The 70,367-nt window shown below is 44.2% G+C and overlaps 3 protein-coding genes across 4 annotated transcripts; 1 reads left to right on the forward strand and 2 right to left on the reverse strand.

Annotated features, from left to right (window-relative positions):
- Positions 1–5,091: 5,091 nt before the first annotated feature.
- On the forward strand, positions 5,092–31,613 carry B4GALT4 (beta-1,4-galactosyltransferase 4). Its single transcript, XM_074145971.1, has 7 exons — positions 5,092–5,238; positions 18,981–19,457; positions 21,019–21,251; positions 25,703–25,890; positions 27,795–27,917; positions 30,373–30,477; positions 30,920–31,613. Exons 2-7 carry the CDS (start codon positions 19,190–19,192, stop codon positions 31,059–31,061), a joined length of 1,059 nt encoding a protein of 352 aa, XP_074002072.1. The 5' UTR covers positions 5,092–5,238; positions 18,981–19,189; the 3' UTR covers positions 31,062–31,613.
- Positions 31,614–32,681: 1,068 nt separating this feature from the next.
- Positions 32,682–46,168, reverse strand: B4GALT3 (beta-1,4-galactosyltransferase 3). Its single transcript, XM_074148353.1, has 6 exons — positions 45,931–46,168; positions 39,946–40,181; positions 38,041–38,231; positions 37,373–37,495; positions 34,398–34,502; positions 32,682–33,366 (listed from the first exon to the last, which is right to left on the reverse strand). Exons 1-6 carry the CDS (start codon positions 46,166–46,168, stop codon positions 33,225–33,227), a joined length of 1,035 nt encoding a protein of 344 aa, XP_074004454.1. The 3' UTR covers positions 32,682–33,224.
- A 12,131-nt stretch (positions 46,169–58,299) lies between these two features.
- Positions 58,300–61,478, reverse strand: LOC141464246 (galactosylgalactosylxylosylprotein 3-beta-glucuronosyltransferase 1-like). 2 transcript variants are annotated; one of them, XM_074147029.1, is made up of 4 exons: positions 61,367–61,478; positions 60,508–61,037; positions 58,891–59,187; positions 58,300–58,386 (listed from the first exon to the last, which is right to left on the reverse strand). In XM_074147029.1, exons 1-4 carry the CDS (start codon positions 61,476–61,478, stop codon positions 58,300–58,302), a joined length of 1,026 nt encoding a protein of 341 aa, XP_074003130.1. The 2 variants fall into 2 exon arrangements, with proteins under 2 accessions (XP_074003130.1, XP_074003120.1); XM_074147019.1 differs by having other exon boundaries at positions 60,508–61,046.
- Between the last annotated feature and the right edge of the window lie 8,889 nt (positions 61,479–70,367).

Genomic DNA, 70,367 nt, shown 5'->3' on the forward strand with positions numbered 1-70,367 from the left:
TACCTTGCATATATCAGCCAGGGTTCTTGTGATGAATCCATGGCATTTTTATCTCTGAATTCATCAGAGAGATGTGTGAACGTTTGGGTCCTTGCTCGCCTCATATTTGCAAAGAAACTGTAATCCAGACTGAGCTAAGGAAACTGGTACCGAGGAACAAGGAGCAGCTCCAGCAGAATGTGGAAGGTGAGACCGTCCTTGTTACATTTTGTGAAATCCCCCTAGTGTTTTAACTGATCCTTGCACGGGACTTTATCATGTGAAACACTGGATTACATCAGTGAGAAGCACAGGAAAGTACAGAGACCCATGTTCAAAAAGCCCCTTCCTCTGATCAAACATGGAACTGCTGCAGGGATTTGATAAAACACTCACACTGAGACACCATACCACCTCTTTCCCCACTTCCCAGTACACCAGAAAACACTAATGGTGTAAAACTTCTTACGCTCTCAGCCAGCAGCACACTTGGTTTTGCCTATCTTTACCTCTGTTTTCTTCTAACTCTCATTTCCTTTCTGGTGTTTCAGGTTAGTGCCCTTTTAATCTGCTTCTCACCTCTGCCATGCTTCATATCTGTTTTCCGCTGTCCCTTAGAAGACCTAAACCCTCTTTCTTTGTCACTCGCTCTCCCTCCTGTTTCAAATCCCTTTCCGGTCTTACTGATTTAACTCTTCTTTTTTCATTTTATCAAACTTTCCTCTGTCCTTTTATTCCAGGGCTATCACCCCAAAATCTGTAGGACATGAATGTCACCCTGAACAGTCCTGTAAATTTACCCTGGGATACAGCTGTTACTTAACTCAGTCTAAGCCTTACTTCCACAAAGCAAAGACATAGCACCCATCTTACATATACACGTACCCAGACGAGGTTGGGTACCACTAACAGCGTAGCTGTAGTGACATGAAATTCAGCATGAACCAATTGCTTGAACCCCCACCAGCGGCTGGGGTGACTTTTGAAGTCCAGTCTAAACTCCTTGCTACCGACACCACACTATTATCAGCACCCGGCCCACATTAAAGTGAGCTCCGCTTTGCTGACTTGCACAATTGGGCCATTAAGTCATCACCACCCGGGCATATTTTCATGGAAGTTACTTGGTGCTGCAGAACGTTCACTTAAGTGTGTGCTGGGGTCCAAGGTTGAAAGTGGGGTATAGCTGAATAAGACACAGCCTCTTTCCTCGTTGCCTTTTCCCAGGCAGGAAAAAAATTGTCTATCACCTCAAAATAATAACGTTAGTCAACGTGCCATATACTGTGTGTACCTCTCCAAACCGGAGATGTAGCAATCCATTGAAATACCTATTATTAAGCATACAGATAATTTATTGCATGGCATTATTTCCACAGCTTTGATCTTTTTCAAAGATTTCAAAAATATCATTTTATACTTTGAAAACCTGAGTCACTGGGACATTTGGGAAAAAAATATGAGGTATCAGCACAGAATTCTGGATTTAACACAACTATCTTAACACACTTACAGCAAATGCTAGTGTCACGGGGATCGCGAGTCGTTGCTGTCTAAATGCTCAAGGTAGAAATTCCTTTTGTGCCCGCACGAACAAAAGTTGGATTTTGTGTGCAAACCACTGCCTGTGAAGTCAAATCTCCCTTCCAAAGGTTCCCCTGTACCACATCTGCATGCAAGAAAGGGTCACTGCTGTTGTTCACCTCTCGAGGCCGCATTGCATCAGGCAAACAGCTTTCACGCAAAACACTTACCAGGTAAAAGGCCTGTGTTTAAACTGTGAGATTGAAGAACAGAGACAAAAAGAAAGGTGGCTTTCACACTTGCTGCAGGGAAGCATGTCCGATGTGGACTTTGTATCTACGTCCAAGAAAATGGTGCTTCCATACATCTTCTACAAGTTGTGTTGTAGAACGATTTTACTTCAGATCGCTGATGTCTATGTGAATAGGAAACTAACCCGCAGGGCTTTAAAATCTAGTCCTGCTCAGCAAATAGCAACACCAACAGAAACAGACCCAAATGACCCATGTTCTGATTCTGTTTGCTCAGAAACTCTGATATTTCTATGACACCGTATTGAGATAAATTACATCCAGGAGGATTGCTTCATTGGTAATGTTTTAGTAGCACTAAGAAGCTGCTGGTAGGACTTGATTTCTGAGGGAAACCCATTTATGCTGTGCTAAGGAAACGGATGAGGTATCAGGTTTTTCTGTCTGATATCATTGCCTCTTACCAGACAGGAAAAAAATTGTCCATTCATCAGCTCAACATAATAACGTTACTCAACAACTGTGTGTCCTTCTCCAAACTGGAGATGTAGCAATCCACTGAAATACCTATTACTAAGTTTACAGATAACTATTTATTGGATGGCGTTATTTTCACAACTAATGACCTTTGGTTTTTTTCAAAGATTTCAAAAATATAATTTTATACTTTGAAAACCTTACGTCACTGGCACATTTGGGAAAAAAATAGCTTGTACTACATTTGCGTGTGTCCCAATGATGCATGGCTGATATTCTGGGTAGCTTAAGTTCAGTTCTTGTCATATTCTACAAGTGAGACTAAAATCAACAGCTGAAGATCTCACCTTGAACAACCTGAATTTCTGATGCAGGGAAAATGTAAGGTTTTGCTTAATAAAAGATTAAAGACAGATCACTGAAGGAGACCCTGGACTCAGGACCTTTCTCAATACAGACTCTGTTCCCATGAGATCCATGAAAGGGTTTTATTTTTTGGAACAATCATAACATTTAGTCCAGAGGAAAGAAACCTGATTAGAGAAAGTCCTACAAATGTTCAATTTGCCAGATAAAACACTTGTGGAGGAAAACATGCAGAGGGACTTTTATAGAAGTGTAGCCATAGAAGTGTTTGTATCAGTTTAACACAGTGTTCCATGGGCCATAAACAGAATTGCTGCTCTTAGCATATTTGTTTCCCACATTCCCCAGGATACCTTCACGGCAATAGCCCGAGTTTCCCACACATCCTTTATACTCCTGTAACACACAGTATCCCTCCAAGTCCACACACCACCTGCAGATCCCCTGCATATCCCGATTTGCTTCTAGCATCTTCACGCATACCTTTGGCCACCTCTTCTCGTCCCTTCTCTGTCCGATGAGACCACCACCATAAGAGCTTCACATCCCACTGTTTGGCTGCCTCTCTGGTAGGATGAGTAAGAATGTGATCTGCTGTGTGCATCGGGTCTTAAGATATATGCTGATTAAATCTGCGGTACGCGCATGGACTGACAAGCCGGGAAATGCCAATACGCTCTCGGCTGCGTCAAACAGTGACTAAATGCTCTCTGTCACTCTCTCAGTGGAGTGTCGCCCGTATCTAGAGCTCTGATTCTCACCGCACTAACAGAAACTTACTATCTTTGAGACCGATGCCGCTGTGGCAGATTTGATTACAATCAGCAAGTAGCATCTGGATTTGACAATTACATAACATTATAAAACCCAAGTAAACCTACGAATAGATGTGACCGAAACCGTTGGAAAAAGGGTCACATACAGTTTTTAGTGGGCAACTACTAGCATCTTTTAATTTTGGATTATCAACATCCTTTACTATTTACAAACGGAAGGAATTTAAGACTATCCTTCCTTCTCCCTCAGACCCAATTTCTGACAGTTTCAGTGGAGGTTACTTTTTCCTTGCAAAAACATTTGCAACATTTTGCTTCATTTAATTTTATACACTTTCAAACAAAAGGTTTCTCCTCTCTGGTTCTTTTAACAGAAGTAATTTCTCACCACAAAAGAAGATGAATTTTGCCTTTTTCTTGAAGGGCTTTTTTAGTGCTTGACAGCAGATTCCTCCTGGGTGCAACTTTATGTGGTCTGAATATTCCAGCTCCTGACGAGCAAGTAGGCAGGTTTACCATAGGGCCAAGCGGACTCAGCAGGGCAGCTCCCTACTGCTCCCCTTTTGCTTTTGTTGCCGTTGTCAGTGAAATGGCATTGATATTTTGACCAAATCATTGAAAAGAATTGTTCCATTTTTTGCGGGTAGCGGCAGTTACACTGTAAAGTTTTGCATGGAGAAACAACAAATGTTACATTATAACAATATGAACTTGAAGTTAATCCAAACGGTGATCTAATTTTTCCTGCAGGCAAAGCCACCTTTGATTTTAAGGCTTTTTAAAAATATTAGGAAAACTTACTAATAACAGATAAAACACTTTCAGCCATCTGCGTGTGGGCACGCACACTTGAAGGGGTTTTGTTTGTCACTGTCAGGGTGTGACACAAAAAGCCATTTTGTGATTCGATTTAAGATTAAGGGGAACACCTTTCTCTTTCCTGAACAATTAGGAAGGAAGCATCTTAAGTTTTGATTTCTGAGATTCTAAGAACACCTGCCAAGCCCCATCTGATTTCACTGAAAACGAGTGCTATAGATGACACATTTCGAGAGGAAGCGAAACTCTCAATCTCTGACAAGTACCAGCGATGCCAATGCTGCCATGCCCGTGCCCCTCAAAACGCCTCCGCACTCCCGAACACCCAGGCGCCCCTCCCTCCCCGCAAACGGCAGGACCCGGCAGAGTTCACACCCCGGCCCTTCCCGAGCCGCCGGCACCATCTGACCTGCCTTGATAAAGTTCCGCCTCCTGAGTTTGCTCTGAAATCCCAAAGCAAACAAGCGGATAAGGCCCGCACGGTCCGCTATTCCCTGCCCCGTCGAGGGTCCGCCACAGCGGGGACGCATGACGCCCGCCACGGCGGGGTCGCTCTGTCCCTCCGGGGGGGGGCGGGAGGGGAGGTCTCTGTGGTGGGAGGCGGCCGCTCTATCTATCCCCGCACTCGATGGTTGGCGGCAGGGGCTGGGGCCGACGGTGGCGCCTGCGGAAAGGAAGGGAAGGAAAGAAGGGGATGAAGGAAGGGGAGGGAAGGGGAGGGGAGGAAGGGGTCCTCGCCGGCCTCACGCCCCGGCCCCGCCGCCTCTCCTCCATCTCGCCCCTCGCGGCAGCGGCCGGGTCCCCCGGCAGCCGTTGGGCGCGCACGCCCCGCCCACGGCACGCGGCGCTGGGCGGTGAGGGGGCGGAAGGGAGGGGGGAGCGCGCGCTCCCGGCAGGGCGCCTGCGCGCGGAGGTGGCGGTTGGCAGGGGCGCGCGGCGACAGGAGCGGGCTGGCTGGTTGTCCGTCCGTCTGTCCGTCCGTCCTCTGTGGCTCCGGGGCAGAGGGGCGTCCGGCCCTTGGGCGCCCTCAGGCGCGGGCCTCGCAGGTAGGAGTTTGGGTTCAACAGCGGCGGCGCGCGGTGGGGGGGGGTGTCTGCCTGCCGTGAGGGTTGGCCGGCCGGCCGGCGGCGGGAGTTGGGAGCACGGAACGGAGCGTCGGGGCTGGGTTAAATTGCGGAGGGAGGGGTAAAAAGGTAGGAATGAGCGGTGGGGGTAAATTAGTTTTAATTTCTGGTCGGTGTTTCAGTTTTAAAACCTTCGCGAGAGAGCGGAGGGTTGAGGTTGTTTGTCATTGTGCCTCATACTTGGAGCATCTGGTACGTGGAGAAAAGTTTGGCCCGCCTTCTGCTTCTAGGCAGTCCCCTGGGTGCGCAGGGAGTCCCTCTGCACTGCATCCCTCATGAACACCAAAGGCAGGACTTGGGGATGTGGTCCTGCAAATACAGCTGCTGGTACATCGTTTCATGGTAGTGTGGCGTTACGGGTATAATTGGGAACTGTTACATATCTTAACAATATATACCGGGTGGAAGTACTTACTGTGTCAGGCTCAGAGATTTTAAGTCAGGAGGATGGATGTAGCGCACTGGCGTTTTCATTTTAATTAAAGCTTTTGGAAGGTTTTGTGGTAAAGTAAATTTAGTAGTTGGTGGTGTTTTCTCCATTTCGCGCATGGAGAAACTGGAGTGCCAGCACATGATGCTGCTCACTAAAATTTTCACACTGATGAGACATAAACTTCACTGATCTAGATACTATTTTGGAGGAGCCGGAATAGTGATCAGAGGGCTTGAGAGGAGACTTGCACAGGTTCATGGGAGCCTTCATTTGATGAAAATGTGTCCCTCTCAGTCTTCAGTCCTGTAGTTGACTTTGAAACTCTTGTAGCTGATTTTATTCTTCAGTGAGATGGGGAGGGGGTAACGCCTGCACAGAAATAAGAAGTGACAGGTTAGAAAGGAGCTGCCTTCCCCTAATCTGCTTCTGAGTTAAGTATCATTCCCCTCCATCTTCTTTCTCGTTCCTGGAAAGAGCTGGAGCCTTGCTGCTGCTTGGGTGAGGAGGAGGGTTGTAGAGGGACAGAAGTTCTTTAACCCTGAAGAAGTAGGAGAGGAGGAGTCCACATCACATCTTACTTCTAGTTCTCTAGACTCCCCAGCAAGATCCAGTGAGAGGGGGAAAAGAGATTAGTAACAGAGCGTGAGGAAGTGTGATGCACTATCTCCCACTGCCTGAAATTTTACTGAGCTGCTTGTCCAAAAGGTTTAATAGTATTCTGATTCTTGGGGGTTATGTTTTTAGAATTATTTTCACAAGCATATGATTAAAATTGCTTGTTGCTAGGTTGAACTAGAACTGTTGGAACAGTTTTGAATTCTGTCAAACGCTGTTCTAGGCCATAACGCTTCCAAAGGATGTGAGTTAGAGCTCTTAAATTGCACGTTTGGAACTTTTCTTCTGCATAAAAAAATGTTTGCATATTGGTTGAAAGTCTACATAGATCTAAATTGTGTTCTAACATGGAAAAAGTCCTGTACATTTAAAAGCCTAACAAAATCATGCTACCTACACAGTTTCTTGATAGCTCTCTTTGCAGTAGGCACTGACAATTTGTAATCCTTGCTGAGATAAGACTGCAAAAAATAATAAAAAAAAAAAGTAAAATCCGTTCATGCTCAAGGAAGCTTCAACTGGAATGTCCTCGGTGCAGTTCTCATGCTGAAGTACCTCCATAAGAAACAAATAATGGGATTCTGTTATTAGTTATGCATTCATAACTCATGTACAACTTTTCATTTTTTACAACTTTGTTCATAGGTACTTGTAAACTGAAAATTATAAATATATTAAGTAGCCACAGGTCTATACTTCTTACTTCAACTTCTGTCCTGTATTGCTTTAGCTATCTGTGGTTGACACTTTGGTTTAAAAAATGTATTGTGAAGTACTTAAAGCTGAAATAAGGATGTACGTGGTTTTAATGTAGTGTTTTTCTCAGGTGTTATTTTTTGTGCAGGAGAGAGGGAAGTGAGGAATTTGTCCAGAAATGCGTTGAGTGGTTGTTTTGAGTTTTTTGGGGTTTGTTTTTTTTTGGAAAGCAGCAAGGTCTCTGACATCTGGCATCCATACTGACTGATGCCACTCCAGGGATGCAGCAGCTGCCAGAAAAAGATAGGCTACTGCTGAGTTGAATCATGACCTTAGCTTTCCATTATACATGAGATTCCTGTGTTCACAGAAATCTGTTTCACCATGTGCTTTTTCAGGATATTCCACTGACCTTGGGGGGAAGGTGTTTTTAAACTGTGCTGTATTTTTTTAAAAAGCTATGTCCCTGGTAAGCAGTTAGGTAGTTACAAGGTGTGCCAGTACTGTTTGCTGTATGCCTTATTCCATCTCTTTGGCTGCACTCAGTCTGACAGTGCTGTGTCTTTTCACAGTGAAGTCAGTGTCTCAGCTGTAGTTGTGTAACAAGAGAGGCCATTCATAAGTGTGTTCCTTGGCCTGGAGACATTAGATTGCATTTCTTAGCGTAAAATTAGAGTTCGTTGCATCCTAGGAAAGTGAAAACTGTACTGGAGTATAGGATTAGCACCCGCTCAAGTTGGCCTGTGCTTGGTAATGATGTTGGGTCATTTGCAGCAAATGCTCTGTACTCACTTAGTAAATAAAGCACGAGCTTTTCCTTTGGTAAACTCAGAAATCTTAATGTCATGTTTTAGCGCTGAGAAATTGCCAAGAATTGGGCTCTGTTTTGTAAGTGAAATGTGACTATATAAAAATGTCTACTGCTTGCTCACCAAATTGTCTGGAAATGTTAAAAGTAACTGTATATCTGCTATCTAATGTTTGATATAGATGTGAAGCACTGGAACAAGAGTAATGCTAAAGCCAAGGTGTGCTGAACACAGCCAGTTCCAGCCAGCTCCAAAACGGACCCAAGGCTGAGCCCAATAGCCAGGCTGGTGTTGCCTTGGGGAAAGCGTATTTAAGAAAGGGCAAAATGCTGTGCAGCAGCTGTGAGAGGAGTGAGGAGATAGAGGGGGGAAAAAAAAACCAAACCATCCCCACAAAAAAGGTGACAAGCAGCTCTGTGAAAACCAAGGTCAGAGAAGGAGGGGACGAGGCTCTTCTGGTGGAGGACCCCATGCCGGAGCAGATTCCTGGTAGGGACTGCAGCCTGTGGAGAGGAGCCCACACAGGACCAGATTTTCTGGCAGGAGCCAGAATGGACTTCATGCATACCAGAGCTCAGGGACAGCTTCTTTTACCCATTGCATTCCCTGTGGAGCAAGTTTTTCGACTCTTTGATCATAAACCAAAGCAGGTTGGAACAGAGGAATAGCACTTCTTGTTTGGGGTAACGTTGGGTGGAAGAACAATGGTGTCCTTGATAGGGATAGGTGAGATGCTGAAATGCTGCTATTTTCTTCTCTGTCCTGCATGTCAGAGTTAAAGATGTATGGAGAATCTTCTTTCAGTGCTTTTCTGCTATGAGTTCCTTCTGTATGAAATGGATTTATTCTATTTGCCTACCAAGCCTTTCCTCATTCATATCTGTTGCAATTGCTTCTTCCGTGATGCCCACACGCACGGAGACAGTAAGTTACGTAAGGGAAATATCTAGGTTATTTCCTGGTGTCTTACGTATTCTTTATCTTTTTTAGTTTGTAATTCAGGGAGTTGGAGCTGCCAGTACTTTTGTTCTTTTACATTTAATATCAAGCAGTTTTCAAGTAATAAATAGCAAGAAAAGAGTGTGGAGCTAGCACATCTGCTTGTATTCTGGACACAACTGGAATGTTTTAGCTGGTAGAGCCTGTTAATTCTAATCAGGCCCCACAAATGCACCTTGGTCTGTTTCTTTTTAACTCATACATTTCCTCTTTAAAATTGTCTGGTTCGAGGCAGTTTGTAGAATGTTACCAGTTATTGCCTGGAAACATATATTATCATCCTACTAAAATATCAGTTCCTATTCAATTGAAAGCTGAGCTACTGTATTTCTGCTGATAGTCATACCTTCTGACATTCTTCTGACATTCTTCAGTGGGAAGGGTAGACAGAGGATCACAGAAGGTTGCTAGAAACACTGCTTGCCCCTAATCCAGCTAACCTCATGTTTGCATGCGAGCCGGTGCCGGTGCAGAGATTACAGTTTGTGGACTGAAGGGGAGAGGAAAGTGAGACAGCGACAGTCGAGATCCAGGCTGGTCTGAATTGATGTGGGTGACCGGTTGAAACATGCACTAGTCTTAAAGGTTTTTTTCACATTACTAAGTGTCTGAAACAAGGAAGTCTTTCCCCAAAACTCCTGGGCAGTCCTGATAATAAGACCTTTGTGGCATAGAGGAGGCTTACTGGGGAAGCTTTGAAATACCTACCTGCTTGGAATGTACATATTGCACAAAAAGTTCAAACAGGTTTGAGTTGCAAGAGATTAACACAATTCTACTGCAACTCTACTGAAGGAAGTGTGTTTGTCAGCTGGATGTATAGCAGCGAGGGAGGAGGTTTAGGTAGGTTGGCAGCAAAACTCTTCCTGGCAACTGTGTGCCAGGCTGGAGCTGAGCCAGCACAGCTAATACTGTGGTGCTGCTGGCCTGGTAGCTTGGGAGAGCCCCACATGGACAAGATGGCAAAGAGACAGCAATCCTGCAGGTTCCGTGAGATTGCTAGCAGAGTGTTATGGGGCAAAGTGGTGGAAAAAGCACCAGTGAGGGACAACCTTGTAATAATAAGTTACCTTATATAAAAAGGCTGGTGAGTAAGCCAGGCTAATTGAAACACCCTTCCATACAGTATACATCTGTCCGCAGTGGCACTGTCATCCACAGGTATTATGTCCAGGTGATAACAGAGAGGGGTGCAGTGGGAGCACCTGGACTTCTCCACAGGTATGGGCAAGAGGGTGGACAGCTTGATCTATGTAAGAACGGCATCTCTAATGTTAAAAATCTCTAAATGGAGCAGATACCAAAGAGGCTCCAATAGAAATTGTGATTTGCTTTTAGGAGCAAAGGCTTTGTTTCTGATCGGATGGTTTGTTGTAGTAATTATTTGTATGCAGTATTGTATCTGGCACAGTGCTCTGTCAAGATATGACTGAGTTGCCCCTGTGTTGGTTTTGCTGTGCTAGGAGGAAAGGAGAGACACTGTCTGCCATCCCAGGCTGGGACATGAGCCGAGGGAGGAGCATGTGGGATGGGCCTAGGGAACCTCCTAGAGCTGGGGAAAAGCAGGATGTGTTGGCTCTTTTTTTTTTTTTTTTTTTTTTTTTTTTTTTGGTTTTTCAGTCGTCGTGCGAGTTTTGAGCTGACTCTTTCCTGCAGCATGTGAGAGGTAACAGAGGTCTCTTTATGGTGTGGGGTTTCCTGGATGAAAAGTGTCTGCTGCTTGCATAGCGCTCTCCATACTCCTTGGAGTGACTGCTCTACAGGAAGGAGGGATGTGGCAGCAGCAGTGAGTGGTTTAATGCGCTTGCTTCATTTGCCTTGAAATCCTGAGAAGTGGTAAGTGGGGTGGAAAGAGTGTTTGTCTGAATATTTGGTTTCTTTTGTTTTGTTCTGTTTTTTAAATAGCCCGTGACTTCACCATTTCTCAGTGCAGTTGGTGTTTTTTTAATAGGCAGAGGCAATGGGATTATAGAAGTGTTGTATAAAAGAGGTGTTAAAAACTATTAGCTTAATGCCCTACTAAAAAACTAATCTGCTGAAAAGGAAATGCCTTTGAAAGGAGCAGGTTTAGATTCTTGTAAAACTTGAGGACTTGAACTCTCTTGCATAGAAAAGCTGATGCTGTAGAGTGATCTTTCTACCTTGTCAGTTGTAAAGAATTTAATTATTTCTTGTAGGGTATAACAAAGAAGATTGCTATACTGCTTCATGATAGTTCCAGAGCTAATCTATTGCTGCTTTTGACTTTGGCCTATATAAAATACTAAGTAATAGTATGCATACTACAGAGCTGATAAATGCAGTTCTAAGGAGCTCTTCCATGTTTCATTTCCTGCTTGAACTTATGAGGGTTTTTAAAGTTGGATTGAAGTTAATCCTTTTTGCTGCTGAACCTGTTCTGCTGTCTGTGAATTTGTATGTGAGCTTGAGGAGGTTGCAGGGGCTTCTGGAAAATCACTGCATGGTAGGAAACCTGTCCTTACTGGGCAGTGTGAAACAGGTAGAATCAGAACGTTAGGTTTTATTAATTAAAAATTAATTTTCCATGCATCAAATGAAAGTATCTTTCAGGAGCTGTGCAGATCTTCCATGCAGGGTGAATTATTTTAAATACAAACACAGGAAAAATAAAATTTAGGTAGGAAGTATGTTCTTACTGATTATTTATACTGTTAAAGGTAACTTTTTTGATAAGTAATCATGTGACTTTAGGCTTCAGCATAATTATCATAATGGAAATTTTTATATAAAAATGTATCAGAGAAAAAAAAGTTTTGGAAAAGAATGACGTTTTTATCAACTCCAATTACATGTCAAATTTTGTATATAAGATTACTTTCCTTCACTAACATCTAGATCAGGGCTGCAAGTAATCCGTCTTCCTGTTGATAGTCTTCGTCTGCCTCGGCATTTTGCCTAGATAAAGAAGAACCGCCTTTAGTCCATAATTTCTGTGTATCTCTGAGCTTGGTAATGCTAGTGGCTTCAGTCAGGCTGCTGGCAAATGACCACTGCATATGGGTAGATTGACCCTGCAGCCCTTGCATGGGGAACCAGCTTGCGTGTGTGTTGTTCACTCGCTCTGTGCTTGCACAGCCTGTCGGACTCCAATGCCTATGTATTTCTGTTGGGGAGAGCCCTGAATGAAAATGGATGGTTCTGATCTTTCTAGTTTGCTTAGGAAGAAGTCTTGTCCATGCTGGAACCTTGCTTACTATTTTGGCCTGCCTGGATGGAGAACAAGTTAGGGTTTTGTGATCATGCCAACAGGCTCAAGGATCAGAACTGAGCCGCCCCCCCACACCCCGGTGCATGGGGTGAGTCATATAGCACTGCGTTTCTGATCGGTTCCTACAGGTAGCCTATTCGGAACAGTGCTAGGAACCTTGGAGCAAGCAAGTAGGGTTTGGCGTATGTTGCAAAAAATATAGCAGGCTACAGAACTTGAGTTGGCAGAGGAGCTGCGGAGCACAGGGACAGACACCAGTACAGGTAAGATGTTGAGGAATGCAGATCATGCAGCGTGCCTCAATATGATTATGGATATATTTAGAAGTGTGTTTGTAGTGTCTGTCTAGATATGAGTTTGTCTACGTATAGATGGAGACCTTTCTCATTTTTCATTGATTTTGGAATTCTGGCTGGTGTCATATTTGGATAACTATGTGTTTTGATTTTTTTTTTTCATGGATTTTGAAATAGGTGTCATGATGTTTTTAACCTTGTGGCCTGAAGTGCTCTTGTAGTCAACTGTAACTTTCTAAACTAGGTTTGGTTATGCTTCACTGAGAATTTATTTCACTTTATGTACCTATGAAAGTTTCTTGGTACCTTTGATGAAGGTCAGATCTGGGTAGACAGGTTTGACAGCTATGAGAAAAGCTTAGTTGCACCACAGATGTTTTCCCACCCATATTTGAGAGATAGTCACCCTGAGTTACAAAGTATAGAAGAAGGAAGAATCACATTTCCAGCATCTTGGGGATTATTGTTTATAGCAAGATTTGTTTAGCATTGAATTTTTGATTGAAATATTGTTTATGGATGTTTTAATGTCTAACTGGGTGGTCTTTTTTCACCCCCTACCAATATATCAGCCATGATTTAGGGATATCAAAGACAACAAGAAGAGCTTCTCTAAGTATGTAGGTAACAAAAGGAAGATGAGGGCCATACCTGGAGTCCTACATCCATTTCTGGTCTCCCTAGTCCAAGAGAGGCATGGACGTACTGAAGAGCCCAATGAAGGGCCGTGAAGATGATGAAGGGACTGGACCATCTCTCCTATAAGGAAAGGCTAAGAGAGCTAGGACTTTTCAGCCTGGAGGAGAGAAGGCTCGGGGAGGAACTTCCCAATGTCTATAAATACGTGAAGGGAGAGCTCAAAGAGGATGGAGCCAGGTTCTTCTCAGTGGTGCACAGTGACAGGACCAGAAGCAATAGGTACAACTGAAACACAGGAGGTTCCATCTGAACATCAGGAAACGCTTATTTTACTATGAGGATCTCTGAGCCCTGGCACAGGTTGACCAGGAAGGTTGTGGAGTTTCCATCTTTGGAGATACCTAGAAGCTGTCTGCACATGGTCCTGGGTAATTGACTCTAGGTGGCCCTGCTTGAGCAGGGGGGTTGGACCAGATGACCTCTAGAGGTCCCTTCCAACCTCAACCATCCTGTCATTGTGATTTGTGTATCCTCAACCTGTACTTAATTGGTAAGGATTTTATTTTATCTAATTGGAAGTTATGAAGTGCAAAGTATCTGCTCCATTGTTTCATGTGAATGGCAGAATGACTGTTGGGCTTTATTAAGGTTGGAGTAGATTCTGCATGACTATTCTAGTTAGTATTTTATTAAGGCTATTCCATTAATAATGATTTTATGGATGTGTTATAACTCCTGCTTTTATACTTCTTCTCCAAATGTGGCTTATTAACAGTAGGCCTTGGGCCTAACTTTTTTTTTTTAATTTTTTTTTTCCATTTCTTTAACAGTGCCCAAACTCTGGTGTTCTTGACTCTGGGTTAGGTACCTGACGCAACCCAGGTATTTTAAGCTTGCTGGTAAAAGATCACTTTTTCAAATGAAGAATCCTTAGCGTGAAATAGTTAAGCAGCATCTTCCAGAGGGGTGATGATCAAGTTTTCCTTTCATTTCTCTGACAGGCAAGTTTTTCTTAAGGCTCTTACTTGTCCTTTTATTTCTAGTTATTGTCCTTACACGCTCTCCATCTTTGGTGGAAGTCATAAAAGTGCCACCTCTTCACTGTGTCTCTCAGTCACCTTCATTCATAAGGGTACGGTTCTTTATTGTTTCTTAGTAGATTCAGACAATGTCTTTCTGTGCACATGCCATTCCTCTGTCTCAGGAGAAAAGAAAAACCTAATACCTTTTAACCTATGAAGTAATAACATAAGGTGAATTGATGGGTAAGTTGATTTGTATATGTTTTCCCATTTAAAATACCTGAAATATCTCCACGCTTTCCATCTTTTGAAATACATACTATATTCTCCATAGAAAACATCCAAATACCAAACTGCAAGTTTATGAAACATGAATTATGCCCTTTGGCATGTGTGTTGTGATGAGTTGAAAGTGACTAATTGTTGTGATCATGCATGCATATTTATGCTGCTCTGTTGAAGTGCTCAAGTGTATTTTAAGCAAGAGAATGTTCTGTTGCTGCTGTAGAGCTCAGTGAAGATGTAGTGTTAGTTATATGAAATAAACCACACTGACAGTAGTGCGGTCTGAATATTTGTCAGAGTCAAGTACTGTGAACTTGTAGTAACATCTGCTTATAAAGGAATCTCCTAAAGCTGACAAAGGAAATTGGTATTTGTGAGATTTCACCTAACTGAATAGGAGGGGAGGAGGGTAGAAATAAGGTTGGTGCAGTAAGTTCCGAGTTTATGTTCATAATTTAACATCCTTGTACCTTAGCAATTTTACACCTGAGTGCTCTTCCGGATATTAACAACAAAATAAAAGGTATTTCAGAAACTTGTTCTTCTGACTAATACTGTTGATTGCTTCCTGATATTTCATTATGTCTTTTTCCATGGATAGTTCATTTTTAGTTTTTTATTTTATTTGTGGAAAAAATAATTTCTTGGGGCAACAGCCCTTTTATACCAGTTTGTGCCTCAGAGGTAAGCAACTGTTTTAACTTTTTTTTTTTTTAAATGCAGTCTACTTCTGATAAAGTGGGAGGCTATGAATTTAATAAATTGGTTTTTTGCAGAACAGCTGGTGATAGTCATTCCCTGCACGTTAATTTCAGTATCTTAACTTCAAGTTGTCCTTGTCACCCCAGGTTAATCTATAACGTACTTGGGTTGGGTGGTGGAGAAGGAACTTCTTCCTCTTGCACACATTTTGTGCAAGTTTATTGTGAGGAGAGGTTACCCTACTTCAGGTGATTCATCTGCTGGATCCTGGACAGTAACTGAGAGGTTATGAAAGGCAGCAATTTAGATTATTGCATGGGAACTTGCAAATAGAGTTTAAATAAGCAAATTACAAGGTCTTTGATTTAATAGTTACAGGCTAATGTTACCCCTGGGGTCCACAGTATTTACTGTTCTCAGATCGTTCATATAGCTTATCACCGATTTCCTGTATGCAACTATTGCGGAGTATAAACTGGCAGGGGGTGGTGGGCATTTTCTCTTTTATTTGAATCCCTGTTGTTTCAGTAGTGATACACAGTGGGATAATAAGGTAAAGCATTTTGAACCATTATTTCCTCAGTTGTTGCAGTTGTGAGTCGGAGTCCTAAGCGACTGAGCTGAAATTTGAACAAAACTGTGGTTCAGAATCACTTCTGTCGTGCGAAAGTCTTCCCCTGGTATGACACCTAATGACAGCTAACTAGGAAGTAATGCTGGGCTGAAAGACATGCACTGATATTTCGGCTGGCAACAGTCAAAACCAAATGTTATCCTGTTTACTGCTCATTAATTGAGCTAAAAACTGGAACTATTTAACTCAAAGTGTATCAGTATGATATTTTTGCTGTCACATGTTGGGGCACTATGGCTGCTAATTTATATTATTATGGCATGTCCACCAGCAAGACTCAGCAAAATGTAAGAAGTAAAATTCATTGCTGAAACAAAATATATTCATTGAAAATCTCAGCATTTTTGTCTTCCATTCATGTCATTTTCCCATTTAATTTCCTTCTACTTAATTTTATTTTCCTGTTTAGTTGGGGTGATTTTCGTCTACACCTGTTGTGGAGACTGAGTTGAGACTTTAGAGACATGGGAAGATTTTTAACTGGGTTTAATCCATTTTCTGCTTGAGCCCATTTCAAACTCTTTGGTTAATTTTTCTTAACTGTAAAACAATGATTACTCTCACCTATTTTCCTGGGCAAACTGGAGTGTCCTGTTTGCTAGAAAGTGAATCCCGCTGCCCTTTTTCTCTGTCTTTAATTGAGAATTTCCTCTTCCCTCTTTTCCTGATGCTTTTTCACATCTTGGTTCCCTTGCACCCATTGGCCTGCATTCCCAGTAGTAAGAATTCATTGAACAGCTCTGATAATACGGAAGGAGAAAAAGGTTTCTAGTTCACTCTTCTGTGTTGGCTGTATAGGAGAGAGAAATGATGGCAGTATGGTTTTACCACAGTATGTAAGTAAATACAGCAAGGATGCATACCAAGTGAGTATGAAGATTATTATGACTGAGGCTTGAGATTTGTTTGCATTTGCATCCGAAGTCCATATATGTACTTTTGGAAGTTGGATACTGTTTTACTCCTCTTAGCATTATAAAATGAAACCTGGTCTAGTGGGTGGTGTCCCTGCCTGTGGCAGGGGGGCTTGGAACAAGATCATCTTTAAGGTGCCTTCCAATCCAAACCGTTGTATGCTTCTATGAAATTACCTTCAGAAAACAAGTAGCTGAGCTTACTGTATCTGTGAAATGTGTTACTGACTGCCCCTCAAAGTTGCTTTCCAGTTTTTTGTTACAAGCTGACAGACAAAGAGTATTGCATGCTCTCAGCATGTAGTTTGGATGTGATGATTCTCTTGACTTTTTTTTTTTTTTTTTAAAGATGTATATAGCTGTCCTGAACTGTATAGATTTTCTTATTTTGTAGGTCAGTGGGATGTTAGGTGTTGCTCTGTGGCTGGTGTCTCCCTTCCTGTTCTGACAACAGAGCTAATGGGTATCAACAGAAGAAAAACTAGTTCTGTTCATTCTTGGGTTTCCTTCGGAGAGTAGTAGAGACCCATGCTGTCAATACCTTACAGGCTATTCTGATGATTTCCCATGTGGAAAATTAGGGGAAAGGATGTAAATGAGAGCACTAAGCTAATTTTTTGGTGTCCTTTAAAACAATGAGGCAGAGACCCAGGTGGTCTCCAGTGTAATTTACCTAAGAACAGAAAGAATTCATTGGAAAATGCAGTGTCAAGGGCTAGGAGACAAGGAGGAGAGGACTAAGAAGAACTCAGGCTTCCCTTTGTTTTGGTGATTCTCTCCTTGTGTTCTTGAAGATCGGGGCGGGGGGAGGGAAACCCAGCAACCCCCCCAAAAAACCTGTTGTTATTAGTATGACTTTATGGCTTTTTGGTTTTTTTTTTCCTTCTTGAGAACCTCTCCCTCTCCTTTCTCTTTTTATTCCTTACTTTTTCCCCCCCTCCTTTCCTTGTGAATACTATTCTCTGGTGTAGTCCCTCTTTTTTTTTTTTTTCCTTTTTTTGCTCTCATCTCTGTGGTTGAAGTAGATGTGGATGAAGAGATGAAGTAGATGAAGAGATCCTTCATTTCTAGTGCTAAAGTCACTGAAAACTCTTCTGTTGCTTCCTTAGAGCAACACTGTGTGGTGCATGTGGATGGAGAGAGTGGGTCAGGCACTCTGTGTAGCACCTGCCGGGAGGGACAGCAGCTGGTCATTCCCAGTGAACCCCAAGAAGCTCAGGCAGTACATCAAGTAGTTCATCTTGTTGGGCCTAGGTCTGGCTCCTACATACATCCCCATAAATTGGAAACTTTTCCAGAAGACACCTGGGCTAGTGGGAATGTAGAGTTAGTGTATTCGTTCTGCCTGCTATATGTCTCCAGGATCTCATATATATTTTGAAAGCTGGCATAAAATAACCATCCATGTTTTTGTATTTTTTCTCTTTGATCCAGCCTGTTTCGTGTCTGTTGTCTTTAATCACTGCCTTTGCTTCACTTAGCCTCAGTCCTTGTTCTTGTCACAGGTGGCGATTTTCTTGTGTGTTTTCTATATCAAAGCTCTCTTTTATTAAAATTTAATTCTTTCTCTGCTATGAGATGATAATAACAGACAGAAGTATTAGCGTGGTAACTTTATAGAACGATGGCAGGTAAAGGCTGTATGAAAATGGAGCTCTTGAAAGAGGGCAGGAAACACAACAAAGGATTGGATCTTCACAGACCTAACACTGACAAACTGAACCTTTCCCTTGAAGAGCAGGAAGATTTGCCTTCTACAGCAGCATGTGAGAGGGGAACACTGGGCAAAGACCCACAAGGTGGTACTGGCAGGCAGCAGGTATAGAGGAATGATTTCTGATGCCTGTTAAGTATTGTGGGGTTCACACTGTGTTGTGCAGAGCAACATAGCTCTGCTGTCAATAATACTCTCTTTCAGAAGAAAGTGGTTTAATTCTGGAGAGATTCATGTGGTTTTTGTTTTGGTGAAGGGAGCTGACTTTACTCACGGCCAGCAGAATCCCTTGCCTTGCAGCTGTTGTTAATTTTGGTAGGAATAGAAGTAGTAAAGCCTCTGTATCGCCAGGCACTGTACACAGCCATAACGTGGTGTAGTGGTTGCACTTTCTGATCTTAAAAAAAAAAAAACAACCCAAAACACAAAACCAAACAACTGGGAGTGAAGAACGAAGCAGGAAAGTAATTTGCCTAAAATCATGAAGCTGGTTTGTGGCTGAGCTAGGATCAAAGTTCAGTGTTTTAGTTTCTGACCAGTGGTTTATATTTGCTGTTTCTTTCTTGTTTTGTCATAAGTTTTTTTTTTTTTTTTTTTTTTTTTCATCAAGTCTATGAAGTTACAGCAGTGGAGGGTCGTAGAAACTAACTCTCTTCTTCCTTTTTGCCTTTGTCCAGGTTAAGTCATATTTTCTGACATTTGAAGAGCAATGCAGCACCATGGCTCCATGAATAGTGAAACTTCAGGAAGTGTGGCAGCCCTCCCTGCCTCCAACTTTCCTTCCATACTGTGACATTCTTCTCGGATTGGTTTCATCCCCGCTGGATGTGCAGTGGCCTGCCTCAGCATCAAGCCAGAGGAAGCCGTTTGCAGATCAGGGAGAGCCATGGCCTTGAACTTCTATATCTTCCACCTCTTCTATAAGTTCAAAGTGTTGGTGCTTGTCACTTTGTGTTCGATGGCGCTAGGGGCCACATTCTGTTACTTTGTGGACTCCAGAGAGCAAATTTTTAAAGCTAAGAGCATGGTACAGGATTTCAGAAAGGTAATTAGCCTGCACGGCAGTCAAAAGGAAGAGAAGATCGAATCAATTGCGGAAGTTCCCATAGTGAAGTCTTTTCAGAGTCGCTGCCCAACTCTGTCTCCATACCTGCGTAAGTGATGGTGCTTTCCTCTCCTTTCTAACAAGTTACATCTGCTTTGGTACTGCTGACTTGGTTTTCTTCCTGGACACTTTTCCTGTGAAACATACAATGCAACCAGTTGCAGTAAGCACTTTCGAGTGAGGAAGTGACTTGTGGCACAGAGTGCCTGTGTTGGGTCTGGCTGGGATAGCAGTCCATATGGTGCTATGCTTTGCATTTGTCCCTGAAACAGCTCTGGTAACGCACCGGTGACTTGGCTATGGCTGAACAGTGTTAGCACCCTGTTGAGACTCTTTTCTCTCTTCCCTGGCCCCCCAAAATCTGGTAGGCTGAGGGGTGGGCAAGAGGCTGAGAGTGGACACAGCCAGGACAGCTGACCCCAACTGACCGAAGGGACATTCCATACCATATGACCATACCATTTATCCTGCTCAGCAATAAAAGCTCAGGGAAAGAAGGGTGGGTGTTCATGGTTACAGTTTTTGTCTTCCTGACAACTGCTATGTGAGCTGAGATCCTGCTTCCTAGGACGTGGCTGGACATGTGCTTGCCAATGGGAAGTAATGAATGAATTTCTTTTTGCCTTGCTCACACACACAGCTTTTGCTTTTTTTGTTTAAATATCTTTATCTCAACCACAACTCTTCTCAGCCTTGCTTAATTTTTTGCCTTTTCATTATTAGATATACTTTTGTCTCTCTGTTTTGACAATTGAAGGGCTTCACAGCTGCATTGGGGTTAGCACAACTTACGGTGAAGGTTCAAATAGGTGACTGTTCTGTTGATTTGGCCATTTTTATTAGTCTACTTTTTTTTGTGTGTGTGTCTTGATATTGCTAGCAGCACCAGGCTTCTGCTTTGCAGTAGCTTGTCATTCTTGTCTTCCTCTTCTTTTTTGTGAACCTGACAAGGGATTCATTTGGGAAGCTGGGTTCTTTCCCTCTTCTACGATGTAGTCCAAAAAGCTGCTGTCTAGCTGCACACCCCCACCACTGCCCCCAAGATGTATTTGCTTAAGTAAACGCACTGCGGCTGTAGCCGTCACATTTGCCTGCATTGTTCTCTTTCATGGGTGTGCCAAGTCCAAGTCCGGAGGGGCTGGAATAATAGCGCAGTGCAAAAGAAGTGATGAAAATTTCATTTGGCTACAGAAAGCCCTGGTACATTTTATCTTACAAATTTATAGCCTGTGATGTTTTTGTTCGTGCTTTCATCTTGCAGCCACAGTCCTATGTCTCTTTCTACTTCCTTTCTCCTCTGCTTTGCCCTGGCAGCTGCTTCTGGCCAGTCCTTCTGCAGTAGGGTGGAATTTATCTTGATTTTTTTTCTTTTAATATATTTTTTTATCATCACTACTCTATAATCGGTTTAACCAACTGAATGCTCAATACCCTCTCCTTCCACTGCCTGCAGGATGCCCTTGTAGCACTACTCTTCTCTTGGAAAGACAGGGAAATAAATTGGGGCTCGAACCTGGGTTTTTTATGCTGGTTACAGGGTGCCTCATTAGGTGACTCGGCTAGCCACAACCAGAAACATCTCAGGAAAGCTTCTTGTGCTTCTCCTACAGGAGGTACCAGCAAACTTACTTTCAAAGCATCTCTCACACTAGAAGAAGTGCAAAAGGAGAACCCTCAGGTAGCCAAGGGCCGGTATCACCCTACAGAGTGCTCAGCATTGCAGCGTGTGGCCATCCTCATCCCATACCGCAATCGAGAGAAGCATCTGCTGTACCTCCTGGAGCATCTCCACCCCTTCCTACAGAGGCAGCAGCTGGACTATGGCATCTATGTTATTCACCAGGTGAGGCAACTGTGCAGAGATGTGTTTGGGAGGTATGACAATAGTGCTCAGCAGTCTGAGGAGAGGCACGCTGCTGCCTCTGCTGTCTGTCTAACGTCAGTCCTCCAAGCCTGCTTCAAACACATCTACTTGTTGTGGGATGCAAGGGTTCGTGCAGCCATTGCTATCAGCACTACAGGATCTCAGCACCTGTTGGCAAAGCCAGGCAGTATTAACAAAGTGTCTTTAACTGGTGTCCATTTCTCCTTTCTATTTCTGAGTTAGCGTTCAAAGCATCTTTGCCAGTGCGACTCACTTGTCTTGCAGTATACACATACGTAACTAGGCTGACATGTTTTCTGTCTTTAAATTTGGAGTTGTTTGGATTGACGGCCTCAGTTTGTATCTAGCTCTCCTCTCCCATCTGCTTGCTGGCTGTCATGCTTAGTAAGCTGTGCGTATCCTGTGGTTGTACTTCTGCTCTCTCAAACTAAACATGCCAGCCACTGCTTGTAGGTGCTTTACTTGCCCAGCAAGGGCTGTGGGAAGAAGTAGTCATGGCAGAGCATTTGGTTCCTGAAAGATTTCTTACTTTCTTTATTTTAATTCATTCTATCTCTGCTGAGTCAGTGAGCATACAAGACCTGTGCCATGTTGTCTTTCATGGAAGGTTCTTATCTTCTGGCCACATGAGCTAAAAGCACTATAGATTCCTCTTTTGTAATATGGTGTCTTTTTCTTGATCTTTTGGTGTGTTTGCTTTAGAATCATAGAATCATCTAGGTTGGAAGAGACCCTTGGGATCATCAAGTCCAACCATCTACCCTACTCTACAAAGTTCTCCCCTATACCATATCCCCCAACACCATATCTAAACGTCTCTTAAACACATCCAGGGATGGTGACTCAACCACCTCCCTGGGCAGCCTATTCCAATGCCCAACCACTCTTTCTGTGAATAATTCTTTCCTAATGTTCAGTCTAAACCTACCCTGTTGGAGCTTGAAGCCATTCCCTCTCGTTCTGTCATTAATTACCTGTGCGAAGAGACCAGCACCAACGTCTCTACAGTGTCCTTTCAAGTAGTTGTAGAGAGTGATGAGGTCTCTCCTCAGCCTCCTCTTCCTCATAGTAAACAGTCCCAGCTCCTTCAACCGCTCTTCATATGATTTGTTTTCCAGGCCCTTCACCAGCTTCGTTGCCCTCCTCTGCACTCGCTCCAGCACCTCGATATCTCTCTTGTATGGAGGTGCCCAAAACTGGACACAATACTCGAGGTGTGGCCTCACCAGTGCTGAGTACAGGGGCACAATCACCTCCCTACTTCTGTTGGCCACGCTATTTCTAATACAAGCCAGGATGCCGTTGGCTTTCTTGGCCACCTGGGCACACTGCCGGCTCATACTCAGCCGCTTGTCAATTAGAACCCCCAGGTCTCTTTCTTCCAGGCAGCTTTCCAGCCACACTTCCCCAAGCCTGTAGCAATGCACGGGGTTGTTGTGGCCCAAGTGCAGAACCTGGCACTTGCCCTTGTTGAAACTCATGCCATTGATGTTGGCCCAATGATCCAATCTATCTAAGTCTCTCTGTAGAGCTTCCCTATCCTCCTGGGAATCGACACTCCTGCTTAACTTGGTGTCATCTGCGAACTTGCTGATGATACACCCTATGTCCTTTCTTTTACTATCATTTACTTACGTGTTCTGCTTTGACTATAAAGAGATTTTTCAGACAGCAGGAGAAAAAGGTGATAAATTAATTTAATTTCTCTTCCATTCTGTTTAAAGAGGCTAGAGTCAACTAACCAGTATGAGGCAGTGTTTTCTAGTGAAAGCTTACACTTCTGGTCAATGGCATAGCAGAACAAAAGTCATGGCAGGATATATACTTTCAGTCTGTTCTTTCATTTAGAGTCATCATGTGGCCTGCAGAGTGGAAAAACTGAACGTTTTTTCTGCATTAGTATTTACTGTAATCGTACATAAAATGGCTCAGTCCAGCTAGTGAGCAGTGGTTAGCAATAAATCATTGGGAGAATGGGCACACATTCTTTTATTTATTGAAATATGTGAGGTGGAGAATGGCTGTTGTCATGTTAGCAAAAAGTAATATGGAAGTATGAAAGTTCTGTCTTGTGAGCAGCAGTGTAAAGTCTGGACTTGCTCTATCAGAGTTTTTACTGGGGAGACTGGAAACTTTTGCTTAGCCTTTCTATGTAGATAGGCATACTCAAAGACTGGAAAATGTGTCTAACAAAACTCTTTTATGGCAAATCTATTTTCACTCCCCATTTGTGATGTCGTTAGTTGTTTTAAGTATCTTTTGAGAAGTAGTTAAAAGCAGGATTTAACTATTAAAATACACAGTTTACTTTGGAGGAAGATGAAATGGGCTTTTTATATTTTTTTTTTTTTTTTCCCTGAGCCACTGAAAGGCATACTCCAGATCTTTTCTTTATGGGCTACTTGTAACATCTTGAAAGTCGTGTTTCTCTACACAAATGTGTGCAAATGTGAGCGCAGAGCTGAAAAATTGCCAGTCTGTAATTTACCCCAAGAAGGTGAATGATTATTTTCCTAACGTAAGTTTGTCATGCAGTCAGTGTTCTTCCATAGAAACAAAGGGGGACGATTCTCCCTTCAATAAAAGATGAGAGTAAACTTTGCTATTTGTTCAGCATCTGATCTAACATTGAAAGCTGCCCTGCCTGGAAAGACATTTTAGCCATCCTTGGGCTACCTTTGCACAGGAAGTGGGCTGTGGTGCCTGACTGTACTGATGGGGGAGATAGAACTGCAGCGGATGGTAGATGCTGCTGCTGTGAAGTAGGCTGGGTTTGGTGCACAATACAAGTTAAGTTCTCTGTACGTTCTTTACCAGTCACCTGAATTGTTCTGTTCACTCAATAGCCTATGTTTTCATCATCAGGAGAAGATTATCTGATGGATATTTTCATATACAGGACACTTAAAAAAAACAACAAACAAAAAACAAACAAACAAAAAAAACCCAAACAGCGTCCCAAAGAAAACACTCAGAAAAATGTCATCATAGATTTTTTGGATACATTGTATCTTAATTTTTCTTGGAAAATTCATTCACTGACTGAAAATGGAAGCAATTAATTATCCCTCTCTTACTTTCTCAGATCAGGCACTGGGCTATATTTCCCTAACTGCAGGTGTGGAGCCATAAGTCCCATAAATCTTCTTGATGCAGATGGCCATTGCCATTTCAAGAAATTGCTGCGTCGAAGCAGAGTGTTACTTTTTAGAACAATAAAACATGCTTTGTATACAACTGCTTTTCCCTACGGGAAGCCTTCTCTCAGGCTGGGGAGGCCAGCTTCTTTCTCATCCTCCATGGAGCCTCTTTCAGTCCAGGCAGCTTCTAGCAAATGACCCTTTTCTCTTGAAAATTGCTTTTCTTATTCTTTCAAGTACATCAGGTTCCTAGCTCTGGAAAATGACTCTACTGTTAGTTTCTGGGAGCACAAGGCTTGGCCCTTTGACTCCCAGGTGGAAACTTGAGGCAACTCACCACTTTGTCATCAGGAGCAGAAAGCCTTCTACAGGCTTGCAGCCCAGTTAAAAATAAATGGCAAGATAAGCATACCTGTTGCTCAAGAGTGAAGAGAGTCATGGTAAGCTTACAAAACTGCCAGGTGTGTCTATATACATGTATACTTCAAAGGTGGAAAAATTGTATTTTTGAAAAGCCAAGACGCACTAATTCACAGCAAAAGCAAACAACAAAGACTAGTAAAAGTCAAGTCAAGCTCTGTGCTACGGGGAATCCCTGTGCAGCATAATAATTAGGTTATAGATAGGAGTTAAAAATGGAGAGATCTGCTTTTTATTTCCCGCTATGCCACCTACTGTGTGACCTAAGGCAATACAGTGAACTCTTAAAGCATTGCTGTCCTCTAAACTGACTGGACAAGCATAAATCATCTGTGGCAGGGGCTCTGACATCTATAAATGAATTAGTACAGGAGTAATGTTTTTGGGTAGATTTTTTTTTGTTGTTGTTTTGGTTTGGATTTTTTGCTTGTTTGTTTGTTTTTAAAACTTCCGTAAGCCTTACTGACAGAGCTGTATGGAGGGCCAGTTCCTAAACTGTTTACTGATACCTCTTTTGTTATGTAGCCTGATGGGCACTCCAGGACAGGAGCAGCAATAGCACTAAAATTGCATCATGCAGCATGTGTACTTGCGGTGCCCAGACAACCGCATGCTCTCCTGGCCCTGGTTGTGTTTGTTCATGACAAGGAGAGAATGAAGAAACACTTTGCGTCGTTGGCCACTCTGATGCTGTATCTAATGCTACGGTGTAGCTCCTTATGTAGTTACTGCTGTAAAGGCTGTGATGCGTGAATGTGGTTGCGTGATTAGAACAAATGCCCGAGAACCGTTCTGGTTCAAAAGGTTTGACACCACCTTCAGAGGCTTTTTTTCCATTCTCTTCCACAGGCTGGCAGCACCAAATTTAATCGAGCTAAACTGCTGAATGTAGGATACATAGAGGCCCTAAAAGAAGCAAACTGGGACTGTTTCGTTTTCCATGATGTGGATCTGGTGCCAGAAAATGACTTTAACAGTTACATGTGTGACAGACAACCAAAGCACCTTGTAGTTGGCAGAAACAGTACTGGATACAGGTAGGAGACCAGGAATATGGAAAGAATACCAACTGGGAAGTACTGCATTACTGATAATGTTCCTCTTCTGATGGAGCTGTACACTGGTATCTACCCTTCCTTCTGACACCAGATTTCTGGTGGTAACGCTCTGCCTCTCTGGAGTGCCTTCTGACTGTACAGACATCTCTGAAGTCATCTGCGTGGTCACCTGTACGAATGATCATTGTCATCATTCTGATTTCTGGGGTGAGGAAAAGAGTGTTTTGAGAGGAAAGCAATGTGACAGGCGTTGTGCAAAGACCTTCTGTCAAAGCTAGAAATACATTTGCAGTCTCCTGGTCCTGTGATTTGACAGTGTCATCCTACTATTGTGCTGATAAAACTTCCCACTTAGCTTTTGCTGTTGAAGAGGTAACTTCTGATATTGAGAGCTCAAGTGTGAGAATTTAGCAAGGGATGGGGTTGCCCTTTAGTTATTTGGCTGTACAGCATCTAATACAGGATCGTTCTGACTTCTAAGTGGGTCCCCTAAGTGATACTGTGATATAAATAAACCAAAGTGAAAAGTCAGGTTCTGGCCACCTCAAAGAAAAAAGGCTTCTGAGCTTGGTGAATTTAATGGCTAAAGTGGTTTCATTGAATGCGGTTTCTTTAAAGAGTCACCTCTTATGTCATGTCACTCTAAATATTAATTAGAAGTGGGCTTTTCAAAAGCTGATTTCTGAGTACTTTGAAGTAAAGCTCTGCTTCACTTCTGGGTTTCCTTTGTTAAATATACGAGAAAGAGGTGGGAAGTCCAAATCCTTAAACAGAGTAATATTCACTTTCCAGTCATTCAGTGAAAACAGGAACAAGCACAAATGAACTAGGCTTGTGGCAAGTTTTTAGAGCTCTGTGCCTTGCATGCTGAGGGCTACAGGTTGGTCGTGCACCAACGCAACAGAAACACTGCTTTGGTTAATTGACTGGCAAGCAGAATGCAGTATGGACTAGTAAGCGGACAATGAGATGGACTGAAAACTGGTGGAACCCCTGGGCCCAAACGGATCACTGGAGCCATGTCCCAAGCACCTCTGCTTGTCTGGCATGTGAAATGCCACAACAGATACTGTCCAGCCCTGGCAGTTTGTTCCACGGTTTAGTTTCACATACATCCAGAAATCAAAATGCAATCTGCAGCTGTGTGCACGTCACCTCTGAAGTTGGCAGTGGCAATGTAGTAGGGGCTGTGCTGTATTGCTTACCTTAAGGGCCAAGAAAGAAGACAGTATCATAAAATGCGATTAGCAAAATGGTAGAAGATGATAATAAGCATGGTATGTAAGCATGTATCTTTTAAAATATATATCTTTTTTTGTATAAGCATATATCATTTAAAAGTAGATGCAGTTTCCAGGAAAGGAAGGTAGAAGTTAAAAATTAATCTCCTTCAGAGCTGAGCTCCATTACATTAGGTTACTAAGTAACTTGCACTGTACCTTACCTTGGAATTGGTTCTGCAATATCCCATAGCACGTGCCCCCTTGCTGGGATCTGATTTAATTTCAAGTTTTTCAGATTCAGCTCTAAGGTATTTGATGGCTGTCATTATTGTGAAGCTCCCACTATATTAGTGCATAGCTTTGTTCCTTTTCTACTCATCAGAGTCCTTGAGGTGAAGTGCCTTTTTAGCTGGCAAGGGGAGTCATGTAAAGAGAGAGAAACTATTGAAGATAGTTACCTTCTCTCAGTTGGACAGTTCTGCCCTAAAGCACATCACCACCTTTTTGTGAAAAGAGGAAGAGAAGAAGACCTACCTCATGGATTTGTGCACCCTTAACTCTGTGAAAGACAGGTCTAGATCCAGAGTTTCAGGGTGATTTTTTCATTGTTGGTAGAACTTGACTTTTAATTCTTCGTTCTCGCTTCTCATATACTTCTAGGTTACGGTACAAAGGATATTTTGGAGGTGTAACTGCTCTAACAAGAGATCAGTTTTCCAAGGTGAATGGATTCTCTAACAGCTACTGGGGTTGGGGTGGAGAAGATGACGACCTTCGAATCAGGTAATAAATAAATAAAAGGCTAGAGGGAAATGGGTGTGAAACGGGGAGGCACTGATCTTAAAAAAAATAAAAATTAAAAAAATTGGTGTGACTTCACACCTAGCCTCCAAAGATGGAACACTACTGGAGCATTCAATTCAAAACAGCATCACAGCGGGGATGTGGAGTGTGAGATGCCGTTCTGTGAATGGTTTCCTCTTTAAAAAGGTTAAGTGTGCCTGAGACCTCATCCTTCTCCTGACAGCATTGTTGGTTGGGTTTGGGGGATTTTGTTGTTGTAGTTGTTTTGTTTTGTTTGGGTTTTTTTTGGTTTGGACACACAGTATTTGTATTCTTGCTTGGAAACTGGTTATAACTGAAATAGTAAGACTGAAGACTGGAGTATGATTTGCCAGAGAGACACAAATTTACTGAGTTCCAATGCTTTGCAAGAGCGTGGGAGTGTTTTGGTGGGACTGGGTTTTTTGCATTCATTGACTACCATGATTTACTCCAAGCAGGGCTTAATTTATATGTGGGTGGTGGTGATGATAGTTAAGATAGTGAATAACCTGAATTTTAGGAAGCCTGCTTGTGTATGCATATGCCCTTTGCTCTTGTTAAAACTACTTTTTGCAGACATGCCTGTCAAAGTAGGAGAAACTTGTTAGTTTGAGAGGTTTAGTGGGACAAAGAAGTCAACAAAACTTTTATGTTGATCTTTTGCCCTTTGCCTAGGAGGAAACCTCTAATCTTGCATTGCTGTTAGTGAAGGAAGGGAAAAAACCCACCAATAAAAAGCCCTGCAACCCCGCAAACTCTGCTGGCAGAGCCTGCCAATTTGTAACTTGGGTGTGCTCTGTCATTCTTCAGTGTTTATCCTTTTCAATTGCTTAAATATGCAAACATTTATTTGGGGGACATGAAATTAATACCCCTGGTAATATTAAATAATTACACTAGTGAAATCAAGTGTGTTAAATTTAGGAACTTCCAAATGAGAGTTTTTCTCTGTGTCAGTTCAGCAAATCAGTCAGCTGTATCTCAAGAAATCTAAAAGATATATTGGTGACATTGATTTCTGTCCCTTAATAATCACAGCTTCTTTTTTTTTTTCCGCTTCTTTACCCCTAGCTAGACACACCGACTTCTCTGTGACCTCTTGGGAGCTGGCTTTTATAGTGGTAGGGGGGTGGCTTGGTACCACCTTATTCCCCAGCTTCCTGAGAAGCGTCACAGTTAATGAGTGAACTAAGCTGACAGTGGTGTTCTTTCAAATGTTCTTGTGGGCAGCAGATCAGCAGGATTTGCTGAGGGTCTCCACAAGGTTTGCAAAGGGCTGGAATCAGAAGTGACGCTTGCTTGCGCATGGTACCTCGTAACTTTGCAGCTGTTGTGGTCTTGGTGTGGAAACCAAATCGTATGACCCAGAGTGCACACTGCAACTGGACTTGGCTCATGCCTTTCCTCTTGGGTAGATCTTGGACTGGGCTGGTTACAGAGTTTGCAGTGGATAGGTAATGGGAAGCTTGCTGTCTCGGTTGGTGGTTGTACCAAGATCCTTGCAGCAGATGGCAGCATCCCCTTCAGTATCTTTAAGAAAGTGGGGCCCAAGTACTCTGGGTCCTACTGTTTAGCCTCACGCTAAATGTGATGGTCTCTTTTGGGCCCCTTCCTAAGATGTGCATCACAAACAGATTTTCAGATCATTTGTTTCATAATTTACTGCTACAAGCAGTCATTGGAAAGCTGTAGGGGCTCGGTTTCTTCAGTCCTTGGTTTCCTGTTGCTCTTTCAGCTGCTGATGTGACTGGGAAAGACCTGGGCTATTCTTTAATTATGTTGTAATTAAGTTAACCCTTTCTGCTGACAGAGCAAAATTGTTGTGCTCCACAGATATGCTTAAGGCCAAAAGCTCCAACCAAGTGCCTGATGTCAGACACAAACCCATGCATGGGGCTCAGTGTTTCTGGCATTGTTCTCAGAAAGAAATTGTTCTTCATGTCAACAAAGAAAAAAACTTCCAGGTGCCAACTATTAGAAAATTAGCTTTATTTCTTAAGTGAACTATGAGGTATAGGTGCTTTATTGCAGAAGTTGAGATGAACTTGTTGAAAAATGTGTGGAATCTTACTGCAGCCCTCCTAGGTTTAATAGAAGGCAGCACAAACAAAAGCAGACAACGCTAATTTAAATGTACTCTGTTGTGTAATGTATGCTTAAAGCTCTACATGACCTCTACTCTAGTAACTACCTGCTTCTGTTCACCCTACTGGACCTGTTTTCCAGAAACACAACTCTGAGCCCCATTTCTCTGGCAAATCTGTTGTGGAAGAGATGAAGATGAGTTTCCTACAGTTCTCTGCGCTTGCTTTGATTGCAACTACAAGAGATGAAATCTCCAAATGTTGCATTTTTTCCCTTAAGAGCTTGTTTATAGGTGGTGTCTTGCTCATGGCACTATTGTTTCTTCCAGGGTTCAGATGCAGAAGATGAAAGTGGTGAGGCCATCTGCTGAGGTTGGCAGGTACACAATGATATTCCATGAACGAGACCGTGGTAATGAGGTGAATCAAGAGAGGTGAGTTGTGAACAGTGTTCCACCTTGCATTGTGTTGGTATGTCACTAGGAGCCGAGTGCCTGGGGGCCAAGTTCTCTGTTCTAGGCCAAAGAGGCATTCTGTGGTACCCAGAGGCTATGGGGGACACCGCTGTTCATAGCTGGCAGCTGTTCTGACATCTGTACATGACATCTGCCTAGAATCAACTGGGTGATGTTCCTTTGAAAATTCCAAAGTTATAGTTACATGGATATAATTTGAGCATATGATTTCAAAGATTAAATGAAAGGACTTTTTTCCCCATGTCTGGTTGTCCATGCTGAGGACAGGAAAAGCGGGAGTTTACATTCCCATAGATACAGAGTGGCTGTAGCTTTGCCTCTAAGCTTACTAGCAGTGGGAAAGAGCTCAAAACTCCTTTCCTATGCACGTCAATGAAGATTTTCTCCTCTTTGTCCTCAGGATGAAGCTTCTACGTCAGGTGTCTAAAACGTGGAAAAAAGATGGGCTGAACTCTTGTTCATATAAACTGCTCTCAGTGGAACACAACCCTTTATATGTCAACATCACAGTAGATTTCAGCATGCAGCTGAAGATCTCATAAGGGTGAGCACCACACAGGTGATAGGAGATGGTAACAGATCATGTTCGTGGTTGCTGTTGATGACTCCCAGCAGTCTGCTTGAAAGAGTACTTCAGTAGCACAGAAGAAAGTTTTTCTTCACAGCATCTAATTGATTGGCTGACAATTTCCTTTTGGGAGGACTCGAGATAGGGACTGAGCCAAGGGACAGGTCCTCATGTTCTTCTATGCACTTTCTACTGGGACATTTGCAAAAGTGTCCTTGTTTGGGCTGGTCCATTGGAAGGACTGAAACTAAGTCTCCTGAAAAAAGTTTTGTTCTTGCAACTATTTCTAAACTTCTGATTTGTTGTAGGGGGGAGGCAGCCTAGCACTGCCAACACTACCGTGACTTCAAAAGGAACAGGCCAGTCTTTTCTTATTAAAAGCACAAGATTTCTCCACCGATTTGCAGAGAAAAACTAACTTTTTTTCTACCCTGAGGAAAAACTGCTTATGTGTGAGGGAAGGGCAATAATGGTAAGAGGTGAGGAGATGTTAAAAATCTGTCAATAAATATGCTCCATTGAATTCAGAAGCCTTCTCTTGTCCTTCATAAGTGTAACTCACCCTGCCATGGGACTTCTGAAGTGTCCTGGGGCAAAATGAAAGTCTCAGTTCTGCAGTATGCTGCAGGTTTTGGGTGTTATTCTGGAGAGATATGGAAGGAAATGCAGTGGCCAACTGTGTCAGATGGAAAGAAATTGTTGTCCACAGTTTTTAATGCTTTTTGGCCACAATGTTAACAGAGTGCATATTTGTATACATACCCAGGCCATTATTATTTGTGATTCTCATTTTAGAAGACTGGTGAAAGTCTGTGATTAACAAACTGTTCCAGCATGCTGCAGGATTTCTGCTAAAATTAGAGCACTCTGCTTTCCTTACTGCATTATACCTAACTGTCCTTATACCTGCTTGTTGGATATTCATCCCATTCCAGGTAGATGTGAAGCTAGGGGCATTAGGATATCAGTATATTGTTTTTAGGAAACAATATACTAAGAATTACAAGACAAAATGCAACTTCTGCTTACTATAATATTGAAGAATTTTTCTCTAGCTGGTTGACACGTTATTCTAACTGCAGAGAAGGCTGAAGCTTTAAATACATTTTCAGGTGTTAGTGGGACAGATGCAGCTTTTCAGTGAACTGGGAATTTTAGTATCTACAAGAAGCAAAAATACCCTGTGTCATCCTTGCAAAATAATTGGACCTGGTACACGGTGCTACTCACTGACTTTATAGAGAAAGAAAGATTACAGAAAGGGGAAGGTCTTGGGCAGACGGCATCAGTCTCGCAGTCAGGTATGTACAAACACATTCCTGCCAGGGTCATGGCTCCACTGTTGACACGTTTGACTTAGTTTTTCCTCTAGTATTTCATTTCTCAGAAGTATTTTATGTTGAAGACAGATCAACCTTGAAAGATAATTTAACATCTAAGCAACAGCTGAAATACTAGATTAATTTCCCTACACTGAGCAGGAGGTTAGACTAGGTGACAGATTCAAGTCCCATTCAGCCTGAATTACTTACAGCTACAATAAAAACATTCAAACACTAATGGGTCACGCCAGAAGAAAACAAGGACTTAAGCTCTGGTTTCAAGGCAACTTTCTCCTTTATTGCATTCATTAAATATTCTAGAAAATCTTAACCCAAACACATAACTCAATTTATTTTACTCAAATTCACAAAAGATATTTACAGAAGTGTAACTGCATTCAACACTTTCTCAAAATACAGCACTTCAGAGAGCCCATCTGACAGAATGGCTTGCATCCCAATTAACACAAGTACAAAGCAGGACAGAGCTATCCAGATATGGAACAAAAGTTCCAGAAAACTTGGGTCAGCTTACTGTCAAGGAGACCTTGATCCCCAAGGCCCAAGAGGTGGGTCTGGCTCAGGCGCTGGTTTTATAGTGCTTTGACAATTTTTTTTGTAAGCTGGAGCCTGTTTGTTAGCTATTCCTGAAGCCTTTTCTTTGAAATCTTATACAAAGAAAAGTGAAATGCATGAAAGACAGAAGGGATTAGTCTTGGGTGGTATGGACTCCACGCCACACCAGGAGGTAGAGGCTGAATGCGCATACGCATGCTGCTGTGCTGCGCCCAAACTCTGCTTTTGGTTTCATTCTCTCAAGAAAATGGGGGAACGTACCCAATGTCCACAGTGATGTTGGTATAAAGAGGATGCTTTGTCCTGGAAAGGAGCTTGAACTCTAATGAATTCATTCCATCATCCTTCCATGTTTTTCTGGTGTCGTGTCGAGGAGCAGGCCTGAAGAAGAAAGAATACCTGCAGTTAGATAGAAGCACAAAGGTGATGTTCTCAGCTGAAGCTGCAGAAGAAATAGACTTCGAGAGGGGGCAAGGGCTTAGCAGATGAAAGCTGCTAGCAGAAAAGCCCCAAGAAAATTCTTTTCATCCAATAAAGGCTAGAGAGAGAAGGTATTTTATAAGACTAAACAGATTAGAATAAGTTCACCTCGTGTTCTAAACAAGGAGGACAATTTGGACTGGAATCTCATCAGACAGGGAGACCAATGAGGTGAATCATAGAATGGATCTGGCAGCAACTACAGTGTGCAAAGAACAAAGCAACTGGCAGCAGCTTCGAGAGACACAGAGTGCAACACAGAGGCTCGCAGCAATGGTGTACATAGGCTGCTGCAGGGAGGTTTTAAGACAAGGTTGTTATGGAAACCTGAGTTTTGAGATGATAGAGGGAAGTCCGCACTGTTGGTATGAGAAACCTCCACCACACTTGACCCAACACCCTCCTCCAGCTCTTTTATATAAATCTAGGTCTTTGCTAAGGTCTCTCATAGCACCTTCCTCATGTCTTCAAACTAGAATGCTGCTTTCCACTATTTTAGTGGCACACTGTAAATCCACACAGACTGAAAAGCAAGTTTTTATTACAGGGAAGTTGTTACAAAATGCCTCTTCAAACTGAACTCTTCCTATTTAAAAGACATGCACTATTTTGTTTAAAAGTTTAATTACCTGAATAATTTTGATGTTGAAAGTCTGATATGTGTTAGCTTCCTCTCTAGCATGTGTCCTTAACAATACGAAAAAAGTAGGAAACCAGGAGAAACCCTTCAAAATGCAGCAACAGGAGCAAAATGCTTCAGTTAAAATTGACTGGGAGCTTTCTTTAAATAGCCACATTAAAGCAGAAAACCAAGCAGTGACATTAGGTGTACTTCCTGCCTGTTCTGCGGAAGATGACGGTAACAGTCAACCTGCCACAAGCCAAAGAGTAGCCTCCTAACTGTCCCCCCTTCCTCCCCCACAAACAGTTACCTTCTCCAGGGCTCTTGTGTCTCTGTCCCTGCATTGTAGTTCATCACTTTGTAGCGTCCAAGATGAGGTGATGTCCGGACTATTTTCATTCCTGCTAACTGAATCCTTTAAAACAACAAACAAAATTTTTGCTTAGGCATAAAGAGGCCACTTCTAGAGTTAGTTGTAGGGAAGATCAAAGTCAGAGATGATTTTCAGTGTTAACACAATCAAAGCAAAATGCAGAAGCTGAAGAGAGCGAGTTTAACACCACAGTGCCACATTATCTTCTCTAGCAGGTTCTAACCAGGCTTGGGCTAGAAAAGCTCCCAGCTGCAGTGCACTTTGGCAGGGTACACAGGGGATTATAGCAAGCAGGGAATGAACAACAGCATACACAGCCTTCAAGAGCCATTCCCATTAATCTGACAATTGAGCATTATTTTCACTTCTTTGTAAGAGCAGCGCTTTCACTGTCTAGAGGTCCATCACCTAAACTTAAAAAACCCCCAACACCCAAACTTGCAGTGTTGCAGTTTCTGAAAGGAAGCCGGTCCTGAGCTTCAGATCCAGATTAAGCCTCTCTCTGTTCTTTGAGAAGTGCCATTCATTCAGATGGCCTGAGTAGAGGACTGGCTTAATAAGAGATTAGTGATAAATACAAGCACCAGACAAACAAAATGTCAGCTGCTCAGCTGCAGGCCAGATACATAAGAAAAAAAGTGAACCAAAGGCTCAGAATTCCAGAACAGAGCTCCTAAAACCTGCATTTTGGGTGACTTTCAAGCAATGCATTGCTGATGGCATCCAAGTTAGTTTACCAATTAAAAAAAAATGCCTGTAATAGGGCTAGCAAACCTCCGTTATCACAGGGCAGCTCTTACGCAAAGAAAATTCCTGTGAATGTAAGAATGAATGTTAGCTCAATTGAGATTATCTGACTGGCATGTTTGAAACATCTGATTGCCTTCCATTGAGATTTGGTACAGCAGCAAGCTCCACTGAAGCTGGAATGCTATAAAGGTGACAGAGGCCACAGAACTGAAAATACTTGTTAGTCTAGAGCCATCAAATGATTACAACGCTTGACAGTATGACATACTATTATTTCAGACTGAGTTTTAGACAAGGTCTCTTGTTTTCTGATCAAAAGCTTATTGCACATTCAATCAAAAAGACAAGAAAAAGCAAGAACACTAAATTTGATTTGTTGTTACACCTTTTGCATTGCAAGATTAAACTAAAACCATAATATGAAGCAGTTAATAGATCCATTTACTGTTAATAAGAACCCAACAGACTTCCCTGTAGTTGATAATGTTAACATAAAACTAGTTCCGATTAGAGTAGTATTTTCTTCTAATAAGAGGTAGCTCTTGGTGTTTGCTAGGACTAATATTATAAACTACTGAAGTCTGCCAAGTCTAAGTAGCAGCCAGCATGTTTTTTTGCCAACTCTGCTCTAATAAGCAGTATCCCCTTTATCCCCTTTACAGGGGACTCCTTTGTTTTTTGTTTGTTTTTGGTTTTGGTTTTTTTTACATTTTGATGTCCGATTTCAAATACTAATTAATTTTGTTACTAAACGGTTAAGAAGTGCTTGAGCACCTCCTAAAATTCAAGTCCCAGTAGGTGCATCAAGCGGGCCATGGAAAACCAGCCAGCTCATTCATAACTTCTGCAGGTTGAGATTTCAGTATATGACTAAATCATTAACAGGCACTGTCCACGGCCTCCATGTTCCTATAGGCCAGAGCATTGCTAGTCATTAGTATAAATTTTCAGAGAAATAACACATGATTCACTTCCCTTTAAGAAAGGGCTATTTTGGGATCTACATAACCTACTTGCCTGAGGAGATTTCTATAAGGAAGCGCACTCTTATGACTCTCCAGCACTGGGACTGAAAACCACATCAGATGCTTAAGCTGTACTAAGAACAGCTGAATAGACCCAGCTTTGTAGTGTTTGATTTAAAGATTATTTTCCTGGCACTCCATTCCTTTAGTAAATGCTGACTCTCTAAACAATCATACACCCTTTCAGTTAGCTTTCCCTGAAAGGAAAATGAAGAATTCTATGTTAGAAAATTTGACTTTCAATTCCCAGAAGAATACTGCTTTGTAAAAACTCCTACAGTCCTCGAACAGAACATTCCACCGAAACCGTGTAACTTGTCACACTGTGCAAGACCAAAAAAACACACAAGGCCTTGATTGTCAGTTTAGTTTTATAAACTCCCCATCAGCTTGCCTCAGTGCAGGATGATGAAGGTGCACAGTGCAACTACAAAGCTGAATAAGAAAAAAAAAAGCTACAGCCATGATTTTGTACTTGAAGAATTCGCATTAGGCAGAGTACCTGGAATTAAACTCATTGTATTCACTTCTATAGCATGCTGCTGCCATGGCAACTAAAGTACAAGAAAAAACATCAGCTCTTGCTGTCACTGACTCACAGTAGTACAGAGGCTTCTCCATCACCCAGCACTGAAGACATAAGTCAGAATTCCTTGCGTTCCTTAATTCCAAGTATTGGTGATTAGATAATACTCAGAGCAACCTAGATGCCCAATGTAACTTAAATTCCCAACTGTCTGAGAATTAATAAGTATCTTCTTGGTTTTCTTCTTCATCAAGCTTGCAGATTCCTTCCTTCCCTTGGGGCGGGTAACGTTAATGGAGTCACTTGTCAACTACTGGTGGCTATAACCCTTTGGACGCCCTCCAGAGCGACTGAAGGCACAGGATGTAAAGTAACATTCTGCCCTCCAGAGAGAGTCTGAGGAAAGCTTTGTCCTCCCAGCACACGATGATTAGATTCAGAGATGCTGAGCATTTTCTGACATTAACCATTCCCAGTGACAACAGCATTTTGGATTATAACGATACTGCAAGCATGTTAAGGAACAACATCTCAGTTCCTTTGGTAGGGTAATGTTACATGTTTCATTAGCCAGCCTGGTTCTATTTTAAGCTTGTCCTATGCATTAGTACCTTGTAGCAATGTCGTCATTTTCACCACCACTGCCCCAGTATGTATTTGGAAACCCATTCATCTTCATGTAATGTTCTGGAGTCAGAGCAGATACACCCCCAAAAAAGGACTTATATGGCAGACTAAAAGAGAAAGAAAAAAAAAAAGGATTGATATTGAAGGATAATACCAGTCCTCCACAAACTAACGTGATCCAAGTCACACATGTATTAATCACATACCTTACAGATACTGTCATGACAATGCCAAAACCCAAACCAGCAAAACCAGTGTAATTCCTATTATATTCCATTCCTCCTCTCCACCCCCAGTAGACCAAAGTAAAGTTTTGAAATTCACATCTTGGGTTAGTTCAAAATACCTTCATCCTATCCCACATCTTCAACATGATCCAGTAATTCCCACCCTATGCTTTTATTCTGGAAGGAAAGGCATACAGAAATCCGCTGGCCATTTGCTAAGCTGAGCTAACACTGGAATAGAGAACTGCAGGCAAGGAACTGTTCCAGATTGCATGCTTGGGTCAAAAAAACCCTTTTCTGGGGAAGTCACTACTGCAACACTAATAAACAGAAAAGATCTTAAAGGCTGTATCTTTCACTGTCCCCATTCGTACTTCCTATGCAGAAAGCGAACCAATTAGGATAGATACATCAAAGGCACTTACGTGTACTGAAACTTATCCATGGCACTAGCCATATGCTTGGGATAGTATTCATCACAAACATAGAGATTATAATCATTCTCAGGTACTAGGTCCACATCGTGCAGGAGAAGGCAGTCCCAGTCTTCATCCTTCAGGGCTTCCCGGACACCAACATTAAGCAGCTTTGCTCGGTTAAATGTACCGTTCCCCACCTGGAAAAGAAAACCTAAATTTCTTCATCAAAACAACAAAAAGGGTAACTCAATTAAAATTTATGTTACTAAAAAAGCCTCATTCAATTGAATGACACTGTAATGAATCAACACTGGCTGCAAATTTCACGTCCCAGACTCTGAAAATTTCACCCATTCTCTTCACAATGATCTCGGCAACTGTAAGCTTTGCTGTGTCACGGGCTATATACCATGGGCACCTGAAGAAGGCTGGCTTTTTAAGAGACCAGGAAGTCAATCCTCAGGTGTACATCTGCACATCGACATTTCTGCCCTGACTACTGCTTATTAAAGCTGTCACTGACTCACAGTAGTACAGAGGCTTCTCCATCACCCAGCACTGAAGACATAAGTCAGAATTCCTAATCAGAAGAAGAATTCCTAGTCAGAATTTCTAAATGAGAAAACAAATCTTGGTCAAACAAAAAAGTTTCTTCTGCCTCTCAGTCAGAATCACAGAATGATATGGGGTTGGAAGGGACCTCTGGAGATCATCTAGTCCAACCCTCCTGCCAGAGCAGGTCCACCTAGAGCAGGTTGCACAGGAATGTGTCCAGGCAGTTTTGAATGCCTCCAGAGACAGAGACTCCACCACCTCTCTGGGCAGCCTCTTCCAGGGCTCTGCCACTCTCAAAGTAAAGAAGTTCCTCCTCATGTTTAGATGGAACTTCCTGTGTTCAAGTTTGTGCCCATTACCTCTTGCCCTGTCACTGGGCACCACTGAAAAAATACTGGCCCCATCCTCTTGACACCCACCCTTTAAGTATTTATAGGCATTGATCGATCAGATCCCCCCTCAGTCTTCTCCAGACTAAAAAGAACCAAGTCCCTCAGCCTCTCCTCGTAAGAGAGATGTTCTAGGCTCCTAATAATCTTTGTAGCCCTTTGCTGTACCGTCTGCAGCAGTTCCCTGTCCTTCTTGAACCGGGAGCCCAGAACTGGACACAGTACTCCAGATATGGCCTCACCAGGGCAGAGTAGAGGGGCAGGATAACCTCCCTTGATGTGCTTGCCACACTCTTCTTGATACACCCCAGGATGCCATTGGCCTTCTTGGCCACAAGGGCGCATTGCTGGCTCATGGTCATCCTGTTGTCCCCAGGTTTTTTTTTCCACAGAGCTGCTCTCCAGTTCCAACTATCAGCTGAATTAACCATCAGTTAATCAGAATCAACTCTCATTTTTAGTTAATGAATCCAAAACTTCCTCTCTCACCACTGATCTTTTGCAATACCTGATCTTTTGCAACTGACCAAGGTCAGTTAAAAATGGCTGTTTGACTTGTATAGGTTGCCCCACAGCAGGGTCAAGCCAAATGTTTTTATTTGATACAGACTGAAAATATTCAACTGCACTTTAGCATTTAGTCTCAACAGTTTTGCTCAGCTACAGACAAACCACATTCTCGAACAGCTGAAAAGACAAGTTACCACTTAATGACTACTTCATCCCTCTAGAATAATAATAATTAAAAAAAAGCGTAACAGATCAATAGTAGAATAATGATCTTGATGAGCGGTATCATATTTCAATCATTCGCAGCCATGGACATGGGACAGTATGTAACTGACCAGCTCTAAACCCATGCATAAAATGGTACTTCCACATCAGAAGATTCATATTCCTTGTTCAGAACCTAACCCTTAATTGGGAAGCGCAGCTACACCACCAGGCACATCTGGTTTAGATTTACCTGCTGAATCAAGTAGATACTGTAGCTGAGCTGCTGGCGCTGCAAGAAAGGATGAATATAGTAGAGAAGATGGTGAAGGTACTTCTCCTGGTTCCTGTATGCTACAAGGATGGCTGATTTGTAGCGGGCCAAGCAGTGAGGTGGCCTGTAGCAGCCACCAGACTGAACAAAAGGATTTTTTTTTATGATCATTCTTTCACTAGGGAACAACTTGAAGGTGATGGTTAATGGACCAACTGTAAGGAAAGACATGAAAAAAAAGATCAGTGATGTTTCTCAATGTTCATTCAGGCTTATCAGATTAGGTACACGTTTACTACTTGAGAGACCAGCTCTACCACAGCACAGTTAACAACGCCACGCAGATGTGCCCACAATGACTTCCACCACTGCCTGCTGGTCATCTCCCCACCTATGGGAGCCAGGCTCAGCACCAGGCGACCTGCCAGAGGCATCCCGAGTCACGGCACAGCCAGCAAGTATCACCGGGCTCCTGCACAGCTCTCTTTTTCCTGGTATTGGCTCCCTACTACACCACCTTCTGTCTTGTGTTGCTTAGATGGGATCCTTGAATAAATGTATTCACTGTAAGAATAGCATTGAAAAATGAATCAAGATGAGCAGAAATATCTGCTTTTGCTACCCATATGGAAAAAGTTTCTAAGCCTCTTTCAGAGGAGATTCAAGGACAAAGATGTCCAAAAGGATATTCAGCAGGTTGGGGGAGAAGTAGTTTAGAGCCTGGATAAATACAAACGCTTTAGGAAATGTTAGCTTTATCTTAAAAAAAGTTTTGAATTCAATTTGATGTTACAATCACATGCCACAAGGGCTATATTTGCTATATTATTTAATTATATAGAGTGATAAGTAGGCAGTACTTCAAAATTTTGTGATAAGCAGATGACAGTACTGAGAAGGAAGAAGAGGGATGTTACATTTTCAGGAACAGGCACAAGGTAGCAAAAGAAACGACATGTGATATAGTTCCTCTACTCAGCACTTCTATTTTAAATGCAAAACATACTGGATATATTTAACAGCTTTTACCTAATAAAAAAGAATTTGCATTTTAATCTGAATTCTTCCATTCTTCAGATGGAAAAAGCTTGACAAGTAACAAGTAAGAAAGAATCAATATTAAGTGTCAATCACCATTTTGACACAAGCCTCGTATTGTAATAATATGAGCAAACAAAATTCTACAGTTATTTAAATGCCTGTCCTTCTGGGTAGCAAGAAAAGGTTCCAGAACTAGCAGAAGAGTCATATTTATACACAAATCAGTGTAACTTAGTGGTTTCCAACCACTGTCAATTTCTAAGAAAATAAAGTACTCACACAGAACAAGATTAAAATCTATTACTTCAACAAACTAGGAAGAAACCTTCACTTAAATCACAACTAAAAGGTGACGATTTCAAATGACAGTTTGAAGTAGGACAAATAATTATCTGCAGGCCATTCTACCCAAAGACAAAATATTTTTTTGCACCAGAAGCCTGTGAGGCAAGTTGTTAGGGCTTTGGTTTGGTTTTTATTTGTTGTTGTTTTGTGTTGGTGGTGGTTTGTTTGGGTTTTTTTGTTAAATAGTTTATAAATAATATTTTCTTTTCCGTCCAAGCTCATAGTTAATCCTAAGGCTGTTTTGAAGCAAGTTTTCAGAATCTTGTAAGTCAAACTCTCTCTCAAACCACTGAAATAAATAATACTCTCAAAAGACTTCCCATAATGAAGCCTGACAGAGAAAGAGCAAATATTTAGGCCTGCTATTTAGTACCTTTCATTTGAGCAGGGAAAGGTATGGGTGTGTCTTAAATCTAAGTAAGTATTTAAGCAGGTGAGTCCAGAAAGTACTTCTTCCAGCCCATCCTACATTGAAGTCTCTGCTACAATTCTAACAGAAAAAATTGAGCCTGCGTTCACCCACATCCTGTTTAACTGACACAAAAGGAAGCAACATCCCTCTACTGGTTTGGTTTTTGGTTTGGGGCCTTTTTTTTTTTTTTTAGCATTAACAAGGCTTAGGGACTAAATTTGGCGTAAGATTCAAGCTCTTCACTCAGAACTGGGAAACATTTTGCTAGTATGTGGAAGTTGGTATACCTCACTTTTCTGATGGGCAAACCTATACTCAACCACCGTCTCCTTTTCCTCCTCAAGGAACACACATAATGGCATTTCCTGAAGGTCAGTCTGAACAGTCACTAATCCCATTCCTTGCACTGTCAAAAAGGTCTAGCCACTGTGAGTCCCACTTCATGGGTTTTGTTGGTTGGTTGGGTTTTGTTTGGTTTTGAAAGGAAAACTTGAATTTTGCTTGTCAGCAAGATCGTGCAGTAGCTGACTCTTAAGTATCACTTTTCAGTCCTTCCCCAAGTATCTAAAATGCAGGGGGAATTTGATTTTGGCCGCATTACCCTCCGTAGGAAACTGGAGCACATTGCCATACCTTCATAGCTGAAACAGAAGAGCAGTTCCTCAGAGAATCATGCTGTGGGTCCACAAATCTAGGTCACGTTCACTGTTAAGATTTTATTATGTTATTACCTACTTCTATGCAGACAGTTTCCTCTTCTGCCTGAAGGACCACCACATTTCAGTCCAACTTTGTTTTGAACCTGTAATTTATGCTGCTATTTAGATTTAGGAACTCTCTGATTATCAGATCTTTTAACTAAAGCACCATTAACTGCTGATTTGGTAACATCTGGAGCTTGCTAAAGAAATGGATTTCAACTACAGATCATCGCTCCAAGGAAAATATAAAAAAGAGAATGAATCCCTTTTGTTCTCTCACAAAGGCAGGGTTTTGTTTCCTCTAATCTAATCAGGGCTCTTTGTATTGCAGAGTAAGATTCTGCAGCAATAATCCTTAAATTAAAAAAAATATCAAATCTAAATTTGAACATAAGGGTCTAAGTAAGAGAATGTGCAATAGTTTCACTCCTGTTGTCTCCTTCCATAACCAAGCATATGATTCATGGGCAATATCTGCATTTTTCAAGTTTTTCAAGACATCATATTCTCCTAAGCCTGGCTCCATACCTCAAACAATTCACCTCAGAAACTCAATCTAGTGTATGCAAAGGAAACACAGAAAAAATAAGTTAATCTGTGATTTACATCCCCAAAACCTCTGGCTGCCCTACACTCCTTGGCTACAAGCAAAATTCTGGCTCTCGGGTCTCCTTCCTGCCCAACTAACAAAAGGCTAATGCACTGTAATCCAATTAAATCCCAGATGTGAACAGAGCAGTCGCAGACTGGACCAAACAAGGAAAAATAAAACTGCTAAAGCATAGGTTTGAGAAAGGAAGAGAAACCTATCTTAGACATGCTGGAAAGCACGGGATCCCCATTCAGACAAGGTACAGAATCAACACCCTGTAGCATCCAAGAAATTTCTCCGTAGCCTGGTTCCCAAGCTCCCTCTGTGCCTGTACCATCACACAGAGGGTGTTTAATTAATGTGAAACTTTGGTGTGTAGAGTTAAAACTCTCAGTTCCCTGTCCATATCGTTAGCTGGTGCCACTGACAGCATCCCTGCTTGCTTTACTTTTTAGGAACATATTTGACTATCAGGGGGATCCACTGATTCTAACCAGATCTATCCCATCTTGAGAAAGAAACTATAGGACTTTTGAACTCCTTGCCACACATTTAGAGTTAGCAGCTATAATTACTGAGCTCAACCAGAATAAGCAGAACTTCCACAAGCTAAACAAACAGGAACAGTAGCATAGATTAATACCTCACTGAGAAAGTGCAGCACCATTCACTACATCCATAGAGTCATATTTGTATAATTCTATCACCGTTTGAATGAAAGAAAGAAAAAGCAGACCAATAGCCTTAAGCACCAGTTTCTAACGACAAAAAACAAGGCTGCCTCAACTGCAGATGAAAATAAATCTCAGCATTACCACATTTTTAATTCTTTTTAAATCCAAGAAAAGAAACTCTAGTAGGAGAGCATCCATTAGGAAATACAGCAGGAGCTACTCATTACCATGACAGATGGTCACACTCATGAAAAGGTTATGACAGATGGGACTGAAAGGGAGTAACTACTACAAGAAGGAAAAAATTCTTCCATAGCACAAGCATATTTAAAACAGCAGCTACAGATAGAACTTTCAACTATTAAAGTCCTCAAGGGCCAAACCAATTCGTTCAGCACATACCATACATGAAACAAGGTACCTCCTTAAAAAAAAAACCAAAAAAAACCCCACAACCAAAACCCGAGTCTTCTAGCATCAAGCTTCTTCCTGGGAAAAGATGAACTGAAACAAACAACACATCCTGTGTGCAACGTGAGAAAGTCAGATTTTGAATTTAAATGCTACTTATTGTTAAGTCTCCATAAGCACAACGCTAGCATATAAACAATTTGCTTTTTCCAAAAACAAAGGAGGAGGAAAGATGCAACTGGTTATTTGTGTAGAAACTTCAAACTTTAAGGGAATTTGAGAAATTTGTTCACAATATTAATGAAGACACTGAATATCTAGTACAACGCTTTTCAAGTTGTCAGTCACAAGGCTCAACGGACACCACTAGGTGTTAAAAAAAGTAGCATTAGTCAGAGTCTATATCCTCCAAGGCAGAGATGTTTAGTAATTTTACTTTAATTTGTACTCCACAGCCCTGGAAGAACTGAAATGCTGTAGATTCATGAGGTAGGAAAAAGACAGACGAGCTGCAAGCTCATCTTCCATTCAAACAGTTATTGAAATGATCTACTATAAGCAGAAGTGGAAAGAGTGCAGCACTTCATAAAAGCCCTGATGCAGAAACCATTCAAGCCATTTGGCATCCTTCCAGTTACTTTAACACGCTTTGGAGTGGACACAGTGACTTATTACCAGCTTCGAACTGGAGACTGGAGTCCTCAAGAATTGATCCGAAATCTCATTTAATGGAGTTTATGAAATTAATATTAAAAGGCATTGTTCTCTCTGATATAATGCTTCCAAGAGAGATCAGTCCCATGAGAGAAGATGGTAACAATCAATCGAGATATTTATAAAGTATTTCTGCATCTGTTCATATGTACCTGTGACATACACAACAAAGGGCAAGTACCTTGCAGAGTAACATGCATTTCGGGGGGGGGGGAACACCCAGAAGAGGTGTTCTTGTGTTGGTTTTTGTTTGGTTTTTTTCTTTTTTTTTGTCCCAGTCAACTTTACTGTTTGTTTCCATCTATAACTAACATTCTGTGTTCACTTTAGCTTTCAAGTACCACATGCAGGCCAAGCCCTTCTGTTCTCAGCACTCTTGGGGATGGGCAGAAGGTCTTAAAAAGATTTCACGGCTCTAAGAGCATTGATTACTTTACTGTAATTTTACTCTGCCTCCTCCATATACATCACCACTCTTGCTTATCTGATGGTTTGCAGCCAAGGTGCACAGAGCTGCATTTAGTTTTGTTTGGTTTGTTTTTTGTTGTTGGTTTTTTTGTTGTTGTTGTTTTGGTTTGTTTTTTTTTTTTTTAAGATCAAGCTTACTCATTTGACTTTTCAGGACAGCGGGTTCTTGTCAGTACTGGAAACGAGCAGGGTGCAGGCACATTTCTGCTGTGCTTTTTCAAATAAAACAATTAAGTTGGAAACACAGGTCAAAAGCATGCAGTTACCAAAACACAACCATTGGCACATTTTATACAGGGCTGCCAAGAACAAAAAAAAAAAAGTTTTACTAACTTGGTATTAACATCACGCGCTGTTTTTACTCTTGCTCCACAACCTCTATGTAGCTAAATCCTTAATATTGGAAGCTTTTAGATCAGAAAAATACTTTTTCTTGTATAACCGATACAAGTGAATTAAATGACACAAGAAAGTTTTGTCAGTTCAAGTACTACATCACTATACCACTTTTAAAGGGGAAAAGTTTGAAAAATATACAACTCACAAACTGCTCAGCGTTATCACGTACCAAAGCAGTTATTTCAGACACTACCGGTTTATACCTACCAAATATTGGTGACTGCACTGAGCAGTACGGCATAGCCTCTTCATTAGGAGCTCGGGTAAACAAGCTGAGGTTTGTATAAACATCATGAGTTTTTGAGTAATCCAGAACGGGGCGCGAGTCCAAAAACTCACGAAACAGATTTGAAGGTCCACCTCGGTAGAGTATCAAGATAAGTATTGCTTGGAAGACAAACAGAAACAGCAGAAAACATGGATTTTCGACACGAGAGAGGGACATAGCTTTTAGCCCATGCTCCGGAATCTGACGGGTGAGGAGTTTTAACCGCTTTCCAAGAGCTGCCGTGCTACCTTCAGGGCTACATCGCTGTGCAGGGAAGACCACCTTCTCCTCCACCTCTTCCTCTTCCTCCTCCTCTTCAAACTTTCTGAGGCGGCAGCCTGTTCTTCCAGCACGGCTTCGCCGGGACGCTTTGAGCCACACCGCCTCTTCCCGCTACCAGCCGGCCTGAAGGAGAGAAAAAGCCGTTTCAAGCCCACCGAGGGCAGAAAAGCCAGAGGGTCTGCAGCACCCGAGCCCGGCAGCCAGCAACACGGGGGGGGGGGGGCCGCCGCCCTCACCCACCCACCCACCCACCCTTACGCCAGCCCCCGCGGGACAGGATGCCTGAGGCGGAGGAAACGGCGGGGCCGAGCGACCCCCGGAGAGGACGGAGCGGCACACGGTCAGCGGGGCGGGTAGCAGCCTCCCATAGAGGCTCCCGGTAGCCCGGCCTTCCCCCGCTCCGCCCCGTCCCGGGCTGAGGGAGGGAGGGAGCGCCCTCACGGCGCGGCCACTACCGCCCAACCGTCACGCAACCTCCCCCGCCACCTTCTGGCGAGACTACAGCTCCCAGCATGCAAAGCGGGGCAGGGCGGGGCCCGACCGGACTGCTCCGCCGCGCGGCAGGCTGGGAGACGTAGTCCCTGGGCTCCCTCAGCGGCCGGCTGTATCGCGGCCCTGCAATCGTGATGGCCTCCGAGTAACGGTTGTGCGGGGCGGCGGGGAGAGGGGCAGGGGCAGGGGCAGCTGCTGTGCTGTACCGCGGATCTGGCCTTCTGTCAGCCCGCGGCCACTGTCCCAGCTCCGATTTGGTTGTTGAACTGAACAGAGTGAGGTAAACTACTCTCTGCCGATGCCTGAAGGGACCATGGCAGCCCAGCCTCTGCAGCGAGGGACCGCTCGCTCGCTGGTCACGGCCTCACCGCCCATAAAGATTTTGGCTCTTACACCCGTCTCTTCCAATTTCTTAACGAGATGGGGCTTACGAGATTTGTGCTGTCGGTCCGCCTGCCTGTTCTCGTAACCGGTTCTTAATTCTTGCCCATTTTCACTTAAATCTGGCAAAGGAAAAGAAGTTTTACAGCCATTAAATTCCTACTAGGCTTCAAAGAAAAGTCGGCGGCTGGGTCTGTGCTGAGGAAAGGGACATTTGTGCAAGTGAGAGGGGGCAGGTGCCCTTAGTTCAGCCTCCCGTCCTGCTCCACTTGGCCGGGCTGTCCACCGGCACCCCTGGCCCCAAACCGGGTGCAGCACAGGCTGCCATTTGCCCTCCAAATGGGGTGGCACGGGAAAAAGTTGGGGGACAGGGAGGGAGGGTTTATACAGAGAGCTGGGAGTACTCTTGCTTCAGTGCTGGACACGTCCAGGGGACACATCTATGGGAAACTAGACCTTAGAACAACCCATTATTTGAGTGGATTGCTTAAGGCCTGGATGTAAATTGTCATCATTTCACATTTACTTTTATATCAATTGGTTTTAAAAATAATTAAAAAAGAAGATATTTAACATTTATTTTGCCTTGGCAAAGTCTTGCTCTGTTGAAATCCACCCAGTGCTGCTGCTGCTGCTGCTGCTGCAAAGATTGCTTTTCTTGCACACCACTGTGAGTCTCTACGGTTTACATTCTTCCTGTGCCATTCCCTCCATGACCGTGGCAAACCCACCCTGCTTGTCTTGCCCCCCATGAAACAAAGCAATGCTCACTGTTCTGCTGAAAGTTGCGGTGAGTACAATGCCATGGACAGGAAAGAACTAATCTCTGTGTCAACCATGGAACAGAGGAACCAAGGTTTTTGTGATATGACCTCGGGTTGCAGACAGCAATTGTTTTAGAGCCTGGTATTGCTTTATGCTTTATGTTTTGCTCGCGATCCTCCTTTGGGTCACAGGAGGAAATCATGGTGTAGGAACAACTTGGGCACGGTGGGTCTGCCTCCATCTGTCTCGAAGGTGGGGAGAAGCTGGACCTGCTGGAACTGTCCTGCGCTGGCGGCTCTGCTGACTTCTTCACACTCAGGGCTTAGTTGTAAAAAATCATCACCTTGTGTCTGTTCCTGGGCACAAGCAGCAGGTCAGTTGGAAAGGCAACAGCCTACCCCAAGCTGTATTTTCACCTGTGCGTATATATGCTCTCAAGACTGGAAAAACGAACATACAACTAGGCAGATCAACTGTCTGTAGAGGAGCCAAACAGCGCATATTTCTGGCTGAATCTCCAGGAAATTCTCCCTTGGGAGCCTTCCAAAACCAAATACAGTTCCTCTCCTTCCCCTTCAGCCATCACCCCTGGAACGAGTGGATGAGAAACCACCACAAGACTTTTTTGTCACAAGAGAACAAGGAAGTATGGACTGGAGAGCAAAGTACATATGAGAACTTCATGGTGCCAGCAGGTCTGAGCCTTTTCAAGGTCACAGTGCTCCTGTTTTAAACAGAGCGGTGGAAAGCTGGGGTGTGTTTTGAATTAAAAATGAATCAGATTGCTTAAATGCAAAAAAAATAATTTAACTGCCTCCACCGAAACGTGGAAGGGAGATGGCAGGCATTTTAGCAACCCCTGTGCACAGATTTATTGAGGGCAGTGATGGAGGAAAACAATGTGAGATGTAAGAAGCAGGCACTGGGCTGTCTTCAGTCAAAGGTCTGCCTTTCTCATTTTCACGTCTGCCTGAGAAATTAAATTGAATGCATACAAAAAAAAAAACCAAAAAAAACCAAACACCATCTTCAACAGAGCTTGAAATTAAGTTTGTGCGAGAGCCTCTGGATTGTCCCAAGGGAGGAGGGCTTCCCCTCCCTCCAAGTGTAATTTCACCTCCAGTCAGCCCTGAACGTGATGAGAGACTGAGAGAAGCACCTCGCACCATTTAATAAGATTCCTTCTTGCTTGCTCTTTCCCCTTCTCCTCCCCACCTCGTCTCCTGGGGCCTGCACCAGATCCCTGCTGAAAGTGCAGCAGAGCGGCTGGGAAGCTCAGCCTTGAAAATGCAAGGAGGGGAGAAACAATAACAGTGATAACAAGCAGGGGGGGCTCAGGCATTGTCTGTCAATGTCTCTTACCCACTGCCCTCCCAATCCCCAGTTTCTGTCGAGGGAAAAGGAAGGTAGCATTAGTCCTTGCATGGGCATTGTAGAGACTTTCAAGCACCACAGCCAAGAAGAGCTGCCCCTCTTTTTTTGCGGGGTGATGGTGTTTTCTAGGGTGGATGTCTCAGGTACCTTTGGCCACAGCAGTTCTTTCTTCAGCCTTTCACACGCTGTTTGCTTGCACATGGCACATTTCACTTCAAGCAACACCTCTCTGAATGTGATTTTTTTATTACACAAGTATGTATTTGGCTTGTACTCTAGTACACTAAATTTTCGGCAGTTTATCTTCCTCAGAAAAGCCTTAAAAGTGCTTCCATATTTCTGGGAGGAGGGTCCCTTGTTGTTTTTTTAAAAAAAAACAAAGTTACAGCTGGCTGATGTGATGTACCCTGTCCAAATGACGGAGTAAATCAGTGAAAGCACTAGAAACAGGACGTGGATCTAAAAGCTTCTTCCAGGTTTGTGGATTAGCCAACAGTGGGGTCCTGTCAAATATGCCCACCTATTCTCCTCCGGCCTGGAGAGAAAAGGAAGAACCAAGAGACTACAGTTGTTTCCCTGCTTGATCCCACTGGACTGACATCTAATGCCCCAATGCATTTTTATGGATTTTATGCATTTTTTTTCCCAGTGGGTTGTAGCTTACAGGGACTGGCAGAAGCAGGGACTGAAAAAGCGTGCAGTTGCTTAGGAAGACTAAGCCGTGTAATGCCTTAGCCTGCGCTTCCTTACCCTGTTGGTGCTGCTCCTGGGCATCTCCCCCTCGCCCCAGCAGATGCAGTGGTGCTGTATTGCAGAGGGCCACGAGCTACTGCCCTCACCTGCTTCCCATCGCTTCCTGTCCTGAGAAACTGGCCCTCCTCCAGGAGCAAGGAAGTTGAAAAATGTCTCTTGAGAGGTTTCATGGCCTCCAGAACCACTTGGGAGAGACTTTTCACAGGGCAGACAGGCAAAATGGATATATGACCTTAGATCAATTTTTTGCTGGGACCTGGTATGTGGTGTGTACCCACATTCCTGCAGGAGATCCCTTGTGTCTTACCATACTGCTGCCAGGAGAGCTTGTCCTGGCTCTTCCCAGAGGGGAGGACAGTGTGCAGGAGGTGGCTGGCCCAACAGAGCTGGAGTGGATACCACACACCCTGCAGAATAGACCTCATAACATCACCCAGTGAACCTCCACAGAAATTGGGCAGCCTGCTCACAGCCAGCAGCAGCCTTGTTTAGGCATGATCATGCAATGCAGCTTGCCATGGCACTCAGACAGTTTGGGGCACCTTTCTCCTCTCCCTTGTGGTGAAGAACTGACTGCCTGCTCTATGTTTTGACCACCACCCACTTCTGAGTTGTGGTCATTGCCCTTTAGAGGGCAATAATCTCAGTAGGGACTGTCACCACATCACCAAAATGACAGCTTGCTGCTGGAGACGCCGGAAGAATATGGAGTTCAGGCTATATTCTCCTGTCTCCTTCTGCTTCTTTCCTTCATCTCCACAATGCAGGCACCGGTTTCAGGGACCTGAAATGTTTTTGCTTGAATTTCTCTTGTGGCGTTTGGGTCAGAGGAAGACTGAAGGGAGTACCCTTGAAATGAAAACAACTAAAACTGATACGTTCTCAGTTACAGAATCCGCTGTGTTTTCCTGGAAAAGAAGTAAGCACTTATGCTGCGTGACAAGACAATGGTGCAATATTGTACTATTCACATAATATTTAATAACGCTCTAGTACCATTCAATATAAATAAATAACCATTAAAAATTACTTTCTTGACATTGTTTTTCCTTTGTCAATAGTATTTTCTGCAATAGGAAATGTTAGTAATATTCATTGGTTGGTGAATTGGATGAATCTCAGAGAACATGAATATCAGATACTAATATGCTAGTAAAAACCAGGCACTGGGATGCCTTCTCTAATTCTTTAAACACTTCAGGCTTGATCTGCAGCCTCCCTCCTTATTGCATGCACTGCGTTCACTTTCCCTGAAGCCTGTAACTCTGACTGCTGCTCCGCTCCTGGGCTCTCCCACCCAGCTCTGCTAACAAACAGCCATCTTAACTTGTGGTGTCTGTTACTCACCTACCCTTAGCTGATACACCTTGGCCAGCAGAAGTCCTTGCTGTCCTTAGGCTGCTCTACAGGGAAAAGAGTGTGCTGAGCAGGTCCAAATGTCTGCTAGCCTGGAATATCAGCTGTCTACATCCACGCTGTCCATGCAAGGTCTTGGTTCTGCACAATTTAGTGACTGATTCTGGATTTCTGAATTCACAGAAACTCTCCTCTACAGGGCCAAGCTGGAGCAAGAATGGAGATGGAAAGGGCTGGTCAGGAGAGCAGGCTCCAACTGGCACTGAACTGACAGTGTAGCGCATATCACTGGAATCCAGATTCCCAGTGGGAAAACCAGGAACAATAACTTTGCTTTCTTATAGGGACGCAGAGAGAGCAACTCTCTAAAAACCTGTGCATGGGGGTATCCTTTGCAATGGGGGTGGACCCTTGCTCCAAACACCCATCTTCAGTGCCAAAACCCTATGTAGGAGCTGTGTGAGATTAAAGGCCAGGGAATTAATCACCATATCCCCCTCCTCTTCATACGGGCAGAAACCCTGCCCATCTCAGAGGAGAAAATGGAGGATTGTAAATCAACTCCTTCATTCCCTTGCTCTTGCTCATTCATCGAAACCACAAAAAAAGGGACTTAATTTGGGTTTAATGCTGGGTGGAAACATTGAGCCCACCTGCCCAGCGGCAGGGATGGGTCAGCAAAGCCCACTGGAGCGCAAGGCCTGTTACCTCCCACAGAGGACAGGACACAAAGCTCTGACAAATAGAGAATGAAAAGTATTTTGTAGATGCTGGGCTTCCTTCATGCTATCCAGAGCCAGACCTGCTATCCAGACCCTTGCTCTGTAAGGACCTTTCTAGAGCCCAGAAAAGACACCATTTTCACAGCCCCTTCAGTATTTCTTCATGCTGAGGTTGCTGGCAGGGTGGCCTTGGAGTGCTGGGTGTGTTCATCCAGAAAGATCCTGGCCTGAGCCTCTCTAAATGGGGCCTCCATTTCTCTATTTGCTGCCTATTCTTTGATTTCTCTTGCCTTTCTCTCTGATAGGAGACACCTCACTCCCTTTTCCCCCTCTCCTGTAATTTAGCCCCCTCCCATCGCAGGATATGCACCTGCTTGTTCCCCATGTGAGGGAACATGGACTGACTCCCTCTCTCAGATACCCTTTGAAGAGCCCCCTTCGTGGAGGCTTCCCGAGATCCCATGGGGACTATCTGCTGAGCGAGGCACTTCTTTGCACATGTTTTTACCTTGCTATGATTGCAAGGGAGCCAGAAACTTAGTGCCACCCACGTCCCTTGCATAAAGAAACTGCAATTCCCTTCGCTGAACTCCCTTCCTTGCTGTGTTTCTGATTATTTTGCCAGTTTAAGACACCATTGTAAAGAAACCCCAGGGAGCGCAGAACATACGACATTCATCAGTGAATGCCAAGCTCTACTGTTCTTCTGCAAGAGTCTAGGGCAAGGGGGGAAATGTTCTTTCTTCATGAATGTGTCAGATTATCTAAGCTAAAAAACAAAACTAAACAAGGAATAGGCAGAGAAGAATTCTAGTATAAATAAATCAACAAATAAATAAGTCTCCTGCTAGCCCAGAATGTCTTGGGCGGGGATGATTCCATTTCTCATAACTTTTCCCCAGCTGTGACATCCTCGATGTGTTTTGAATGCCTAAAGCCATGTTTCTCATGGCCTGAGTGAAGATGGTTTTCAAGATGTGCTCAGGGGGGTTTCTGGGTCATTCAAGGAATCTTCCTGGAAAAGTCACAGCGACACCACTCCCCACGCACACACATGGTACCAACACTTGTGCTTTTAATCCAGTGCATCCTTCCTTCAGTCCTCATTTGTCACCTCCTCCTTTGTGGGCTGCCTTCCACCTGGCTGTCTTCCTGTTTTATTGAGGGAAAGGGAAACCCTTCCACATGGCACTCCCTTCTCTCTCTCTTCACAGGGCCACACATGCCTTTCAAAGTTCAACTGGAAAACCTTGTCACATTTGCCATTTCAATTTTCATCTACGTGCTCAAGATACGTTTCCTGATGATGTCTCTCCACATTCCTCTACATTCTCACAGGAGATAAGTGCAGGCTGAGGGTTGCTCTTCTCTGAGCACTTCTCACCCACCTCCACCCCAGAAAAGTGTCTTCCTCTCTGGAGGTCTAGGAGACAAGTCTGTGAACATGATTTGAGGCTACTGAAGCGCCTGATGGTGCTGCAGCATGGTTCCAGGCTGAGAACAACACTTTGAAGTTCACCCATCTTTGCCCCTGCTTTCTGGTCTCTGCAGCGAGATGTGGAGGCTTGCCCTTTGAGGTACAGTACCCACCAGGTCTCCCTGAGCAGGAGAGGAACTTTATCCAGAGGGCTCTGGGCCTGGGGATCTGGGACAGCATTTCCCAAAACAACCTTAAGTAAAGGCAGTTCAAGTTCTCAGCCAAGGTGTAGGCACCAGATCCCATCTGAACTCCCAAACCCAAAATGAGGTGCTTCAGCACAGCTCCCTCCCCAGCACTGAAGGCTGGTCTGTGTAGGTGTCCGAGTGCATCCTTCAGAGGGAGAGCCTCTCTCAGGTTAGCTTTGTTTTAAAGCTGTTTTGAGAGCATACCAGCCTCAGGCCGACAGGTCCGCGTTTGTGCTTTTTTGACAGCTCCTGTCCTCGAACCACTGCAGCTCACAGCTGCTGTACTGAAGCTCAGGTTTCACGATATGCCAGGAAAGACCTTCGTAGGCACCCGCACTCGTCCTGTATTTCAGCCTCTCTGCTGGCACAACTAAGAATGGAGATCGCATCTAATAAATTTTAGCGACTGGTTAAAACCACAGAGTCCGCAGGGGAAGGGGAGCACTCCTCTCCCAGCTGGGGAACGGGAGCCAGTGCATGAAGTCAAAGGTGAAGGAGCTGTAGGATGGCAGGGCACCACATCAGCTCTGTCCCTGCTTGTTACCACTTTTCAGGCAGTGGGAGCTGATCGCCGTGGCGACGTTTGGGGGTGTTCATCATCCTCCAGCAGCAGGGCAGAGGGCTCGGCAGAACAGGCAGGGCGCGCAGCTGCTGTGGTTGCTGACAGACTTTGGGAACAATCACTGCCCGCTGCCTCTGTCAAAACAAACACAAAATGAGGTAAGAAGGAGACAGAGGTGTTGATACCACATCCGGTACAACAGGAGACCCTTTTCCAACAGGCTGTCCCCTGGTTCAGGTGGACACTAGGTAGGCATCAGCAACCAGGTTCCTCAACCACACTATGCACAGCTTTTGGCTAGGATGGGGCTGAAGAGCTGCTTGTTCTATCTGTACTGCAGACTCCTAGATGTGATATTTTATTTATTAATTAGGAAAAGTTTTTGAAGGATTTTTTTCACCAGTAAAATCATTATTCTAACCTCTCAGATATTTGTTTTTTCTTTTTTTTAAAGAAAGAGCAGGAGGATGAGATCTGAGGATCCCTGTTCAGTTTGTCTGGAAGCTCTGAAATGCAGGTGAACATGGTTCCAAATATCACAAGGCAGAAGTCCTATGCTAACCTAAGCAAAGTCTTCTTTCAGACACCTGTAAATAAATGTTTTCGTAACACCAGTCTTGAGTGATAGTTTTCAGTCCTTTAATGAAGAAAAATATGAATCACAGAATCACAGAGTTTGGAAAGGGACCTTCAGAGATCATCTAGTTCATAAAGTGAAACTAATTTCCGTCTCCTGCTCTCAGAAGCCAAACCCTGTGTTTCAAGGGAGTTTTAATATGAGTAGGCAGGGGCATACGCTGCGGTAGCTTTTGGTTACTCTGTGGCCCCTGTTGCAATACAGACAATCCCAAGGATTTTCCCTGTCCTTTACATTCCCCTTCCTACTCTGCATGTCCCCACAGTGTTTCTCAGAGACGAGGCTTACAGATATTTGCCACAATATCTCTGCAGTGAAAGCCTTTATGCAGCTGAAGATGGACTCAGAGACCCCTTTTTGTCCCTCCTGCTCCCCCACTTTGCATGAAGAGGCTGGGGAAGTAGCTGAGGCTCTCACCCCCGATCCTCAGTCCCAGCACATCTCAGATCCTGCCTAGTGGTTCTCAGGGCAACAAAAAAAAAAAAGCAGAATTTCTAGTGCAGAAAAGAAAAACACTTTCCTTTTTTAAAAGTTGAGCTCTTCTTTTTTTTCTTTCTTTTTTTGCCCCTCATTAAAAGCAAAGCCCTGATGTGTCTTATCGCTCCCCCTTGCAGATTTGCTGATTCAGTGCATAGAGTTTTCTCTCCCAGACTCCGCTGGACACAGCTAAGGGTGGTGGGAATGCGGGCAAGGAAGAGCGTGGACTCCAGCTGGGACAAAATAACTGCTATTTATGCAGCACCCATTGAAGCCCGATCTTCACAGTTCACCTGATCAGCAGGTCCCTTTGTGCTGGGTCTGTGGCAATCCATCAAAGAGGCACATGTGGCAAGTGGCCGTGCAAGCTGTCCAACTAGAGATCAACAGAGCAAATCCTGCACCAAGCAATGGCTGCCTGGCTCACCTCTGCAGGCGTCGAAGGGGCAAGAGGCCTCTAGAAGGTCTGGGACTTGACTGCCTTGATCTGATCCTCGATGAGGACTAATTGCCAGGAAGGAAAGACAGAAGTATTCTCCCTAATGTGTCTAAGAACAGAACATCCTCAGGGGAGCAATTTTACCTCTTTTTTTTTTTTTTTTTTCTCAGGGCTGGCTTATCTAGATCATGTCTGTCAAGGTTCTGAAGCTCAGCAGCCTTGATAGTAAGAACCTCCAAAACACCATAGCCATCAGCAGAGATCTCAATTTAAAACTTTAACGGGGGGAATCTAATGATTTTGCTTGACTCCCCAGTCAAGCAATTTACCTTGCAGGTGTCTCCTGGAGTGGATACCACCTGCCCACTTGGCAGGTCAGAGCAGCTGCCCCACATGGCAGATGGTGGTGCAGAAGGGATTGTGGTCAAATTTTCTGCTAGTGCAAGTGGAAAGCTCCTTCAAAATCTACAGAGCTGGCCCAGTCGAGACTCTGGCTTGAAAGCACCCTGAGAGGATGACTCTGGATAAGGGTGCAAGTGAATGGGTGGCAGTATCTTGATCTCTCAGACTAGTTGTTGCTTCCCTTTCTCACAACAAATGACCTACGGGGAGCCATTCCCATGAGAGTCCATAGCAGGTGTGTGGCATTTCTGATGGAGGATGGCTGAGTGTTTGGCTAGGGAGAGAGGGTGAGGACAAAAGCACCAATATACAGAAATAGCACATTTATGAAAACATCATATCCACACACACTGAATCTGCAGTGGAGCAGTAAACCCCTCCTCTATCAAGTAGGCAAGGCAGGTCGAATCTGTTGGAGTTTTTATAAGCCTGTTCATCCTTTACAAAGTAAGTGGTAACTCCAGACCAGTTAACTGGATTCCGGATCCTTATGAACTGACTTTGGGGAATCGTAGCTTTAGCCTACTGCAGACCCAGCATGGGTGGGTATGTAAAATGAGCTTGTTACTGCTAGTGGGTTTCACAGAAGCACAGGATAAAAGAGGGGCTGCTGCCTAAGCATAGGTGTCTAGCATCATTTATGGGTTGCTAGGATATCTGAGATATTAATAAAAAGCTGGCAGATATGATAGAGAGTTTGTGCCCTACAGGAGGGCCAGGTAGGCTACCCCAGGGTCCCTATGCTGGCATCCGGTGTCTATGTTTAGGCAACTGAATCCTGTCCCTCCCATCTACTGCTAGGTGTGCATGCACTGGGATTGCTTTGCACTTTGTACGGCTGTCACTCAGAGATGATGAGGTGATGTGCAAATGCTGGATGCAGCTACTAGTAATGCACACAGCAGATCAGTGCAGAAGTTTAAATACTCATGACTGCCTGTATAAAAGCCGTCAGTTTTATTTCCACTGGTAGAGCGGAGCTGAGGTGTATATTGGGGTCAGGACTGAAAGCAGCCCTGGAATATCTCCCAAAGGAGGAGTTAATCATTGAGCATCCTGTACCCTGCCACAGATATGAGTCATTCCAGAAAAATCTAGCTACTCCCAAATTGGATACCTTTATTCTTTTGGGACTTTTGGGCTAGGAGTCTGCCAAGGGCAGGCATTGGGATCACAGGGCATGGCAACTAGCAGAGGAGGTCATAGCTCCTCTGAAGCCTATTCTTTATCAATGTCTACTTCTAAGAACGTATCACTGATCTCTGATACGTTCCTGCCCTCACCTGTGTTGGTCGCCATAATCCCCCATCCTGCTGCTGAACCCGTCTCTGTGTACCACAAAGGCATTCCTATAGTGTCTTCAGTATTTCTCCTCAGTAGCAGATGTATTCCTAGCTCTGGTAATGTTGGTACCGAGCCTCTTGAACTGTGTGAGAGTTTGTGTAGGTTGCTCTTTGCTGGTTCCTGTTTTGAGGTCGTCTAAGTGTCCCATCAGCCTTTCCCTGCTGCGCCCACACCACAGTTGTTTATGCAGGATAAAAGCTGAAGGTGGATGCATGAAGCACTTCAGAAGTGGCAGGGCTGCTGGGGAAGAGCTCATCTGTAGGAGTGTGATCTCTTTCCACACACTGTAGGACAACTCCCACATTGAAGAGAATTTGGAGGCAGAAAATGGGGAGCAAGGAATTTGGCTTGTCATTATTACTGAGTGAAACCACAGGATTCTTCTGCCACTTTTCTTTCTGTCTCTATGCAGGCAAAGCTTCCATGTGGACTGCAAGGAGTCTTGAATGAGTATGGTAAAGACATGAGGTAAAGAATGAGAATGGTAAAGACAAGGACCTCTTGTGCAAAGGGTGGCATGGTAAGGGAGTTACTGAAACAATCATATATGCAGCCTTTGAGAAAATAATAGCATCAAGAAGGAAACAGGTACAGATTATTTGCCTTGCCCAAAACAATAAAGACAAGGGTACTCACACCCTGGAGCTGGCTCTCTGCTTACACCTCTACTCTGGGGTCTGTAAATCCACGCTTGCCTTCGTTAACCAGAGTGGGCCTCTCAGTTCTTGTGTGCCAGACCAACACCTAGAGGGAATAACAAAGAGTTCAAGGGCTCTGGATGCCATGGAAACACTGAGAGCAGTGCATCCATCAGGTAGGATCCTCAGCAACCCGGGGCTTACAGCTGTTTGAAACATGTGATTCGAATGGGTTGAACCTGGGAGAGACTTCACAGGAGCATGAAACAGTGAGAAGAAGGAGGGATCATTATGGACCAAAATCCCAGACTGAACCCTCTGCCAGTCCTCCTGGATTTTGGAGAAGCAATCTGGGTGCAAACTGTACGGCTGAGGCTCTTTATTAACACAGTTAGAATGCATAGCACTAACTGCTCCTCCGTGCTCTCTGAGCTTCCCATCTCTGAAGCACTTGGCAGGCTCTGCCCGTCTCTCCCAGCACCATTTGGCACTGATGTGCACCAGCACAGGGCAGGCACAGTGGAAAGTGAAGGAGCATGGCAGGAGGCTGCAAAAACAGCCAGGATCCAGGAGGGAAAATGTATCTTCAGGATCTCTTGTCTTTACTCACCTTTGTGCAGTTGGCTGCTTTGGGCTCCAGCCCATCCATAGTCACTAGATCCTTCAGCAGACTGGTTTCCTGGTAGCCTCCTTTAACTCCCTCCAGCTTGAAACTGGCCTGAGGCTTCTCCAAAATCAGCTTGATGCTGATAGCAAATCCAGCCATGTCAATAGCAAAGGGCCGGTTAGGGTCAAAGACAGTTTTCCAGCCCACCACCTTCCCTGCTGGGCTCACTTTTGGGGATTCATATCGCAGCCCCCCAACGAATGCCACCGGCCAGACCGACACTCTCCTTGTGTAGCGCATCTGTGTGCCAGAAAGAAACAGTTCTGTGAGAATTCAACCCCATGAGGTTTGTCCCAACCCATTAGTGTACCATCCTCTGCTTTCATTGGCACCTGTCCTCCCCCGTTGTCTTCCCACGCAATCACAGAGCTCTCGGTGGCACAAGCTCTTGTTCACCTGTGCTACTGCTTGAAGAGCTACAGCTTGCAGAGCTGAGGCTGTTTGAGCACATTCTTCTCTGAACACCAAACTCACTGCTTTTCCGTGCCCACGTTCAGTTCCTCAGAAGAAGGAAAACCTTTGGTTTTCTGATGTCATCTGAACTTTTATCATTTTTTGTAAAATTTCACCGTTTTTGTAAATGCCAAACAACTTCTACCAGGCCTTTAGCTCCACTCACTCCAACTTCACCCTCATGCAAGCAATCTCCCTCCCTGACTGATGCATCTGTGTCCTCATTTATTGAAAATTCCCCCCACCCTTGTTCTTCCATCCACGGCTACTGCCTAAAAGAGTGGGGTTTTATTGAAATTGTCAGAAGGGACCTAGAAAGAAATAAGAAAGGATGAGCTTAACAGAGATCGAAAAATTTCTGAAAACTAGAAATGTGTTCTGATGCATAACTCTGTGTTTCAAGTGGTGTAGTACAGTTTGGCTTAAATTGGTGACAGGGGAGTTTACTGAATAATCATTTTTTGAAAGTTTACAATATAGACTTGGCATCTCACAAAAGCCAGGTTTCCAGCAGAAGTCTGGGCAAGCTTCTGTCATCCCAGGGGTACAGCCCTGTTGTGGTGGCTGGAACTCAGAGTACAGAAGGGCAGCCAAAGAGAAAAGGTGAACTAAAAAGTCAGTCAACTTTTCCAACATCCCCTGCCCATCACACCCCTACAACAGTGCAGATTCATGCTTTGCCAGAAGTTTGTCTTCAGTCCTTATTTAAATCAGGTCAGCTCTCCCTGAGGAGAGGTGTAAATTCCGGAGTATATATCCTCTGGTCCCTGGCAAAAGGGGCTCTAGCTGGTGCAACGTTGTGTGAGTGGCTATTTGTGTTTGCGGCTTACACCACGACAGACGTGCTCTTCGCTCTTTCAGACCTTTAGAGCATGGCTACGGGGTTTGCATAACTATAGGTTTGCATCTGCCCTGTAGCCAGCTCCCACTGAGTGCAGGGTGGGCGAGGAAAGGCTCTAGGCAGCATGCCAGAACCCTTGTCTCCCAGCTGATGCTAAAATTCCACACAGTAGCTCTATCTTAGAGGTCTTTGCAAGAGCGTCTAGCCTTAAGAGACTTTGTAGCTGTAGCCTGCTTTGCTGTCCCATGTAATTTTACTGCCCTTACCTCTTCAAAGAGCTCCAGGCTGTAGGTGTTATCATCATCGGCAAAATACACTACCCCTTCTGGTGGTGCTGCGTTGCTGAAGCTGTCCCTCAGCCAGTGCAGCCCCAGGTTCCTCTGTAGTGTCCCCCTTGGGGTGTGGGATGGGATCCAGGACAGACCCAGCTTCAAACTCTTGGGTGTCTCCACATTGAGATGGGTGAAGTTGAGCCCTGCCTTCTCCAGCAGGTTCGATACCAGGTTGGTCCTCCTGGGCGAGTCTTCCACTACCACCCAGTGCAGGTTCTGTACGTGTAGGAAGGTGTTGGCCAGACGGGTCAGCTCAGCTTTTTGCACTGGCCGGGTGTAGGTAGGGGTGATAACGAAGATGGTTGGCAGGGTGTCTGACCATGGAGGAGGCCTGGAGTACACATAATTCTGGATGACTTTAGGCGTTGTTCCTATGCTTTGCTGCTGCCGAATGCATGATGGGAGGCCTTCTTCTCTCAGTGCAGATGTACCATTGAGAAGAGCTTTAGAGGTCACATTCTCATCTGTCTCTTCTGGGACAAAAGGAAGGAAGGAAGAAGAAGAGAAAAGATGTTAGAGAATTAATCACTGCTGGGCTGCCTCCTCTCCAGGGCATGGCTTGGGACACATCTGTCTGGAGTCAGTGCTCAGCATATCAGCATCCTCTCCCCAAAGCAAGCATAAGGTGCATGTAAGAATAGTTTGTGTGCTTGCTGCAGGCAAACCCTAAGGAGGTCTTCAGGCAAATTCGTCTTCGTTTAACCCATCCCATGAGACAGCATCTCCTACCAAGGGTTTGCACCAGCAATCATCACAACCAGCAGCACATTGACAGCAGAACTCGTGTACTTACTTCTCAGCAGGCTGAGGTAGCGGGTGGTTGGATACTGGTGCCACAAGGTTAGGAGAAGAGCCCATGGCAAGGCGATCAGGAGCGTGGTAAGAAGGTTACGTCTCCTCAGCATGCTGCAGAGAGCTTCCAATGCCCAGGCATCTCTCTACCTTTCAGAGGAGAAAAAAGCGTAAGGTCTCCGAAATATCAGTCACCACAAATGTTAGGACAGCAAGTCTAGAGGCCAAACTAATGGGCTGAGTTTGGCTCACTTGGAGGGAGGCATGATAAATGTTGGGCACCAAACCAGCAAAGCATTTGTCTAAGTGTAAGTTTACAAGGAGCCCCATTAACGTTGTAGGCCTGAGCCATTATCCAGTTGCCCTGGCCAATTCCTGTGCTATTGAATAGCAACTTTTATCTATTTATGTTGCTATAAAGAACCTCCCGCTGCCCCGTGATGAACCCACTGTCCTTGACTGGGGGTCATTCATGTTGCTGATTCTGAAGCCAGAGAGAACTGTTACTTGCCCCCTCCCTGGGGCTGGTATTCATTCCTGAGCTTTGTGGCGACCGTTTAATTTGCTTCTTTTGTAGAGTTTTTTTAAAACTGTGCAAGAGTTGTGTTCATGCATGTGCAAGTGGTCAAAACAGAAAATGTCAGGGATCCTCAAGATAGCCATCATCTCTTTCATTCCTGCAGTTTTAATTCCATCCTCCTTATGCAGGTGCATTGAGGCAATCAATGATGTATGCTATCACCTACTAAGTTTTCCACAAAATCTCTGCCTCAGTCATTCCACAGTGCTGGTGATGCCTGCTGAAAATTTAATTATTCCACATCCCTTTCTACTCCTGGCTTGCAGTGTTTGGCAACTGCAGCATTTAGTTTAAATCACAGACTTTAGAAGACTTTAATTTCTCTCTTAGTATTTCTGTAACGTACATGATCATGACATCTAAGGAATTGCAACAGTTAACATTTGCTTTTGAAACTCCTTCTATAAGGTGAGAGGAACTAAAAGAAAATAAAAAGAAATAAAGAACAAAAGTATCAGCAATAATCATAAACAGGAGGTGGCTTATTTAAAGATGGTCCAAGCTACAGTAGTTCCGAGCTTGACTTTTCACAATTATGGAGCACCTTCAGTTCCCACTAGTTAATATGATTAATGAGCAGTCAGTCTGGAAATCAGATCCCTGGCTTCTCAAGGTAGACATGCTTTCAGCAAAGTATCTAACATTAATGATCAGTTTGGAAAATACAGACCGAAGTATTTGGACATCTATTGCACACTACTTGTTCAGGGACATAACTCTGCCCTGTGTCGTGGTGTGATGAGATCCCAGTTCTGACTCACCTGTTTGAAGGACCCTTAAGAACGTATAACTCGTATGAGCATGACATCCCAGAGATGACTTCTGAAAGTCCTACATCAAATGGGATTGTCCAGTGATTGTGCTGCCTTCTGTATGGCTCTGGCACACTGCCAGGAACATTTTCCTTCTAGCTTCTGCTGTGGTCCCTCTCTGGGTACAAAACCTCTTGATACTGTTATTACACACCAGCAACCAAAGCAGTGCTCCAGAAAGAAGGATCCACTTCTGCTGCAGAACAGCAGCCCATGGAAACACTGAATGGTACAGAGAACTGAGAACTTTCTGCTCTCACTCCAAATAGGTTGGCTGATGTCCGATAACTGGATTTTCTTCCCCTTTCCCTCCTGGTAACATCTGTAATCTGTTTCCTCTGGGATTACCTTTCCGATGCCAAATATTTTTCCTGGCGGACTTACTCACTACCACAGCGATGCCCACTAGGAGGCTAAAGGGAGCGTAAAACTTTTGTTAAGCCTCCTGCAGAGAGATTTCTTTTGGGAAACTAGAGTCACACGCCCTGGGAACTGGAGAGCTGCTGAATGGCACAGCCTCACCAGGCCCTCTTGCTCTCCTAGGCTGAAGGCAATTTGAGGGAAGAGGGCGATGGCATCACCCTGACACTAAGGACGGAAAGCAGGTTCAAAATGGTTGGCTTTAAATTCCTACACTGCCAGGGACCTCCTATGTGTACTGAAGGCCATTCGTCTAAAACCAAGGTCCTCAAAGGGACATAGGCACATTGAGTGCAAAGGAAACTCCTTGTGCAGAATTTAGGCTCAGCAGCTTCTCATCTGTCCAAAGGGGAAGGACTGCCCTGCTTCAGCCTTAGAGGCTTTTGTGAGAAGAAACATGACTACTGGTCCGAAAGAGCTCTGCTTTGCAGTGACAGCAGCCACATGGTTCTCCTGGAAGGTATCAGCAGATGCTATTCTAAACGAATCTTTCTTGGGACCAGTCTTTAATTTTTTCCCTTGACATTTTCCCTTGCTCTCCTGACAAAACAAGGATTATGCAGTCCCAGGGCTCATCAGTGCCCTACTGCCAATAACTATCAAACCCATTTCAGCAAAATCTGACAGAAGACTAGCATGTCTCAGCAAGTCTTCTGGCAGGCAAGTAGATACTCACAAGCCCTATTAAGGAAATTGCTGCAACGTGAGCTCATTCTGTGTTAGACACCAAAAGTACCATGCTGGAGCAATCCCTCTAGGGAACTTATCTCCACTGCTCCCCAAACCAACCATTTGTGGTTATAATCTCTAATGCTTCTAGCCCCCTCACTCAGGGAACACCACGGTGGCCATTTCTCTACTTTCAAGCAACAGAAAAATGGATCAAGAAGCGGGCCAAGGAATCTGTGTGGCCAGGGGCACGTGGGAGTCTTTTGCTGATGCCAGCAGGAGCCTTGTGCAGCAAACATGCTTGCTTTGCATAACTTCATTGCTTTCTGATGGCTGGGTCCAGGCCAGGTACAAGAATCTCCTTCAAGCTTTAGTGTCGAAAGTGTAGGTGTTCGGTAAGCCACAGATCTAGGCTAGACACAGGGCAGGATGGTGTTACCCACAGCAGGGGCTGCTTTCTCTCCAGCAAATCCTTTCCCTTCCCAGCGTAGCAGCACAGAGCAAAGCTTCCCATCACTTGGGGACACAAGAACAGAAAAAGCCATCAAAGAAATCCAAGGAGGGCTCTGCACTGCCTTGTAGCAGCAGCAGACGCCTAGGTCCACCTGGGCCCAGGCTTGGGGTCATCACAGCTCCTTGCCTCCTCTAGTATGCTTGCAATTACAAATGTCCCTGCACTACAGCCAGGCAGCCAGTGTTTTTTTCCCTTTAATAAAAGCCTTTAATTCTACAGGCACAGTTTCTGTGCAGCGGGCCTGCCACTGCTGCAAACTCAGGTTGCTTCTGGAGGGAAGAGAGGAGGAGGCGGCGGTGGCAGCTGTGTTACCAAGAGAGCACCAAGGAGAGTGCATCGGAGTTAGAAGAGCTTTAACAAATTCCCTTTCTCGTTCTTTCTCCTCCTCCTCACAACCAGCCCTGATCATGCTTCCCAAACGCTGCAAACAAGCGGAGATGCTGCCTCTGTGTGCAACTCCCCTGGTGCTCCTTGCTTATTTATTTCTACATGCACCTTCTCTCTATTGCTTTTCCAAAGCATGTAAGGCTGAAGAAATGAAACCCTGCATAAAGCACCAGGTCACTTGTGAACCTCACAGAGGTGTCTGACTTTTACCCCATTTTCAGAAAATCTGTCTCGGAATACTTTATTTTCTTTTTAAAACCTTACCTTTTCTTCCCCACTGCTGCCCCCTGCATCCATCACGCTTGTGCTCTTCTCTGTTCCTTTACATCTTTCACCTGCCTTTTCTTGGTCCTCAGGAGTTTCTCTTCTTCCCTGTTTCCAGGAGTAGAGGAATCCCCTGGCATACTGATAATTTTAGCATTCATCTTCTTTCCTTCCCTACACAAAGGACCTTTGCGTTTTCTTAATATCCACCCTGCATGGAATATTTCCCACAAAGGGGTCCATTAAAGCATCAGACCATCCTTTTGAAAAAAGATGCTTTAAAACCCAGTCACATGCCAATGCCTCTGGTTAGCCTGCTGATGGCCCCAGTGAGGCTCATGGAGGTTTACTGCACATAGTTTTACCTACTTTTTATAATTAAAAACAAAGTGCCCTAAGTGGTTCAGATTACTTGCAAGCCTGGCTGGCAGGTCTTACTCTGTGTATTCTTGGCACAACCAGCTACCTTCCTTCTGCCTTTAAACCCATTCATAGTAGATCCTATTAAATGAGATTCAAGATCAGAAGAAAATTTTGTGATCATCTAAACCCATCTCCAGCGATCATCCCGTAATTCCTGGGTTTAAGCTGTAGAGGGCGGGGACTGTCTCTTAATGTGATTGTACAGTCCTGCACTGATCCCAACAGGAGCCTTTGGATGCGACAGCAATACAAATATTATTGATTGTACTCCCTTGCTGGCTCTTCTCCTCCCTTGCTATTTCCCCTGTCCTGCCTATTCCCCTTTGTCTTCCCTTTTCTTTTTTTTCTTAGTGTCTCCTGCAGTCCCTGTTTGTGTTACACACCCGTAACAACATTAGCTGGATCTTTGATGGATGCCTTCAATATGCTGCCTGTAGCCTTTTTGAGCTGTTTTCCAATTACACATCCCTCTTCTTAATTTCATCCATCAATCTCCTGTTCTCCATTAAAAAATAAAGAAACACACACACAGAGACCACAAAGCTGAGTATGATAGGGACAAAATGTTTCTCATACTACTCTCACTTCACATTGCTTTGTCAGACTTCTCAATTCCTGGAATACAACAGCATCCCATCTCATTTAAGCTCCTGTGCTGCTGCAGAGACCATTAATCTGAAAGGATTCAGGAGAAGAGAATGAAAGAAGCACACAGGGGGAAGAGCCCTGCCGCATCTCAGATGCCCCAAACTGATGCTGAAGAGCAGCAAGATCTGGCAGAGGCTCAGAGCATCATGTGTGACTGATCCCTTCATCTGCTGTTGACTAATTACCAACACAGGGTACAATTTGCTACAAGCAGGGCAGCTCAGACGCTGGGAGAGGGGTAAGGATTCCCAGGCTGGAGAACAACCCAGGCAGCCTCACTGCTCAGACACAACTTTAATAGGTCACATATGTGACTTTGTCCCTGAGTTGCAGAGTAGTTTGAAAGGACGTGTTGGGTAAATGGTAGAGAAAGGTGAAAGCAGAGAGGCCCAGCAGACTGGGGTGTATAGGGCTGATGTGTGAGTTCAGGTGCCTGCAATTTTCCTATAGCCCTGTCGAAAAGCTGCTCAATTTACATCCTCTTTGATAATTCAGAAATGGTCAGGATCACACAGGCGTTGGTAGTTCTGTTGTGAGGTTTCAGTTCTGCCCTCCACTCACCTGATTCAGCATGAGAACCACACCTTTCAAAAAGTTTGCTCTGCAAAAAAGATGATTTTGCAGCCTCTGGTTCAGGGCAGCCAGACTGTCTGAGCCAGGCTTACAAGACCCTGAATGTTGGACCAACCCCAGCCCCAGGACTGTATGTCTGTAGTCTGAGACACAGACTTTAAAGATCATTATCTTCCCAGAGGGACAAATTTCACAGTTCAAACTGTCTCCCAGGAACATCCCGCCATCCACTGTAGAGACTTTTCTAGGCAAGCACCCAAACCAAACTAGTTTCAGCTAGTGGAGCCAAAAGCTTCAAGAAACAGCCCCTAATCTTGGTTTGTACCCTGTTTGCAAGCCTACTGTTCTGTGTGTACCCAGGAGGAGAGAGGGGTGGAGAGGGGCAGAACTGGAGCAGAGCTGCCAGCAGGTTCAGATGGCTTTTAATTTCATGCACTGAAACTGTCAGGATGGTTTTTGGTTTGTTTTGCCTGCGTTTTGCTACCTCTCTCCATCAGCCCCTAGCCACCTTGAGGAAGTCCATGCAGATTTCATGAGTTCCCTAACTCCCGGTGTGGGAGATGTGATGCTGAAGGCAGAGCAGGGAGCTTTCAATTATTGATGAGAGCGACCTCTCTTTAAACAAGGAATGCATAATTCATGGCAGTGCCAGTATTTGTGGTGATCAGCAACGGCTCTGTCTCTGCTTTGCTGAAATCCACAGGAAGCTGCTGTCCCCTCTCCCCACATTCCCTCGGGCCCATCAGAGCCTTCAGACGAAACTTCAATGCTGTTTAAAACTGAGACACGCCAAGATGCTGCAGCGCTTCCCCCCACCAGGCAGTCTCCTGCCTGTTCGAGATGTGCACAATGAGGTGGGAGGACGGATTCAAGGAACCACAGAAGTAGGTGGAATGGGTTTCTGCTCTGGGATGAGCAGGGGTAATTACTGTGAAAACACAGCCACAACAGGACATTTCTCAGCAGTGGAACTCCTCTGACCCCGAGACAGGCCTGTAGGAATGGCGTTGATGTAGCACAGAAAGGACAGGCTAGTTCTAAAGGACAGTGCCTGAGGGTTCACATCCAGCTGTATTCCTTGTGGGGGTGGGAAACAGAAGGGGAAAAAGGAAATTTGGTTTTCTGCTCAATAAGCAGCAATTTCTCCCCTAAACTCTGCTGGAACTGGGTGGCTGAAAGCCAGAGTAGAAAAAAAAAAATAAAGAAGGACAAGGTTTTTTTTTTCTAGGAAGGTAAATGTTAATGATGGAACAGGGAAGGGAAAGGTTCTTTCCTAAACCCAGAAATAGGATCTTGACCTTCCAGTAGCACAGGCAATGCAGGCCACTGTAGTCCTATCCGAAGGTGGAAGGGTGCTCTTCTGCTAGGGGTTTTAATTGTCCCACTGCCGCAGACCTCGCGAATGGCTCTGGGCAAGTGACGCCTGCCATCTGAATGAGATGGGTATCTCCCTACCGCTTGTGGGGGCACAGGGTGAGGCAAAATTAAGTGAGCCCCCTGGAGAGACAAACCCCAGAGAACTACAAATAATAAAACAATATGGGGAAGGACAGCCAGGTCCTTCCCCAGAGCAGGAAGAGTAGAGTTACCAGCAGCTGTGGGGTTTCAAGGTTTGGCCCCATCTATACTTTGTCATTCGTTGTGCGGGCTCCTGTGGACACAACTTCCCAGGGAAGTGAGTCACTCTCAGAGAAACAGCCGCCCTTCCCAAGCCCCCGCGCTTCTTCCTCAGATGTAAAGAAAGGCTTCATCCTCTCCCTGCCAGCTCCAATCCCTTTGCCATATGGGACTACATTTACTTCAGCTCAGAAACCAGGCTTGTCCCTAGGGAACACACCATGCACTCCCTACATCCCTCCACCGCCCGTGTGAACCCAAGTCAAGCATCTTCCTCCAACCTTGGTCCGTAAACAGCTTGTCACGGTGCCTTTCCCGAGAGCATCCTTATCCCAGGTGTGTAACGTGTCTGAGCAGCACGAAGTGGGGGAGGGAAATGCTTTATATAAAGCTTTGTTCCCCAGTTAAAAAAAAAAAAAAAAGGGCAAAAAAACCCAACAAAAAAACCAAAAAAGAAACATTGACGAAGCTAATTGAATCTGCTGGCTGGGTCCCACGGGAGCCAATACTTTTGAGACAGCGCGTGGCTCAGCCTGCTACCCCCAGGTAGATCAAGGGTATCCAGGCACTATCTGGGCTATCAGCAGGAACACAGATAACCCAGTTCGGATATAGACTAGACCTTGAACTTGGCCGCAAAGCCCAGCTATGCAGGAAGCCTTCCGGAGCCTGCAAAAGGAGGTCTAAACCAGGCTATTTTTAATCAGCCCAAACCCAAACGTCCTTCATGATCGACCCATGCGACCTGTCACCGCCTTCCCGTCCCCCTGAGGTTTGGCGAGGGTGGGCTGTGACTCAGAGGGACACAGCCCTCCGCCCTGTCCCAATTTCTCTGCGTCTGCACTGCAGAGCCGTAATCCAGGGGTGCCAGAAATACCCAGCGAAAGATTGGCAGCTCAGGCCCAAACAGAAACAGGAGGTACCAGATGTCTCCTGAGAAAGCCAGCTCTCTCCTGAGAGACCTCTCTGCTTGGAATTATCCTCTCTTGAAAGGGAAGTCGGGGGGTTATTCAAACGTCGACTTCTCTCCCCTGCTGCTGAGCTCTGGCAGAACCGAGGTCCTTTTTAGGCGCTGATGACTATTACAGAATAATCATTCCAAACATATCAGCGTGAATCAGCCCAATATCTGCATTATCCAGAAAAAAAAAAAAGAAAAAAACCTCTCTTTTTTTCCGAGGAGGCAAAATAATTCTAAGGAAGCAAAAACAATACTGGATTGTTCCAAAGTATCTGTACATTTCATCCAGAGCTTTCCCTACAGAGTTAACAGCTGATGCCTGTTCAGCGGGAGTGGGAGCTGTCATTTTACAGGTTTCTTACAAAAGCAGAAAGGAAAAACCCATAGTATTTGCTTCCAGAACATTTTCAAAGATGGAGAGGAATTACTTTTTCAGAGAAAAAGGCATTAGGCATTATTTGATGGATAATTACATTTCACAGGTGCTTGTGTGGGGGAAAAAAAAAAAAAAACCAAAAACCAAACATCACGTTGATCACAAGCTCCTTGTAAAGATATGGGGCCTAAAGGCCAGTGCCGTTCCTCTGGTAGCAGCCAAGATGCAGAGACGGGCTTTGATCTCAGCTGTGTGTCAATATGACATCAAATGCAGACCTCCAGAGGAACATACTATCACTAATGCACACTCTCGATTGATTTAGACAGCTTGTTTTCCTCCTGCTTTCAAAGGCAATGTCGAAATGCTCTTCCCTGCTGGCCTTCCCGGTTACTCCTAGGGAGGGCAAAAGGAACTGAAGGAGAAGCTGCTTTGCTGAAATCACTCTGCAAACGAGTGGAATAGCAGTTATGCCATTTAAAACACAGATGTAGCTAAAGATGTCTACTGTATTCCCCAGACCTGTGGAAATCCTGCCATTTTTAATGGTCACACGTGTGTGCTGGCACCTTGAAGAATCGGAGTCCAGATCCCTTATTGCAGGGAAACAAACTGTGGGCAGAGGATGCGTGCGGTGTATGGACAACAATCCCCTGGAGTTTGTATTTGGGAATGCTGGCTGAATTATGTGATCAATAAAAGCATCATGCTAATTTGGGCAGAATGTTTTCGTGGGTGGCTGCCCCATAGGTTTACAC

This window comes from Numenius arquata, chromosome 1, assembly GCF_964106895.1.
Source record: "Numenius arquata chromosome 1, bNumArq3.hap1.1, whole genome shotgun sequence".
Taxonomy (NCBI): domain Eukaryota; kingdom Metazoa; phylum Chordata; class Aves; order Charadriiformes; family Scolopacidae; genus Numenius; species Numenius arquata.

What these genes read in the sequence shown, in the direction of transcription:
- B4GALT3 (XM_074148353.1), bottom strand. Translation starts at nt 46,168, where the DNA reads ATGTCCCTCTCTCGTGTCGAAAATCCATGTTTTCTGCTGTTTCTGTTT. An exon ending in AGTGCAGTCACCAATATTTG is followed by an intron (nt 40,182 to 45,930) that starts GTAGGTATAAAC and finishes CTTTCCTTACAG; the next exon opens with TTGGTCCATTAACCATCACC. An exon ending in ATGGATAAGTTTCAGTACAC is followed by an intron (nt 37,496 to 38,040) that starts GTAAGTGCCTTT and finishes TTTCTCTTTTAG; the next exon opens with TCTGCCATATAAGTCCTTTT.
- LOC141464246 (XM_074147019.1), bottom strand. Translation starts at nt 61,478, where the DNA reads ATGCTGAGGAGACGTAACCTTCTTACCACGCTCCTGATCGCCTTGCCA. An exon ending in GCCTGGAGCTCTTTGAAGAG is followed by an intron (nt 59,188 to 60,507) that starts GTAAGGGCAGTA and finishes TCTGGCACACAG; the next exon opens with ATGCGCTACACAAGGAGAGT. An exon ending in AAGCAGCCAACTGCACAAAG is followed by an intron (nt 58,387 to 58,890) that starts GTGAGTAAAGAC and finishes TATTCCCTCTAG; the next exon opens with GTGTTGGTCTGGCACACAAG.
- B4GALT4 (XM_074145971.1), top strand. Translation starts at nt 19,190, where the DNA reads ATGGCCTTGAACTTCTATATCTTCCACCTCTTCTATAAGTTCAAAGTG. An exon ending in GCATCTATGTTATTCACCAG is followed by an intron (nt 21,252 to 25,702) that starts GTGAGGCAACTG and finishes TCTCTTCCACAG; the next exon opens with GCTGGCAGCACCAAATTTAA. An exon ending in AGAAACAGTACTGGATACAG is followed by an intron (nt 25,891 to 27,794) that starts GTAGGAGACCAG and finishes ATATACTTCTAG; the next exon opens with GTTACGGTACAAAGGATATT.